Source organism: Mesoplodon bidens, assembly GCF_964165515.1.
Source record: "Mesoplodon bidens genome assembly, chromosome: 11".
In the NCBI taxonomy this organism is placed as follows: Eukaryota; Metazoa; Chordata; class Mammalia; order Artiodactyla; family Ziphiidae; genus Mesoplodon; species Mesoplodon bidens.
The window spans coordinates 99,768,761-99,840,670 of NC_138167.1; the positions used below are offsets into that span (position 1 = coordinate 99,768,761).

General features: G+C 43.4%; 1 protein-coding gene and 1 long non-coding RNA gene across 4 annotated transcripts; one reads left to right on the top strand and one right to left on the bottom strand.

The window, feature by feature from the left end:
• Positions 1–2,423: 2,423 nt before the first annotated feature.
• Positions 2,424–4,813, top strand: PHLDA1 (pleckstrin homology like domain family A member 1). Its single transcript, XM_081248292.1, has 2 exons — positions 2,424–3,864; positions 4,307–4,813. The coding sequence occupies exon 1, from the start codon at positions 2,723–2,725 to the stop codon at positions 3,836–3,838; it is 1,116 nt and encodes a 371-aa protein (XP_081104418.1). The 5' UTR covers positions 2,424–2,722; the 3' UTR covers positions 3,839–3,864; positions 4,307–4,813.
• Positions 4,814–14,829: 10,016 nt separating this feature from the next.
• On the bottom strand, positions 14,830–22,739 carry LOC308625041. 3 transcript variants are annotated; one of them, XR_014017040.1, is made up of 4 exons: positions 22,615–22,739; positions 21,612–22,520; positions 16,718–16,932; positions 14,830–15,773 (listed from the first exon to the last, which is right to left on the bottom strand). It is a non-coding gene; the product is annotated as an uncharacterized lncRNA (long non-coding RNA). The 3 variants fall into 3 exon arrangements; XR_014017041.1 differs by having other exon boundaries at positions 16,718–17,083; XR_014017042.1 differs by having other exon boundaries at positions 16,718–17,083; positions 22,339–22,520; positions 22,615–22,736.
• Between the last annotated feature and the right edge of the window lie 49,171 nt (positions 22,740–71,910).

Sequence of the window (71,910 nt, forward strand, 5' to 3'; positions counted from 1 at the left end):
AAATCCCCTCAGACTTTTCCCTCTAGCGAACTACTCAGTGCATGTCTTCACCAGTATGTGTTCCCTTGCTTGGGGGTGTTATTTTTTAACTTTGGTAGTCTTTGTTTTATTCTTCGGCAACAAGCAGCTGGATATAAATTTGGGAGTCTTGGGCATATAGATCTTATTGAAAATAATAAGGCTGGATGAGATCAAGGGAGTGAGTGTAGGTAAAAGAGCCAAGGGCTGAGCTTTGGGGCACTCAAAAGATTGGAAAGAGGAGGAACCTGTAGAGGAGACAGACTGACCAGGGAGGTGGGAGGAAAGCTAAGTGATGTCCTCGAAGCCAGTGAAGAACTATCCTAGAGCAGATGATGATCAACTCTCAGATGCTGCTGATACACAACTTGATGCAGCCGGCCATAATATCCACTTTGACTTGAGCCTTTTCAGACTTGTTTACCAAAGCAATGACTTGTTAGCTAGCTTTCTAAACTTTAGTAATTGTTAAGTGACATTCGTAGGTTTTCATTATCTACAACTGAAGTTGTGGGGTTTTTTTTGGGGGGGCAGTTATTTCCTGTAATTCACTTTCTGCGAATTTGTCTTAAAAATGGTAATATGGCCATTTTTGTGAGTTGGTGGTGACTGGTGAAATTAAGAGCAAAGTTGTCACCTATTTACAAGATTCCTATATTATACTACTGAGATTTCCAATAATCAGTTGCACTGTGGTTGGAGAAGGCAAACTATACTTACTTCTGAGCTGTTCACAAAGTAAGTTGTGAAATACCCAACTGGAAATTCTGAGTTTTAAAGTCTCTAATTATAACAAGTGCTTTTGAAAATCGTGCTGCTGGTTGTTCAGACATTGTGAAGTAGCTTAGATAGAATGCATTTGTTGCATCCTGATAAACTGCAGAAGGATAGGAACACCAAATGTTGTGTTTCTCAAGAAAATGGCTTGGGCTTCCAGAATACATCTTAATGTTTTACCCAGTTCAGTTTGTATAGTATCAATTTTCCATATGAAATGTCTTTCCCAACTACACCTGCCCTCAGAGACTCTGAATTACACATTTAAAGGAAGTATCCTTTCTAAATGAGCTGAAGAATGGCATTCTGTTAAAAAGATGAACAGCTGGTCATGTGGAAATTCTCTGGAATGCTCACTTGTCCTGCAAAGGCAGGGGAGAAACTGAGATGTTAGGTGCAGTGTTTGTCATTCATTGGTATACAGAATTTTTTAAAAATGTAACCTTTTAAAAATGTAATCATGTAAAGAAATCTTTACATGACTTTGCCTTTCTCCTTAAAAGAGTAATCCATCAACAATGTGAAGGCCGTGAGAGCCCACTAAGTGCAATTGAGTGGGTCTCAGGATTGTGCTGGAATTGTCCCATTTGCTGAAACATTGTTCCTTAGATTAAGATTCAGGACCCTCCCGTGTTTAAAAGTTACCCTCCGTTCTCGATTACCTTGGGATAAACCTGGAAGTCCTTAAGCGTGACGCACAAAGACTTTGAATCTCTCTCTGCTCTCCAAGCACCTCTCCCTTCTCCGCCTTTGAATTCTTTGTTCCAGCCTGATGCAACTAGATGAGCTAAGCTCTCCCTTCGTCCTTCTTGAGTTCAAGTAGCAGCCTTTCCTCTTACCTTGGCCAACTCTGACTTATCCACCACCGATTTATTTCTTCTTTGTGTAATTCTTCGTATTTTCAGGGTCGGTACATAGTTGGGGTTCTCTGTTTACTTAATACATTTCCCCCAAGAGATTTGGTCTCGGCTTAGGCTCTTTATTCTGCCTTGTTTCCCAGAATTTCTATAGACATTGTTTAAATGGAGTAGGAGGGAGCTAGGGGCGAGTACCGCATTACTTTCCCCAGGTTACAGATAAATGAGATTACAAGAGATCTGACCCGTTAGGCGTTTGCAAAGAGAGGGACCCGCGGAGGCTAGCCTGCCGTTTGGAAGGCTAAACTGCCTCAAAGTGTTGGGACCGGGCATTACCTGAATTTGTCGTTAGAGCTGAATTACTTTTGTGAGATATTGCGGGCTGTACGGATGGGTCAAGAAGGAAGCTAGAGCGCTTGTGTCACGGGTAAAGATTGGCAGTGCCCGCGCTCCTGGCTCGAGAAAAGGAAGGCGAGATGCCCTCCGAAGTAGTCCCCTTCCAAACGGGAACAGGCGGTAGCGCTGTTGCTTTAACAATCGCCCCTTCGGCTCCAACAAGAGCTAGTTAGTGACCGTAAGCGAATGTGAGTGTAAAGGCACCGTGTCCTCTCGGCCTTTGTGCACTAAGATGTTTACGTAGTGTCCGGGGGAGGCACGCTTCCACGGGACTCCGCGGCTCGAGAGCCTCACCCCCAGGCTCCTTGCTCGCCCAGGCAGCGCCAATCCCCAGGGCTGGGTTCCCGATGGCAGAGGGTCAGCTTGGCGTACCAGGCACTGTGGTAGCTGTACCCGTCCTCGCAGCCCCATCCTCATTCTATGAGGCTGTTAGCAGAGAGCCCCACCGGGAGGAGAGGCGGGACGGCTGGGGATGGCCTCTCGGCGCCTCGGCATCCTTCGCTGGCCATCTCGGGCGCCCTCGGCTGTGGCCCCCGGCGGAGGAGAGGAGTTTCCGGGGCTCGGGTCCCTGCAGCCATCCCGGGGAAGGAGCGCGGAAGCGAGTGGGCGGCGAGAGGCGGAGCAAGGGACGCGGGGGGCGTGGACGCGGCCGGCTTTGGAAAGGCCCCAAGTTAATGAGGCGTGCGCCGGCGGCGGAGTGCCTTTCGGAGCTGGGCTTTCCCCCGCGGCGCGGGCGCCAGGAGCCGCCTTTTCCGCTGGGTGTCACTCGGGGGTGGGGGGGATGGCCCATTCAAAAGCGCCGCGAGGGGGCCCAGCCAGAGCCCTTCAGTGAGCGCTCGCAAGAGGACGGCAGAGGCCCGGCGGCTCGCGGCTCCCGGACCTTGTGGCGCATCAGGACGCGGCTGCCCTGCTGCCCGGACCCCGAGGAACCGCCGCCGCCGCCGCTCTGCTTCCTGCGCGTTAGCCTCTTCTGCGCGCTCCGGGCGGGCGGCCGCGGGAGCCGTTGGGGCGAGGACGGCGCGCGGCTGCTGCTGCCCGCCCCGGCCCGGGCGGCTGGAAGAGGAGAGGCCGAGCCGAGCGGCGGCCCCCCCTATGCCGGGAGGATGTTGGAGAGCAGCGGCTGCAAGGCGCTGAAGGAGGGTGTGTTGGAGAAGCGCAGCGACGGGTTGCTGCAGCTCTGGAAGAAGAAGTGCTGTATCCTCACTGAGGAGGGGCTGCTGCTCATCCCGCCCAAACAGCTGCAACACCAGCAGCAGCAGCCCGGGCAGGGGCCGGTCGAGCCATCCCAACCCGGAGGCCCCGCTGTGGGCAGCCTCGAGCCGCCCGTCAAGCTGAAGGAATTGCACTTTTCCAACATGAAGACCGTGGACTGCGTGGAGCGCAAAGGCAAGTATATGTACTTCACTGTGGTAATGGCCGAGGGCAAGGAAATCGACTTTCGGTGCCCGCAGGACCAGGGCTGGAACGCGGAGATCACGCTGCAGATGGTGCAGTACAAGAATCGTCAGGCCATCCTGGCGGTCAAGTCCACGCGGCAGAAGCAGCAGCACCTGGTCCAGCAGCAGCCGCCGCAGCCGCAGCTTCAGCCCCAGTCCCACCCCCAAGCCCCGCCGCAGCCGCAGCCCCAACCCAAGTCCCAGCCGCAGCCGCAGCCGCAGCCGCAGCCGCAGCCGCTCCATCCGTATCCGCATCCGCACTTGCGTTCGCACCCACATCCGCACCCGCACCCACTACCGCTCTCGCAGCCGCACGGCCACCGGCTTCTCCGTAGCACCTCCAACTCTGCCTGAAGAGGGCAGCACCCGGGCCAGACGAGGTAAGGTCCCGGCAGCTCGGCTCCCGAGGGAGGTTCCGAGGAGTGGGGCTGGGGGTGGTAGCGGTAGGAAGCCTTTTCCCCCGTTCGGATCTTGGGTGGAAAAATGAGAAATTAATGCAGGTTTCTGGGAGGCGGAAAGAAGGGAACAAACTGGAGCCGGGAGAGGCGGGGCAGAGAGGGGAGGGTGCGGGGTTCGGGAGGCGCAGGAAGTTCTCCTGATCGCCCGCCCGCCCGCCCACGCTGACCCACGCGTGTTCACTGGTGCGCTCCCCAGCGACGCCGCAGCTTCTCTCCGTGTCACCAGCGCCACTTGAGTGTGTCTGGGGACTCGAGGGAGCGACCCCGGTGTCCTTCTGAGCTCGCTTTGTCCACGGGACAGGCCCGAAGAGAACTGGGTCTTGTAGGAGTCCGAGCCACTTCAATCCGTGTCATTTCTTTCCAGGTTGTGAGGACTTGAGGAAGTGGGTCGAGCACCTTTCTATTGTCTTCACTTGGATCGAAAACAAAACAGTCGCCCCGCCCGCACCAGACCAAGTAGTTTGGACAGAATACGACCGATAACTTGGCGATTTCCTCTTATTCTGCATAGTCTTCATCACAATGCAGGAAATGATTTCGAGTCCAGAGGCTTTATTTATGAACCTTTGAGAGGATCTTCCAGTATGGTGGACCTTTTAGGAGCGATGATGTACTGTAATGTTATTTTAATGTATTTTGATTTATGATTATTTATTAGTTTTTTTTAAATGCTTGTTCTGAGACATTTCTGAATGTAGGCCATTTTCCAAAAAAGAAACTTTATTTTCAAAAACCTATTCCCTAGTAAGTTCTAATCTTGGGAAAGAAGAAAGTAAAAGGGTGGTGAAGGGAACACATCAAGAATTCTTTTTCAGAAGGTCTGACACTTAAATGTTATACCAGGTGGTTGAAATTAAACTCTGTGATACTATGTGGAGTTTTCTTTCTTCTTCTTTTCTTTTGAGTTTCTTTTTCCTTCGACACATATTTTGTGTAGAATGGAAGTTTAAAGAAGCTAAATGTTCATAATTGTGTAATTATAAAAATCGAATTGCTTTTTCTAAAAGGAAATCAGTAGTAATGATAGCTGATTCAGAATATTTCAAACATAACCCAGCTGATGGCAAGATGATCATATCCTGAATATACAAGGAGGGCTGGGTCTGCTGTAGGAAAAGGCTTTCTTAGATTATCTATGTGTGAAGGGTTTAATAAGGAGTTTTCTATGATTTCTCAGTATGAATGCATTAGGTGTTTCATTTCAAAAAACATAGTGGGGGAAAAGAATTATTCCACTTGTTTGAGAGAACATTTGTGCTCTTAACCACAATAGATATTACCCTTCTCCAAGAGCTTTGCACACTTGATGTGAACCACATTTTCTGGCCCTTTTACTTTGTTCTAGAAGCATATTCTAGAATCTCATAGTTTAAAATACAGTTTGTAAATATTTCAAAGGACTAGGAGTCATAGCTTTTTGTTTTCATTCTGAGAATAATGTTGATCAGAGACACCAGCTGTTTTGCTTTTTATTGCTCTGTGAGAAATCCAAGGGTTATATGTTTTGTTGTTAGGTTAGCTAAACTCAGAAATTGAAAAAGGAAGGACTGGATAAACACTGGATTTGCAGTAAGAAAACAACCCCAGTCTTGTTTTAGCAGCGACTTGTTCAGGAGTCTGGGGGGTTGTTGGGGCAGGGGAGGGGGAGGTGGGGGAAGAGCATGTGCTTTTAAAGGTAGAACAAACCCTCTTCTGTGTTAAATCAAAAGGATGGTCAAAATCCACAAGGGCAGATGCTACTTAAGTTTAAAAAGAGCCCATAGATGCTACCAAATCCTCTTGCGGCTGAAAATCACTTCCTATCTGCCTAGCTTTACTAACGGGTCTCTGTTTACCATCATCTTTTCTGCAAAGTCTTGATCAGTATTTTTCCAGCTTCCAAATTGGAATGGTCAGTATTGGACCACTGCTAAGTTCTGTAGTCAAGAAATGAAAATAGAATTTCATGCTAGAGATATCTTTATTCTCCCTCCATCTGAAAAGGAGTTTCAAGGTCAAATTACTTCTCAGTGCAATATTTAAATGACTGAAATTTGAGATCATAACTCAAATCCAAGAAGTGGTGGGGGAAATAAACGTCAACCAAATGGCAAGCAGAATTTAAGTGAACTCCCACTTGCAGAGGCTAAGTTGCAGTTGTGAAAAAATATATATGATGGGCATCTCAGAGCAGATCTCAAGAGTTCTTAAGTCAAGTTCGGTTTGATTTCTTTGGAACCACTGCTGTGCTTTTTAATAATGCCTCATTGTACTGTCATTTTAATACATGCAGATCATGTAACCCCAATTAAACCACAGCTTTTTTTCCCAGATGGAAGGATTTTTCTTTCAAATTCTCATGCTATAAAAAAATTAAAATCCATACCAAATACTTTTAAAATTAAGATTCTTGTAGGCTTTTAAAGGCACTTGTATGTTGTTAGCTTGCATACCGGCTAGGTACTGTTGTCAAAAAAAAGTATGCCCAGGCTCCCTCGTGGCTGCTGGAATTTTTTTCTTTCTCACAATGGCTCTGGTTTGTAATGTGGCCACCGGAATCGTGGTTCCTTGTATTATCTTTCCACAGCCCTTAGTCCTTGCTCTGCTGTGATATTTATATTGAGTTGACCCTCTTAGTGACTCTCTAGTCTGAACCCCTCTTAGCATTTAACTGTGAAACCTCAGAAATTAGAAAGGAGAGGAGGAGCATGGGATTTTTTCTTTATTTAACACTTATTATGGCTTAATAATTGTTCCAACACAACAACAACAAAAAACGAGCATACTTAACAATACTCAGCAAAGCAAAATACAAATGCACATCATTTAATGTGTTCGTGGCTCTATTTTACCTGTAAGAAAATGATACAAACCACCTAGGGTATTCTGAGGCCTGACAAATCACCTTCATGGGGAAAGGTGATTCTTCTTTCAACCCAAGAAAAGGAAGAAGGAGAGGACAGGTCCAGTAGAAAACCCACCCCTTAAATAAACATAAAATGTAAAAAGTTGGAAAATTAAAAGGAATGTCCCATCTGGAAACTGAACTTTTTGTCTTTGAACTTGTGTTGGCACCAAGCCTCTTACACAGCGAGTTCAATGACTATCTGTTGGGACAAATGAAAGAAGGAAAAAATGTCTAACTCCCCAGCACCCAGGAGGGCGATTTCTCTGGCCTCACACAGTGCTTCCTTCTCTACTTGCTCTCATGCGATTCCCTGAGGACAGCTACCACTGGGACCGGCTATGCATCATGACGGAACTCCTTGGACATACTTTCTTAGTGGAGATCCACATGGATCTGCGTATGCCCTACGGGGAGTGCTGAGGTCAAAGAGCGAATGGCTATAAAGGGCCCTTTCAAAGTGAACGTTCCCCTCATAGAGGAAGGGGGATTCTCTCATCATGTAGAAATCAAACCAACTTTATAACTTCATTTCACGTATTTTTTTCAATGGAGGTTAAAAAAAAAGAACGAAGCCCAGTTGTTGCTTAAAAGAGCTCCTCTTAACACGTTAGCACCGTTAGGAAGTCTGGCTTAAGCTGAGAGGCCCGTTTTAACGCTGTATTGCTCTCATATTCCAAACACTATTTCTCTTAAAGACTCTTCATTTAAGTCTGACACTATATGAGTTGTTGCCAGTGTGTGGGTTCAAACACATCACTTGTTTTCTGTCCCCAGGGAGAGTGACTTGGTTTTAGCTTGGCTCCAAGTGTTTACAGTGTCACGTTCAGTGGCAGGTTTACAAGAGGGATCTAAGACTTGAATGAAACTGGAGCAATCTCATAGAAAATAGAGCTTTGTAGGATGACGATGGGCCTGTGAACATTCCTTTTCCTCTTTTTTTTGTAAATGTCAAACTAATTCGTTTTTGCTTTACCAGTAAAATGCCCTCAGTAGAATAAAATTTAAATTTGGGAATTACAGAGCTCGATGAATCCATCAGCGATTCTTTCAAGAGAAATACACCTATTTACCTAAAACAACCTAAGATGTATTAATTGTGGAACTGGGTTGGATGGGTTTTTAAGAACTATTTTCTAAATTCTTGACACAGTTTAAAGGGTGAATTTTGATCTGTGGTGCCGAACAGCCAATCCAGATTTACATAAGATTGGATGACAGAGTGATCTGTGACTTTGTTGGCAGGACTCCATCTGTCAAATGGAGTAAAGGATCTAACAGGGTTTCCTGGAAAGGGCATTATTGTCCAATGAAGGAAGCAGAAGCACCCTGGACCATTAGATGCAGCTGCGTAAAAACTACCTGTTCTGAAGCTGGCCTGCTGGTGATCAGCTGGGTGGGGAAGCAGATTTTAACAACAGGTGGTCCTTCCAGACCATTGTATTTATTTTGAGAAGAAAGATAAGACAATTGTCTGTTACATTCCCCTGTCAACCTTCTGCTAAAAATTTCAGAATATGCAAATACGAGCTTTGAAAAGCAAGCATCACCATGTACCAAATGCTTTACAAACTATCACATTTGTGAACTTAAATGAAGTGGTCGTCATTTGTGTAAATATGTCTCTTAAATGATTTTGGAGAGATGTGATTTATTTTTCGTATTTTCAAAATGCATTCCATTTCAAATAAAGTATCTGTCAAGATGACTGACCTGTGGACCTTTTGAAGGCCTTGTTCACCAGTCACGTGCGCTGCATGTACCTGTGGGAGCAATGTTCTAAAGGGCTTGGCCATTGTAAAGGCCATGACCACTCTGGGAAGAAAAAGACGATCTTCTGAGGTTGGAAATTTATTTTAAAAATTACCTGGTCATTTTGAATATAGGGTATAGAATTTCACTCAGGTTATTTGGTGAAATAATTATTGCTTTTTGAATGCTAATGAATTTGAGTTGAATTTTTCCATAGTGCCCAGAGGACAAGAAATGGTCCCTAGTGAATTAGCTTGGAGGCAATTCCTTCTTGAGTTCCAGAGAGATTTGAGTCCTAGGTCCCTTGAGAGGGTGAAGACTTGACTCTAGGAGAATCATCTTTCAAGCCGGTATCTATAAAGCTTCCTGTTTTGTGTTGAGAGCAGAAGAGAGACTCGATTCTTTTTTCTTTTTTAAAAATATTTATTTATTTATTTATTTATTTATTTATTTATGATGCGCCACATCTTAGTTGCGGCACGCGGGACCTTTAGTTGCGGCATGCAGACTCTTAGTTGCAGCATTCATGCGGGATCTAGTTCCCCTGTCAAGGGACTGAACCCAGGCCCCCTGCGTTGGGAGCGCGAGCACAGAGTCTCACCCGCTGCACCACCGGGTAAATCCCGAGACTCGATTCTTTAAAGGAATATGGCATATCTTTACTTACAATCTCCATTGGCATCTAAAAGTGTTTAAATCTTCAAAGACTTTAAAATAGGAAATTTGAAGGCATTTTTTATCTCTTAGCATAGCCTTACATTGAGAGCTTCGTTACTTTACAGTTTTGGTTTGGTTTTGTTTTCTTTTTTCATTTGTCCTACTTGGTCATGTGGAGGTTTTCTTGCCCTTTCGGAAGTCTGAGGTCTTCTGCCAGCATTCAGCAGGTGTTCTGTGTGGATCATTCCACGTGTAGATGTATTTTTTATGTATTTGTGGGAGGGGGTGAGCTTCATGTCCTACTCTTCCGCCGTCTTGATGCCTCCCCTGTTTGGTTTTGTTTTTAAAGAAGAAATGAAATCTGAGAAGGCAAATTACTGCCGTTGTGAGGGAATTTCAGGGGTACAATGTGAAATAAATGTGTGAAGCAGGCGGTAAAGCAGGGTTGGTAAGAGTCGGGATTTATGAGTACACGGGTTCAAGTCCCAGTTCTACCACTTACAGGCCGTGTAGAGCTTGAGTTACTTAACTTCTTGGAAACTCAATTTCCTTCTCTGTAAAATGGCGTTAATAAAGGTTCCAACCTTCTGGTTATTGAGAAGATTTAATAAGTTAGTAAAAGTGCTTAGAACAGTGCCTGGTGTGGCTATGAAAGGAAGCTTCCTGCATTTTAGGGCACATAAGCAGGTTTGGAGATCATTATAACCATGTGAATATATAATATATGGTGTTTTAAAGCTATGAATTGTATTTTCTGATACCTCAGCACTTCTTTTAAATTGTAAGAACAGTATGATGGCAACATTCTTGTTTTCAACTTTGAAAAAAGACAAAAAAGTCATTATTTATAGTACTACTATTTTCATTTGCTTATCACTTTCCAGTCTCCGTTCACATGCTTATGTATTTTAAGTGAGTTACAATGAAACAATCAGAATACTCATATATGCATCTGGAGAGGATGCTGTGGTGCTCCACCCAGATTGCCACCTGAGGACAGAGAGGGTACTCAGTCCCCACATATGAGACTGTTGGTGGCTGTCATGATGTCAGTTAGCCCTTTCCCTGTCCTCAGCCTTGTCTCAGGGAGCGCTGCCTTGCCCTAGGACATACCCCCTCCTTGGGTGCGATTGGTCTGTGGGGAGTTGGGTAAAGACCAGGCCCCGTTGTCTCAAGCCGGACAACTGTGAAGGGCCATCCCAGCTCCCGTGCTCCCTGGAGCAGTGGCCGAGGCCTGTCTCAACAAGGAGGTGGCCTTGTAGTTCAACTCTCCCTCCGCCCAGTCCTCCTTCCCTCGCTCCTTCACGGGTGAGGTTCTCAAGAACACCCCCAAAACCTCCTGCAGTCAAACATCAGAGTGTCAAGAACCTGTTTCTCAGGGGATCTTGTCTATGACTCTGTGTGTGTGTGTGTGTGTGTATTTCCACCAGCATGCTTCTGTAGGAAGGCTGGTGGTGGTGGAAGGGGGTCTACAGCATAATGATTAACCTTATGCTTTAGAGTAGTTGCTCTCAACCTGGAGCGATTTTCTCCCCCAGGAGACTTTGACCATGTTTGGAGACATTATTGGTTTTCATAACTGGTGGTAGAGGTCAGGGATGCTGTCAAATATCCAACAATGCACAGGACAGTCCTCCATAACAAAGGATTATGCAACCCAAAATGTTAGTAGTGCCAAGGTTGAGAAACCCTGCTTTAAAATCAAAAAGTCTTGATTTTATTAGCTGAATTCCCTTGGGCAAGTGATTTAATTTACTTTAGTCTCAGTTTTCATGAGTAAAATGAAGACAATGATTGTACCTGTCTCATGGAGTTGTGAACCCAAAATTAGGTAGTTCGCATAATGAGCTGTCACTGTTCCTGTCACAAAGTAAGCATTCAATACATGGTAAATATCACCCTCATTATTATTTAAAGTGGTAATTTTAATGACAGAATAATATCCCATTGAGTCGATGTATTATTTCAGTCATTTGCCTATTGTCATCTAGTGAGTTTCTGTTTTCATGCTGTTTTCAACACTCCTGCAATAAATATCTTCATGCATACATCATATTGAGAAGAACATGAACTTGGATTCTAGTTCTGACTTTGTTTAGTCTTTTGACATTAATCTCTGAGCCTAGTCTATTCATTTGTAAGTGAGAATAACAGCCTTGCCCTTGGGGGGCTATTATGGACATACAGTGAAGTGGCAGTGAAATCTACATGAGTTCAAGTCCTAGAGCCACCATTTAACCACCTTACTCACAGTGAAGCATTATGTAAATGAAAATATTATTATCTGGATACCATTTTAAGAGGGATTAGATACTATATCTGTATATTTATTATACTTACATATCTAGATCTAGATATAGATATTGTATGTGTGTATAAAACACACATGTGTATTCCAATCCAAATAATTTGGATTTAAGAAATAGGATGTTATCACAACTAGAAAAATAGCATCCAGTAATCCCTAGTTTTTTGTAGAACTTGAGCCAAATTTATATTTGTATTTAAGTGGAAGGAATCATATGAACACAACATTACAACTGTCTAGAATTATTGACACAGAAAAACCTGAGTAATGAACTCACTGGCCACATGAATCTATTTAGCAAGCTGTTCTTCCTTGCTTTGTTTCTTTCTCAAAGACCTTGTTGGAAACCTTCACCACATAGAAAGGCAATAAATGCCATGGCATGGGTGCTCTTGACCCCTGGCCTTACCTGCCTACAAAGTGAGTCAGGTTATCAAAGATGGCACAGGGTGGGGCAAGAGGGCTTTGAAGATTTAGATGCTCTAGGGTGGGCTATAGATGTAGGCAGGTCTCCTTGGTCTGAAGGTTGTTCTTCAGACAGGTTGTTTTATTTTGAAGGGATTGTTAGGACCTGAGGACAGAAAGGACCGCTTTGTCACCCCTTAATGCAGAGTCACAACTGACTGCTCTGAGATAGGGTCCGTGTGGGAGTGACTTGCTCCCTGCCCCGGGCATTCACCTGAAGTATTGGATGGTTAGTTAGATGCCAGAAATGAAAACTTGAAAAAATAGTCGACGTGGTTATTTGCATACTCTCAAACCCTGCCAAATTCATTTCTAGCAGAGTGGGCAAACACACTCCATAGTCCTTTAAGACCTGACAGCCTGTGCTTCTGAGGTAACTGATAAAGGAGTATTCAACTACTGTACAGAAGGCAACAGGAAATGACTCTGGAGGGGTTTCAAGGGTTTAATGAAGTCACTGTCCTCCTTTGGCTTTTCTTCTGAAGCTGATAGTTCATCCAGTTCAGCTCCTTTTGAAGCTGGCAGTTCAGTTATTTTGCAAGTATTTTGAACTTCGGTGTAACAAATTCTGCCGAGTGGTGTGGCTGACTGTGTCAGGGCTGACTCGTCACCTCAAAAGAGCAGACCGGCTTTGTGAGTCATCACAGTCAAAGAGGCCAAACTTGTAATAGTTTTCGGCATATTCTCTTTCTAGTTTTTAGCTGCTGGAGAGATGTTCATTTTTACAAAGCTTGGTTCCAGTTTTTAAACACATACCTGTTTTTAATGATCCTTCCAAGGAATTCCCAGTATATATACATTTGTGGGTATGTACATCTATGTATGTATATATGTGTGTGTGTGTGTGTGTGTGTGTGTGTATATTTGTACATACATATACACTTTTCTTGCTAGTAACGTTCATGGCCCGTGAAGGTGGGATGGTCAGTTTCTTTGTTGTGGAACTTGACATCTGAAGGATTTGAAACTGCACAGAGCAGAGCTGGCTTCCTCAGAGCTTTGAGCATCCTGCTTTGAGGGTTAACCCCACCCTGCCTAAACCCCTATTACAAAGCAGTGGTCTGTGGTGGTGCCAGATCCCCTTTGTAATTTCCTGTTGCCGTGTTTCGACACCACCACTGAAGGGAATGACTGGTCTCTGTGGGAGACGATTCAGTGACTTAGTCTTAGTTTCTTACAGCAAAGGAGATCCTTAAGGTAGACAACAGTGTGAGTTGTGTTTGCAGGCGTGAGAGTGAATCTTGTCCCTGCCACAATGCACTGACTCACTATAGAATAATTGTAATTATTGCCTAGGGTTCTAGTTAAAATCCCTGATGCCTGTAAAAAGTGCCACATAGCTACCACAAGACTGAGCTGCATGGCTGTCTTGACAGCTTGTGGACCCTGGTTTGTATTTGCTTTCTATACAGTGGTGAGCAATAATACCTCTTCTCTACCTGTATAAATGGTAAGTTGAGATCAGAGCTGAAAACAGAATTTTAGGAGTTTTGATAAAGTCTCTTCCATCTCTCCCCTTTCTGCAGAGGAAAAAAATGAAGCTAAGAGGGCCAGTGACCTGCCCCTGGTCACACAGCCAATTAAACTCAAAGACAGGATTAGAACCCAAATCCGGCTCCCTTGATCCTTAATTAATGCTCTTTCCACTGTGGCACTACTTTGTAAGGCTTGGAAGATAGTTTATGTAAATTCAAGATGTTATTCTAGCAGATAATCACTCGAAGTATTCAGACATCACATCTCTTCCCCCCCCAAAATATAAATTTTTACTTAAATTATATAAACTGTCTTAAGGGGTTTATAGATATTGAAAATAAGCTGTTTAATTCTACTGTTATACTTTTAAAATAAATTGTTGTATTTATTTATTCTTGGCTGTGTTGGGTCTTCTTTGCTGCGCGCGGGCTTTCTCTAGTTGCGGCGAGCGGGGGCTGCTCTTCATTGTGGTGCGCGGGCTTCTCACTGTGGTGGCTTCTTGTTGCGGAGCACGGGCTCTAGGCACAGGGGCTTCAGTAGTTGTGGTGCACAGGCTCAGTAGTTGTGGCTCGCAGGCTCAGTAGTGGTGGCTCGCAGGCTCAGTAGTGGTGGCATACGGGCTTAGTTGCTGCACGGCATGTGGGATCTTCCCGGACCGGGGCTTGAACCCGTGTCCCCTGCATTGGCAGATGGATTCTTAACCACTGCGCCACCAGGGAAGCCCAATTCTACGGTTTTAAAACGTGCTTTGTGACTTAGTCTTTCCAAATATAATCCACGTGGGTTAAAAGAAACCTTAAGCAGGAAGAAAATTCACAAAAGAAAGCAATGTTTTGAAATGGGCATATTTTAAAATACAGTTGTTAGAATATAGTCTTTTTCAAAAAATTTTTGAAAATCATTTATTTAGAACCTGGGCTAAAAAACTGCTTGCAGTTTATTTTATCACCTGGCTCCTAAAATATTCATGGAATGTTTCTGGTGTTACTAGTCACCTCCACATACCCCCCAGGTCTTGAAATTATCTCGGGAGCTGAAAAGTTGAAATGACTTGAATGTTTATACGGTTACTTGAGGAAATAGCTCACTGGCTTTTCTAGCTTCTCTGTGTAGGTGTCAGGAGAAATATTTCCTGAAAAACGTTTATGGAAGGTAATAGATCCACAGGTATCCATGAAATGCTGACAGGTCGGGTGGTAAAACTTGTTGCTGCTCTTCCAGGGAATTAGGTGAATGTAATTAACACAGCCCAGAATTCCATCATAAATAACAGTTTACGACCTACCTAGGACATGAAATATCCCAAACTAGACAACTTGGACAAGATTTCAGAATTTGTAACCTTTAATGAGATGACAGGGGAGAAAAAAAGGAGAGGGATCCCTCATAAGTGTATGTACTCCAGAATCCAGTAAACAGGTTTTTAATTCAAAATTACGTGTGCACCCCGGGTGACGTCATTATTTCCTCTTACGTAAAATGACCTTTTACAGGACTTCATTCATAGCACTTGGCTCCGGAGTCACAGCATTTGTCACAAGGCAGCGGGTTGCCTGCTTGTTCTTCATGCAAGTGATGACTGGGAGGGCTTGATAGGGGGTGATGCTGACAGCCTCTCTCTGACAGCAGATTGTCAGCATTCCTGACCGGGGCACTCCAAGAGCCTGGGAAAACACGTTGATTTCAACATGGCTTTAAAAACAATATCCAGTTGAACCAAATGACTGCATAAAATAGGTACTCAGAGCAGCTTTTGTGGGATTAGCTGGTTCTTGGTGCCCCTAAACAAATTCATGATGATGTTGGTATCATAATCAGGGTACCCTCTTATTTATATGCTTTTAACTTGACATATAAAATCAAAACTCTTACTTCAAACTTATTGCGCAGAAATTGACCAACAGAACAGGAATGAGAGACAAAGAGTGTGAATTTGAAGTATGGAAAGAATCAGATCTGAAATGGGAGGGTGTGAGTTATAAGGGTTGGCAAGAGGATTCCACCCTCCTGATAGGCAAGGCAGGGGGACCCAGGCAGGCCTGGGAAGTGAAGAGATCTTGCAGGAAAATGGAGGGGAAATGAAGACGTTTTTCTAAAAAACGTCTTCAATTCTTGCTTTCCCCAAGTAGCAATGAAAGTTTCTGTTTTTCTCAGGATGTAAAGTTCCTATGGACCTTTGATGAAGAACACTACGTTTTAAAAAGTGAAAATATTTTAGAGGAAAAGGGGAGTGAAGAATTCAGCTTTCTTCTCTCTTTTGAAGACTTTGTTTCTTCTGTAAGTGGGTCTCTGAAAAAGGAAATTAACACAGAATAAAGTGAAACTTCTGCGAGTTTTCTATAGGCTCAAAGCTCTTAAGAAACATTTTCTGTAATTTGATTTGAGTTTGAAAATCTAAGTCATTAGACTATTTCCTTCTAGATCCTAACCTTACAGTAAGGAGTGTAGTGTATGGCGGTAATCGTACCTCTCCCACAGGATTGATATAAGCAATTAATTCAGGCAAGGTACCTAAGTGCTTATGCTAGTGCCAAGTGCATAGCAAGTGCTCCATAGAGAATGGCTACAATAACAACAATGAGACAGTGCGAGGTGTGTGATGGGGCATGTAAGACAGTTTGGGGGGCCAGAGGCCAGACTTTCCATGGTTTTGTTGCACATTTTTTTTGGTAAAAAAAGCTAATGTTTTATTAATAGCACACTTTAACAAAACTGGTTGCTAATTCAGATATAAATAAAACAATATGTACTTTAAAATAAGAATTAGGAAATACAGACACCTATATAAAAATTGGAACTATTTCTTCAGGTTTTATCATATTGATAAGTCTCATTCTACTCAGCAGATTTAACTGAAAAATAAACTTAAAACTACTTTTTCTGTAAGTAGAAGGTGCTTTAAAAAAAAATTATGTGCAGGGCACAGTGGCAGGCCTGCAGGGATACAAGTAAGAGTAAGTTGTAAGCTTTGCTCTCCAGGAACCTACATCAGAAGCAAAGCTTCGGAAGATGAGACATAATCCTATCGCTGGTGTAGTACTAGTCATAGTACTTCATAGAGTATTAGTAATAGAAGTAGCAGCAACTAACATTTATTGGGTACTTACTAAATGCCAGGTCCTATACCACATGTTTCGTATGGATTATTTTATTTATTTATTATAAAGATCAGCATTGGATTTGATTGTGTATAACAGGTGATTCCAAATAAGTGTATTAAGATAAAGACTTACTTCTCTTTTATCTGAAAGACGTCTGGAGGTGGGTTGTGCAGAGCTGATATGGTGACGTTTTGGACCCAGAGGCTCCTTTTACCTTTCTCGTCCACCATCTTTGGTGTACAGGGCTTGTATCCTCACAGTCCAGGATGGCTGCTGGAGTTCCAGACACTGTGTCTGAGTGCGAGACGGGAAACAAGAGGAACTGGGCGTAGAGCAGAAGGGAACACCTTGGAGATAAATAATTCTTTTCAGAGACATGTTGGACCCCCATATGATGGCTTCCCATTACTGCGTATTTTCTGTCCAAAGTTGCAAGGAAGGCTGGAAGTGTATTCCTTCAGCTGGGCACATTGCCATCCCAGACAAAATCAGGGTTCTCTGAGCAAAGGACAAGAGGAGAGTGGTTATTGGGAAGGAAACTAGCAGTCTCTGCCATAGTTCTCATCACCTTCCAGTTGGTAGATGAGAAATTGAGGATTAAGAGTTGGAGACATTTACCAGCCAATGGTGGGACCAGGATTGTCATCCAGGAGTCTAACTCCACTGCCTTTGTGTTTGATGTGCCCATGTGCTGGCATGAAAATGAAAATAGACCTCTCACAGAGATGGGAAGATGCTTAGAAATATTAGCTTAAAGTCTTTTACATACTTTCACCATTCTTACTAAGGTCTTAACATTTTCATTTCAGACACGGTACTGTTTTAATGGTGTTCAATTGGTTCTTTTTTTTTTTTTTCTTTCACTTGGTTCTTTTTTACATTTGAACAATTTAAATAGAACACAACTGATTTTTTTTTTTTTTTTTTTTGCGGTACGCGGGCCTCTCACTGTTGTGGTCTCTCCCGTTGCGGAGCACAGGCTCCGGACGCGCAGGCTCAGCGGCCATGGCTCACGGGCCCAGCCGCTCCGCGGCATGTGGGATCCTCCTGGACTGGGGCACGAACCCGTGTCCCCTGCATCGGCAGGCGGACTCTCAACCACTGCGCCACCAGGGAAGCCCACAACTGATTTTTAAAACAGAAATATGTAGTTGCTTTCTGTGTCTTCATGTCGGAGTCATATTGACATTGGAGAGAGAGAAGAAAGATCTAAGGTTCTCAGGAATCTGGAGCTCTAAAGCTAGTCTCCATCAGTGGTGCTTTTCCAGCAGCCAGCTCTGTCTATCACCGTTCATAGATTCCGTGACAAGATCCAAATCAGGGAAACAGAAGAAGAAATGAATGCTTTTTATTCATGCTAAACAGGAGGAGTACCTTAGCGTTTATTCTACCCTGAGAGTTTCTTATTCTTTAAAAGGGAGTTTCTTCAAGGGTCAGCAAAGAGTAGTAGAAGGAATCCTGGACTCTAGGCTTGGCTTGGCTGCTAACAAGTTGTGAGAGCCTAATTAGATGATTTTTGCCTCTCTGGATGTCAGTGTTTTGTTTTGTTTTTGTTTTTGTTTTTAAATTGAAGTATAGTTGATTTACAATGTTGAAAGAATGTGTATATTCTTTTTCATATTCTTTTCCATCATGGTTTATTACAGGATATTGAATATAATTCCCTGTGCTATATAGTAGGACCTTGTTGTTTATTTTATATATAGTAAGGACTTTAGTTTCCTCATCTTTCAAGTAAAGATGTCTCAATTGCTCCCGTTCAACTATAATATTTATAATCCTTAGATATTTTTGCCTCAGTTGCCTTTGGAAAAGAGTACAGACTTTGCATTTGGAGGACATGAGTTTGACTCTTAGCTTAGCCCCTCATAAACTGTGTGACTTTGCACAAGTCACCTAGAGTTTTTGAACTTCAGCTTCCTCACCTGTCATATGGGAATAATGAAACCTGTCCCATAGAGCTATTGTGAGGGTTGAAATAAATAATATACGTGAAAGCACTTTGCACAGTAGAAGATGATCACTAAATGTGATCGATAAGTATGTCATTAACCCATACTAGCTCTTCCTTTTTCGTGCTTAATGCTTAATATCTACTTTATACCAAAATAAAGAAGAGAGAGAGAGAGAGTTTTTATGTCCTCTCTGCGTTGAGAGAGACAAGAAAGGAAGGGGTTTACAGTCTGTACCCATAGATCAAAAAATGTTTCTTTTCAGTTCATCTAGCGAGTTTAGATACAACACCAAAGACCTCTTTCCCCACTGGGAAGCCTGTGTCTATTCAGGCAAAACATCTAGGAAGAGTTTGTCTCCAGTGTCTGCTAAAGAGCATCCCTGTCTCATGACCTCTTCATTTCAATCCCTGGAACCACGGACAGCAAAAATCTCTAACAACTTACAAAACCATCTGTCTTTATTCTGTGCTTTACCCGGCTCCTTCCTTTGGGAAAAAGAAAACTACAACAAGGCATCGCTACTCTGGGGGGTTCTGGTTTGGGTTTTGTTGTTTTGACAGCCCAACGTGCCTTCAACTCAACCTCTTCCGACTCCTATCCAATGAAAACCCAATGGTACAGCGAGATCTACTGATCGGAGTGATGACAGATACTAAATGATCCAACTACCTGATTACGCTCTAAGGTTGGAATGTATTCTCACATGATCTAGAATTATTTTCTACTCCATGGCCTGAAATGAAAATGGGTGCTTCTGAATGACTTGATGTAGGCAGAAAATGTGTTTAAGCTGAATCTTCTATTACTTTGAACACACTAATGAGCTGCGTTTGACTTCAGTAATGTAACCAGGGAGAATAATGATTGAGGGAGTAACACAAATTGAACAATAATAGTTGCTATTTTACGAGCATTTATTTTATGACAGGTTCTTTATCATAACAGTGCTATGAGGTGTAGGTATTATCTCCCTTTTACTGATAAGAAAACAGAAGCTGACGGAAGTTAAGTAAGTCCCCAAGATCAGAAGACAGTGATACGGGACTTCCCTGATGGCGCAGTGGTTGGGAGTCCTCCTGCCAGTTGGGGGGATAAGGGTTCAAATCCTGGTCCAGGAAGATCCCACATGCTGCGGGGCAGCTGGGCCCGTGCGCCACAGCTACTGAGCCTGCGCTCTAGAGCCCGTGAGCCACAACTACTGAGTCCGTGTGCCACAACTGCTGAAGCCCGTGTGCCTAGAGCCCGTGCTCTGCAACAAGAGAAACCACCGCAATGAGAAGCCCGCGCACTGCAACGAAGAGTAGCCCCCGCTCGCTGCAACTAGAGAAAGCCCGAGCACAGCAACGAAGACCCAACGCAGCCAAAAATAATAAATAAGTAGATAAATTTAGAAAAAAAATTTTTTTTGCAAAAATAAATAAATAAATATAAAGAAGTCAGTGATGCAGATCTGGGAGACTCCAGAGGCCCTTAAGCCTTCCACAACTTCCAGCCCTTCAGAGTGAGAGCAATGGGGGAGTCCAAGCCCAGCAGGGCTCACCTTCCTCAGGGAGAGCGGGGCCTGGCAGACGGCAGCTTCACGGCCACTGTGACTTTCTGGAGGAGAGTGCCTTGTCATATGCCATACCCTAGTTTGCATGTTCTCTCCCCAGACCACCCTGCAAAGCAGTCTGTGTGCTTTGAAGGCATCATTTTATTTATGGAATGATGAGGTTGTGGATCAATGGGAAAAGACATAAAGACTAGTTTCACTTAGCATTTATTCAAGGAAAACACATGCCTTTGTAAGGAATGGAATGGATGACTTGTCTTCCAACTACAACGACAAGGATTACTTCCTTGTCATCCCAGAGACCCCCACCTTGCCGAGGCTCAACCTTGGGCCATAACCGAGGAAAACACATGAATCACGGTGAACGGAAAGGCTGGTGGACGACTGTCCAGCCCATGGAGTGAGGACACCGGCACAGAATCCAAGCAGAAAGGAGCTCAAATCGAGGCAGGGGGATGGGGACTCAAGAGCTGGTCTACTCACCACTCAGCCTTCACCTGGGTCTCACCATCCCTTGAGTTCATTAGGTTTTTTGGGGTTTTTTTTTGGGACTTTGTCAAAGTCTCCTCTGGCCCTCTTGCTTCTCCCTTTCTAGGAAGATAAGCCCTTTGAGGGTCTTTGTGGCATCGCAGATGTGATGCTGCCCTGTAGCCCCTCCTTCTCTGGCTCTCATCTGACTGCACCCTACCCACAGGCAGGTGCTCCAGCCCCAGTGGTGTCACTGGGAGACCCCTGAGGTCGGTTTCCACCAGCTCCTTCAGGGTCCCTGGGCATTACTGGGTTCAGGTCCAGCCCTCAGGGCCCGGGAGGTGAAGGCAGTGACCCACACGGAAGGGGTGCTGAGGCTCAGCGTGGGAGCACAGAGCCCTCTCCTTCCAGCTTTGTGTCTCATTTGCCTTTAGAGACCGCACGGAGCCTTGGATCAGAGCTGCCTCTCAGTGTGCAGGCTGAAGGCGTAGGCAAGGCTTTGGAATACATGTTGCTCCCCAGGTCTGAGAGCCACCTGCTTGCCCTAAAGGACCCCTTCCGTCTCCCTTTGGGAGGAGGTGGGGGGTTGCGGAAGACGTTTTCCTAGGAGGATGAGTTTTCCAAGGAGTGTAGAAGTTATAGAAAGGGCAGAGATGTGAAAAGCAGGACAGGCTTTGCCGGGAAGCAGAAAGGGGAGAGATTCTGAGTGGAGATGCAAAGCCCAGCTCTCGCCAAGAGAAGATGACGGGCGAAGAGCCGGGAAGCGTAGTGAGGACGCGTCCCCATTTTCACCTGTTCTATCTGCACCTTCTAGAGCAGCTGACGGCGCTGCCCAACAGAGAGCATCTTCCTAAGCGTTGTGTCTCCGTACTCCCCACTCCGCCACACCTTGGTCTGCCTGCAGCCTGCTCTCTCCAAGGCCCTCGCCCTTGATGTCTGGACCGTCCACCTACCGTGTGGACGGGGACCGCACCTCTGACTCCTGCCTACAGTCTGAGCCTCTCCCGGCCCACTCCACGCCATCAGCTCTGGCGCACGTCTGACCACTTACCATGAGGGTGCTCAGGGCAGTTCCCAGAAGGAGGCTGCTCTCGTGGAATGCCTGGGCCTTGAGAGGGCCAGGATTCCGGGAACGGAGCAGCTCCGTTCTCCTCGGTAGCAAGCAGGTGCAGCTGGCGTGTGTGATACCACATCACCAACAAAGAAAGAGGCTGGGGTGGAGATGAGGCTCAGTGGAGAATCAGAGTCACAAATGGCTGAGAAAAGACGGAGGCCCAGTGGGGAGCTGCAGGTGGGAGTCAGCACAGGCGACAGGAAGGGGAGAGGAGCTGACCTTGTCCTCGTGAGGGTCGTGGTGCTGTTAAGAAATCCGAATGTCCCCGGATACCCCTGACGGCAGAGGTAACTTCGGTTGGGCAACAGTGGTGTTTGGCTTGGCTCCCTACCCACTTAGCTTTCCCTTCTCGCCTCCTTTCCTTTGAAGGTCTAGACAGCTTGTTGGATGCTTGGTGTTGACCCTTCAGTCGAAACCATTATCAACATGACTCTGTCATAGCGTCTCAGTTTGTCCCTCCCGTGGCCACCAGGACCTTTTGAGATTCCTGGAGTTGAGTCATCCACTGAGGACCTTAGAAAGGCTTCCCTGCGCCGGGGCCAGATGTCATTTGACAGCAAACGTGATATTCAGGTGTCTCATCATAGGTCCTCTTGCAGGACCTGCCCCGAGCTGCCTTCCCTCCCGGGGTGGCCCCTGATCATCAGTTCATCTCCTGTCTTACCTCCTCCGCTCTTCCAGGACATCAGGAGAGCGTCTTCTGACCCTCTTTGCTCAGGAGGGTTAGTCCCAATCTCCTAGGTGTCTTACCGTCAAGACCAAAGTCCCTTTGCTGCTTCTCCTGGGAGGCTTAGGGGTTCTTCACGCAGATAGAGGAATCCTGGTAGCCTGTCCCATTTCTCAGAGCTGCCAAAACAAGCATACAGATTAATACCCTATAGTGACGTGTAATTTAAAAAGTAAGTAGCAAAAGACTTCTTTATGTGTGACTTGTAGATACCAGGCCAGACTTGTTTTTAAGCAAAAAGCATTTCCGTGAGGCCTCCTTAGGCCCTGAGCTATTTTTGAGGTTGAGTGCTGGGATCCTTTTGAGCCATAAAAGGCAGAGTCCCTCTGGGCACACTGGACCACCCCCAGAGTTACCAAGTGGATTGCAGAGGCATTCCAAAGAGAGGCTGGGAAAACCCTGACAGGAAGTATTCCCAGAACGCTGTGCTCCCAAAGTCCCTGTCGGCTAATGATTAGGGCATAACTGTAAACACAGCAGAAGAGCTTCAAAGAGGAGCATTCTAGAGCCGGCAAAGAGGAAAGTGCCTGCCTGGCTTCTGTCGACTCAGCATCCCCCATGCCAGGGTATTCCAACTTGAACCAAGCACATGCATGTGTTCCGTTGCCCAGGGCCGTGTTTAAACCCCAACTGCAGCCTCCAAAACACCCTTGCCTAGCGTGTTCCATCTCTCTGCCAGATTTCCCTGAGGTTGGAAAGAAGAGAGGAGGCAGGGACATGAGAAAAGGGGATGGAAGCCAAGGTGGCTGGGTTCCTGGACCCCCTCTGACGTCCACCCAGGGCAGATTTCTGGTGGTCACAATCTAGTCTCACAGAGCAAAGCATGCGTGGGCTTTGGAATTAGACAAGCCTCGAGTTGATATTCAGCTGTACCACTCAGTAGACTTGATACTTTATTGCAGTTGTTTTCTTATCTGTAAAATGGGAGTGATAATTCCTGTTTCATGGATAGGCCTTATTTTGGAATTATAAATGTACATAAACAAATATATTTTGGCACCTGACACATAGGAAATAGACTACTAATAACTACTATTATTATTACTACTTCTAGTGCTTCTTGCAAGTATTGTAGCAAAGTAGCAACTGGTTAGTGAGTGCTTACCATATGCTGGGTATTGGGTTAATAAATACTGTGAATACATACATTTTGTGATCACCGCTTCTATCATAAAACTTAAAAAACCCCTGATAATTCTTAATATCAATTTAGTTAAATAAGAATATCGCCAGGGAAGGGAGGTTTGAGTACATTGACATTTCTGTTTGCATTTGCTTACCTGAAATTAGCTCATATTTCACAAGCTATCTGTACTTGAGCCAAGAAACAATACGGTGTTTTGGCAGGTGTTAACCCTATTTCTAAACTTCTATATGGACATTAAGAATTGAGACAGCTGGCTCTTTGGACTAGGTTAAAAACCTAGGGGTCAAAAGATGAAAAACAAAGCAGAACAGAACAAACCCTACTTTTACGTAAACCTCAAGTGATTGAAACCCAGGTATTAGGTATCAGCTGTTTAAATTATTTTACCATCGGACGTAATCTTTCTTGACTCTGCTTCTGTGGCACCTTCCATTAACCAAAATTCCTGGGCTCTTTCATAAGCAGAAAGGAAACATTTCCTGTTCTAGACCATATTTGTAAAGAGGCTAAAAGCATTAGCTTTTGCTACATCGCGCACCAATGCATTTTGTTGGGGGAATCCGTAGCTTTGACGATTCTCACACAGAACGCCTCTGTCTAATTGAAAAGGGGGAGAGAGCCCAGCTGAACAAGAATTTCTAAATGGGGGGTCTCTAGCCAGCCGGGAGGGGGACGTCTGTGCCCTCTGCCTGCTTTCCTGCAGGGTGTCTGGTTAAGACTACCTGCTCTGTGCTTCCCCTGCGATATAAAAATTTGCTTTTCTATCTGGCCAGCAGGTTGAGGTGATCTACTTTTCTTGGGATACAGACAGAGGATTTAACATGTTTTAGTTTGACATCTAGTCATTGGATGAGGGCTACAAACTGGGGTGGAAAACATGGACATATTTACTGATCCATTCCTGGGCCAGACACTATGGTAAGAGGCTTCATGTGTTTTCCCTCGTTTAATTCCCACAATCAATCTGTACATTGTAAAGTTCTTTTTTTTAGTTGAATTTTATTTTATTTTAAAATTTTTGGCTGCGTTGGGTCTTCGTTGGCGGTGCGCGGGCTTCTCACTGAGGCAGCTTCCTTTGTTGCGGAGCCCGGGCACTAGAGCCCGCGGGCTTCAGTAGTTGCAACACGTGGGCTCAGTAGTTGTGGCGCGCAGGCTCAGTAGTTGTGGTGCACGGGCTTAGTTGCTCTGCGGCATGTGGGATCCTCCCAGACCAGGGATCGAGCCCGTGTCCCCTGCATTCACAGGTGGATTCTTAACCACTGCACCTCCAGGGAAGCCCCTATAAATTAGTGCTTATCTGAACTTTACAGATAAAGAAACAGAGAAGTCAAGGAACTTGCCTAAAGTACACAGTGGCACAATCAGGATTCAAACCAGGGTTTTTCTAATATTCACTCTGCTATCCCAGATGATTGACGTATTAAGAATAACTGGTATATTGGTAGTAAGAACATTTACTTTGTTGTCAGATTTCATGGATTTTAGTCCCAGCTTCCCTGTTGTGTGACTGTGGGCAATTCAGTGCCTCTAAGATTCAGTTTCCTCATCTATAAAAAGGGATAACAATGAATAAAAATAATATAATAATACCTCCAAGAGTTGTTGGGAGGATTAAACAAGGAGGTGCACATAAAACCTAGCATCTGGTAATGGCTTAATACATACTGCCTGTCGCTCTTGCTATTGTTATTTATGTGGGACATGGTTAGTTTGATTGTGAAGGCCACCACAATACCTCTGTTACTCACACAGTGGCTTTTCACAACCCCTTGTTAGAGACTCCATTACCAGAGGTGAGGATAAGAGACAAGGTAGCAGTATTTAATTTAAGATGACAGGAGTAAGGGCCAGCAAGGCTTTCAGTATTAACTGAAAGGGATTTAAGTGCAGTAAAATCGTGAAATCTATGCCTGGATGTCTTGAGCGACAGGAGAATTGGAGGTGACTTGAGGCTCAGGGAGACACAGGAAGAAGCCCTCCCCTGCCCGGGTCAGGGAGGGGAGGAGATGGGAGGATTCCTGATCTGTCTGCTACCGAAAGAAGTTAGTGACAGGGCCTAGTGGCTCTTGTCACCACTTACCCCAAGCAGTGCTCTCTTGTAGCTATTCCCGAGCCAAGCCTTAGGAAATTGTGTTTGTGGGTGGTGGTGGTGGTGGTGTGGTGTGTGTGTGTGCATGTGTGTGTTTGAGAGAACTTGAGGGTCAGAAAACCACTGTTGTGTGGTTCTAGTCCATCACCTTGCTCCCCTTTCATTTATTCATTTTTCATATTCATTCAATACACATTGAATACATATTAATCAATACTTTATTGTTTTGGCTATTCAACAAACATTTATTGAATCTTTCCTACTGGCTAGGAACTTTGATAAGGGCTAAGGGCTGTGCTAAAAACTTGAGTGAATAAAAACGGAATGAACTCACTGACAAATAAATAAGCAAATAAATGTCACTTGAAGGGTCTCATAGAGGCTTTTCAGATAGTTAGCTCTATACCTGTCAGAAGGCTATATGGAATTCAGTTTATAGCAAACCATCGATTTTGCCCCTGAATTAGAAATAGATAAACATCTTATAAAATACAAATGTTGAAGTGATAGGTTGAAGTGCATTCAGGTTACTATGTACTCCGTCGGTGTGACTGAAATTGAAATATAGGATACAGGATGGGGCTATAGGTGGACAGTGATGACTGCAGGAGAGGAGGTGAAGGTGTAGAAAAAGAGGCCGAGTAGAAGACAGACCTCCCACCGGTGCCTTGTAGTGTCTCTGGCCACCTTCAGACGGACAGCTGTTGCGGGACATTTTTTTCCTGCCTGGCTGCGGTATCCTTTTGTGTTGCTGGCACCGATTTTTCTTTGGAAAAAAACAACGTGTAATTTATTATAAAGTAGCTTCTAAAGGATTTGTTAATCAACCTATCTCTCTATTAATCCATTGCCTGAGGAGGCCCCCAGTCTCGATCACAGCCATTCTCATAGGAGGAAGCTAAAAGGAGCCTTGGATACCCCTCAGGAAATGTAACGCGTATGTGATTTGCACAGATTGGAGAAATTCAAGCTTGTTATTTATCTTACTGAAAGGCAGTACTGAGTCTAATGAGACATGGAGAGGTAGATCAACCCACTGAATAATTAGCTCTGACAATAAAGTGTAAATAAAGTCCTTCCTCCAACCTCTTCACTTCTCAAGAAGACAGCAAGCTGATTTCCTGAGTCCCAGACTCTGGGGAAAGAGGCAGGTTGAAAGGACACGGGCTCTGGAAGTTCCTGGGTGCCAAGCCCAGCATCTCCAATTTGCTGGCAGTGTGTCCCCGAATATACTTTGGTCTTCTCAGTCTCAGTCTTCTCACCTGCAAAATGGGGATGATAATACCTACCTCAGAGGGTTCATTGATAGAAGAACCAAATGAGATCTATGTACAGCTATATGATCTTGGGCAAGTTATTTAAATACTTTATGCCTCAGTTTATCCATCTGTGAAAAATGGATAATGTGGATAATGGTAGTGTCCAGCTAAGAGAGTTCAGAGAACTAAAATTAGTTAATATATGTAATATAAATAAAGTGCTTAGAACAGTTACTGGCACATATTAAACATTGTATAAATTATTATTATTATCATATAAAGCATTCAATAGTTACTCCATAAATGCTGGTTCTTATTTTATTATTCTTTCTTTGATCCCAGGTATGCCATTTTGTTAAAGCACGGCCGGCCCTCACCATGCAGCTCTCTAGCTAGATTAGCTAGGATTGTTACTTTAAACTATGGTAACAAAAAGCCCTAAATGTATCAGCACAATGAAAAAGAATTGTCAGTAACAGTGCTGGATGCTTCCAGATTGGAGGTGGGGTTCTGCTTCACAACGTCCCTGAGCGTTCTGGCATCTCTGACACATAACTTTAAAAGCTCCCCTGGGCTTGCGTCCAAGCCAGCTGGAAGAGGAACAGTGCAAGGAAGAATACGTGTAAAAGCTTTTCATGGGTTAGGTCTTGAGGTGGGACACATTACTTCCACCCATGTTTTGTTGGCTGGTTCTCAACTGCATGGCCACACCTGGCTGCAGGGGGATCTGGGAAGGTAGCCTACCTGTGCCAAGGGAGGTGAGGAGACCATAAAGACGGGCGAAGAGCTGGTAGTCTCTGTCACACCACCTCAAACACCACCAGTGAGTTCTGCCTTCATCAACTACAGACCCCACCACCCGGCTCCACAACCACTGCTGCCCTTGAACCTCAGGGTACACATAGCCCAACACAAATTCTTTGCTGTTTTTTGGCCCAGTTTTCCTTGCTGCGAAATACAAGTGTCATGTTCACAGCCTCAGGTTCTTTCCTACCAGACCCTCCATACATTTCCTTCAGATTCAGATTGAGCTGATGCTCGTGGGTCTACTGTGTGCCAGGCACTTTTTTTTTTTTTTTTTGTGGTACACGGGCCTCTCACAGTTGTGGACTCTCCCGTTGCGGAGTACAGGTTCCGGACGCGCAGGCTCAGTGGCCATGGCTCACGGGCCCAGCCGCTCCGCGGCATGTGGGATCTTCCCGGACCGGGGCACGAACCTGTGTCCCCTGCATTGGCAGGCGGACTCTCAACCACTGCGCCATCAGGGAAGCCCTGCCAGGCACTTTTACAATTACACTTACAACTCTATGCAGCGAGCATTCTTATATTCATTTTACAGATGAGGAATCTGAACACGGAGAGGTGAAGTCATAACTTGCCCACTACTCTCCTCTTTCTTCCCATCCTGTAGCATTTAGGTTCTTTACCAAGTCAGTTAGTACTCGGTCCTCCCTGATTTCATAAGAACATATCTTGCTTCTCCAATAAAAATGGACTTAAAGCTTCCCGGTCAAACGTGGGGACTCTATATGTTTTCCAGGTCCCTTGAAGGTTCTTACATAGGGTGGGGAACGTCAGGATTACTTGAACTTAACAAAGCGAATTATTGATGAATTTGCTGACTGATCTTTATAACTTAGGTGTTAGCCTCTATCCAGGCCAAACCCAAGATTGTTCAGACCCTAAGTTACCTACAGACTTCCTTCTTTTCCTTCCCTTGTTGCATGTTAAGAGAAATACTGTGTCTTAAGGAAGCATCTGTGCACTTTGTCCAAAGCTTCCCCAGCCACTCTTCCCCAGTCCTCCCATTAAATGGTACATTAGTTCTGCTCTTGAAAAATGAATCTTTTGCAGAAATTCCCAGCTGTGATTTTTCTTCTACAACTTCCCGTATTTGACGTGAGGTGTATAGGCTGGAAATGCTAGCTTCTTGACCGCTGAAAGGTACTTGCATTCTCCCCTTTGTGATCCCTTTAGCTGCTGAAAGATTCCACATCCTCAGAGCCAGAGGCTCAAGAAAGAAAACCAGCTGGGACTCAGATGACAATTAACCCCAAGTGGCCGGTCAAGAGCAAAGAACTGGCTGTGGTGAGTTTGATTGCTTTTGTTGTGCTTCCTTACCTCCAGGGATTGAATTTTTATTATGATTATTTAAAGATATTTATGATAAAATAAACAGTTACAAATGTGAACGGGATTGTATTGCACTGGGGTTCTCGTTGGCTCTCTCTCACAGCTGCAAGTGTTGCGTCCTACATGTTATTAATTTAGAGGTAATCAGGTTTGCATCTGCAGCTGTGCAGCATATGTTTTGCTAAAACGGTCATGGCCACAGGCACCAGAACAATTAAGGCTGGAAAAAATGCCAGCATTTTTTCCCCTCTTCTGATGAACTGATAATGTTTTTCATTTATTTCTTGGTTTTGTATGGTTTTATCATTAGAAAAGAGCAAAGATTTTTTGAGCACCTACTATATATCTGAGCTAGTTGCTTTTCATAAGTGTTATCCATGTAGATATACCATCTTGGTTTTTAAGAGTGATTCTGATTTTATTGGTGGAGAGAGAGGCTAAGGTCTGAAATGTTGCGTGGTAGGAGAGAGTAACATGAAGTCAGACAAGCAGGACACATCTAATGCTGTAGTTGGATTGGTACATCCAGGAAAAAGCTGATTAGATGTTGCCAGTTGGAAGTTGCTTTTTCTTTTTCCAATTTCAATTGAGTTCTAAATCATTCTTAGTTTACTTTGATAGAAAAGCACATAGTGCTGTGATCTTATTTCTGACACAAACACAAAAACTCTCCTTACTTTCTGGATAATCTTCTAGAATTGAACAGATTATAGATTTCTTTGAAGTAGATTTTAGCTGAATTATGGTTTAGAGAAGATAGGTAAACCAGGAACAAGGCTTGCATCTGAGAAGTCCTGAACTGCAGGACGTTCTTTTGGTGTCTGAGCATCCCTGTTTTCTTAATTCAGTCAATGCAACCTGTTCATTCTCTTGCATTAAGTAAGAATATTAAAGAAGATTTACCTAGCTAAATTAACCCCTGGATGGAATCGTGTTTATTCAGTAAATATGCAATTTCATTTCGTTTTCTATTTTTTGTTAGCTATTCATTAGCTTTCTGAACATTAGTAAGCATGCCGAGATGCTAAAAGATGATCAAGCTCAGGGCTCGGCAGACTATAGCCCTTGAACAAATCCTGTCCATTCATTGACCTGTTGTCTATGGCTTCTTCTGTGTTATGGTGGCAGAGACAAAACGGTCATCCCATCCCTCAGTATCTGCAGGGATTGTTTCCAGGACCCATTGTGGACACCAAAATCCATGGATGCTCACGTGTCATAGTTGGCCTTCCATGTCTTGGGTACCACATCCTCAGATTCAATGGACTGCAGACCATGTAGTACTGTATTTATAGAAAACAAAAGTGGACCATGCCTTTCAAACCCATGTTGTTCAAGAGTCAGCTGTATTGGCAGAGGTGACTGGTTCTGACAGACAGGGCAACATCATAGGCGTGTAACCTGAGCAGTTGTAGAGAGACCCAGGTAGAAGGGCTCGGGTCTTGTTTGTTTGTTTGTTGTCTGGCATAAGTTTAGCATGTATTAAATGTCTGTTGAATGAACGATGAAGGAATGAATGAAAGAAATCGTGACAGACCTTGTTACATGTCTTTCTGACCCCAGGTTTTATTATATTCCACACTTCCCTAAGTTACCAGTTGGTTCGTGGTTTAATATTCTGCTGTAGCCATCTTGAAGCTATTAATAATTTTTGAACAAGGGACTCTGCATTTTCAATTTTCACTGGGCCCACAAATCATGTAGCTGGTTCAGGCAACACAGACTGTGTGGCCTGAAAAGCCCTCTTTACAGAAAAAGTTTGCTGATCCCTGATTTAGCTGATCTCTCTTCCTTATATTTGTAATTATTTAAATCATTTAATGTGTATAAGAACTACCTGGAGAGCGTGTTTAAAATGTAAATAGTTGGGCCCACACTCAGAGATTCTGGTTCAACAGAGGTTTTCCATGTGGCCCAGGTATCTGCACTTTAAAAAAGCCTGATATGGGAATTCCCTGGTGGTCCAGTGGTTAGGACTCGTCGCTTTCACTGCCAGGGTTCGGGTTCAATCCCTGGTTGGGGTACTAAGATCCCACAAGCCGCGTGGCCAAAAAAAAAACAAAAAAACCTGATACTGGTTCTGCTGTGGCTGCTCCTTGGGCCACACCTGGAGAAAACCTGGTGGGACTTCATCACCTTGTGTTTGGATTTCTCATTAGATAAAGGCTTACTGATTCACCAGCCACTAAGCCTTCCCTTTTCCAATCTTCTTTATATGGTGATCAAGTTAATCTCCCCCAGATGCTGCTTTTGACATCTTACCGTCTTGCTCAGGATCTTTAATAACTACCTGATCTCTGCAGAGTAGCACCCTAACTCACTTGTTTGGCATTCAAAAGCCTCCCACACTGGCTTCCACAAAGTCTCTTTCCAAATGTTTCTCACCCCAGTCCTGTACGGAGGCAGCAAGTAACAGAGTCAAAAGCAAATTCCTGTTTCCACGTCTGAGTTTTACCACTTAGCAACTGTGTACCCTTCTAGGATGCTCAGAATCTCCACCTTGAAAATAGAGACAATAACTTGATATGATGCAGTGAGGATACAACAGCAAATGCAACCACATTTCTCTAGCATGTGCTGTGGCCCTAATTAGAGCTAGTGGAACTCTTATACACTGCTGGTGGAAACACAGAAAAGGACAACTACTTTGAAAAGCTAGTTGACAGTTTCTTATAAATTAGCCTACACTTACCAATATAATCCAGCATTCCCACTCCTGGATATTTACACAAGAAAAATGATGACATACGTCCACATAATAACCTATATGTGAATGTTTACTAAACAGCTTTATTCAAAATCACCCCAGAACTGGAGACAACCCGAATGTCTATCCAGTGACGAATAGATGAACAAACTGGAGTACATTCATACTATGGAAACTACTTAAAAAAGAATGGACTACTAGTCCATGCAACACAGTGGATGAATCTCAGATGTGTTATGCTAACTGACCGAAGGCAGGCTCAGAAGCTATCTTAATTGATTTCTTTAATATATAACTCTTGGGGAAAGCAAAACTATAGGGACACACTGGGATCAGAGAGAAGATTACCTATAAATTTGACAGTGTAATATTCTATATCTTGATTGTGATGGTGGTTATGCAACTCATGATGGTTCAAATTCATAGAACTGTATACCTCAGAGTCAATTTTTGCTGTATGTACATTATAGTTCAGTTGACCTAGCTTTAAAAATACTTTAGCTATTTAATACTTCAAATAGTTGGTCACTTAATTTACAGTGTTGCTATCAGAAACAGCTGGATTAGGTCGGAGCACCTAGCATGTCAGTAGATCTTAGTTTGCCTTGGACAGTCCAAGTTAATGCTTTTTTTCCTGGTGACCCAATTGGTTAAGCATTTGTCCCAGACAATAGAGACCTGGTGTGGATGACAAATTATATAGTCATGTTAGGGTTAGGTGACGTTCTCGTGGTACTTTAGACAAACTCTTGATATACCAGGCCATAAAGCAGAGCGTTCAAGGGTATTAGGCCAGTGCTAACCTCTCTTCCAAGGAAAAGTATAAGTTAGAGCACATTCTCAGGGCCCCTCTGGCTTAGTCTGACTGATAAGATATGTGGCACAGACTTTGGAGTCCAGTAGCTTTAGGACTAAATACCAGGACAGCTCCTAAGTAAATGGGGTTGGTATTTAATCTAAATAACCTCACCTGTAGTGTAGGTATTTTAATACCTGACTTGCAGGCGTGTTATAAAAAAAAAAGGGACTTGGAAAATTGCCTGGTACCAATTAGTGCTCAGCAGTTGCTGTGATCACTGTTGCCACTTGTTGCCATAGTTGTCATCATCCTTCCCTGTGAGTAAAGAGAACTTTTCCATTTATGATGGGCTGCCTCATCACATGAGGGCAAATAGATTATGCCATGGAAACGTACACAGTTTCCGTTCACTTCAGTCCTATGTGCTTTGGCATTCGCTGACTCTTTTCTTGCCCATGAAGTGGACTTGTTGAAGACTTGTTCCTCACTTAAAACTGGGTCCCTCCCTGCAGAATTACTGGTATTTCCAGTGCCTCCCCTCTCCCTGGCTGTCCATTTGCTGGTTGCTTGTTGTTTGGTGATTTCAAGATGGTGAAATCTATTTAAATCATTTCAGGAATGCAGCACACCCAAGGTGTAAGATAGCAAGAAGCATGCTTCACCTGTGCCCTTGCTTGGCCACTCTGAGTATGGTCCGATCACCAGTTAGATATTTGAGTTAGTTAGTCAAGATATTGAAAGAAAGTGTGAAATTCAAGTATGATTCCTTTGAACCTATAGAGAAAGAGATTGTTGATTAATATTTTACTGGGCACCCACAATGTGAGCTGATGTAAATTACCTCAGGCAATTAAATAGTCAGACAAGTATTTTCTTTGGAGAAATGAATGAGTGTCATGTTCAGGTATAGTTAGGGGATAAAAAGAAATAGAAGATCCAGAACCAGCTTTGAAGGAGTTTACATTGTAGCTCGGAGGACAAAATGAAAACACAGAAATCAAGGGAGTAGTAATATGGAATAGGATTAAGTGCTACATGTCATGCAAAGCCCTAAAATAATAATAATAATAAACGTCAGTTAAAGAAGAGAGACAATATGATTTGGAAGTGGTCAGGGCCTGTATCTAAAAGCTCCCCTTTATATGACATCAGTGTTTTTTTACTTGTGATTTAACAAATTAGTTTCTGGGCTTCCCTGGTGGCGCAGTGGTTAAAAATCCGCCTGCCAATGCAGGGGACATGTGTTCGAGCCCTGGTCCGGGAAGATCCCACATGCTGCGGAGCAACTAAGCCCGTGCGCCACAACTACTGAGCGTGCTCTGGAGCCTGTGAACCACAACTACTGAAGCCCGCGCACCTAGAGCCCTTGCTGTGCAACAAGAGAAGCCACCACAATGAGAAGCCCGCGCACCGCAACGAAGAGTAGCCCTCACCGCAACTAGAGAAAGCCCGCGTGCAGCAATGAAGACCCAACGCAGCCAAAAATAAATAAATAAAATCAATAAATTTATTAAAAAAAGAAAAAAAGAAATTAGTTTCTGTCACCAGCTGGAATTTCAGTAACATCCTAGTCCTGTACCAAAGGAGAGCAGGAGCAGTGAGTGTGTCTAGGATTTAAAGCAAAATTCCATTCATTGTTAGCAGATGCAAGACAGATGAGAGTGGGAGATAGCTGAGGTAGGGAAATATTTTAGAATACTTTCCGAATTTTTAAAAGACCCACGTGTGAACTTTTAATAGCACGCTACCATGAAAACTTCTGATTCTTTTAAAAAATAAATTATGGGAATTCTACTTTGCCATGAGGGAGACGGGAACCAGAGTTTAAGAAGAAGAAGCTTCAAAGGGCAAATGAAGCCTTTCCTGTGATAGTTTGTCTCAGATAAAGTTGCTTTCTGCTAAAAAAAAAAGAAAAGGAAAAAAACCCCCAAAGACCAAAGAAAACTGCCTGCAAGGGTGTTTGATACAAGTGTTTGATGCTAACACAGGCTCAACCCTTTCCAGACTAAAGTTGTATGTGTATATGTGTATTATGAAAGAGCCAAAGTTCTCAAAACGCTCAGGATTCGTGGCCAAGTTTTGTTTTTACCATCTCTTGATAATATTAGAGTGAAATTAAATAGTGATTGAAAACAGTGTGGTGTCTTCGAGTGAAGTCCTACACTTCACTTCTTTGTATTTTGCTATAATTTAAAAATATACGCATATGCTGGTGGGAAGGTAAAATCATGCAGCCACGGTGGGAAACAGTATGGCGGTTCCTTAAAAAATTAAACATAGGATTACCATACAAGCCAGCAGTTCTGCTTCTGTGTTCATACACAAAAGGACTGAAAGTAGGGACTTGATATTTGTACACCCATGTTCATAGCAGCATTATCCACAGGAGCAAAAGGTGGAAACAACCCAAGTGTCCTTCAATGGATGATGAAGAAACAAAGTGTGGTATATACATATGATGGAATGTCAGTCAGCCTTAAGAAGGGAGGAAATTCTGATATATGCTACAACGTGGAAGAAACTCAAGGACATTATGCTAAGTGAAAAAAGCCAGACAGAAGGACAAATATTGTACGATTCCACTTATATGAGGTACCTAGAGTAGTCAAATTCATAGAGACAGAAAATAGAATGGGAGGAATGGGGAGTTATTGATTAATGGGTAGTTTCAGTTTAGGAAGATGAAGTTCTGGAGATGGATGGTGGTAATGGTTGTACAACAATGTGATTGTACATAATGCCACTGAACTGTACTCTCAGAAATGGTTACAGTGGTAAATTTTATGACATGTATATCTTAGCAGAATAAAAAACCCCACACATTTCACATAAAAAAATACATGCATATGCAATGAATTTTTCCCTTGAGTAAACAGCTCCTTTCCTTATAACGCTTAGTGGAGAATAAAAAGCGTTTTGTCGGATTCAGTCAAGCGTTCCTGTGGGAATCCTAGTTAATTAGATTGCAGTGTCAAGCCAGGCAATGGTTACTATGATGGGGGGATAAAGGAGCCTTGGGAATTTTAGCCTTGCAAACCCAAACCTAGAAGGGGTAAGGTATAAAGTGCAGTACTTTTATCAGTATTTGTTTGTGGGTTCACTTGCGCATTGAGGATATTCTGGGTGTATGGAAAACAACGGGTAAAGACGTGGGCAGGAATACGTATGTGGTGTTGGGGGGTGAAGGGAGTTAAGGGGTTGGTGGGAGGGGCAGTAAAAACCCATCCCGGGGGCTTCCCTGGTGGTGCAGTGGTTGAGAGTCCGCCTGCCGATGCAGGGGACGTGGGTTCGTGCCCCGGTCCGGGAAGATCCCACATGCCGCGGAGCGGCTGGGCCCGTGAGCCATGGCCACTGAGCCTGCGCGTCCGGAGCCTGTGCTCCGCAACGGGAGAGGCCACAACAGTGAGAGGCCCGCGTACCGCAAAAAAAGAAAAAAAAAAAAAAAAAGAAAAAAAAAACCCCATCCCGATAAGAGGGAGGATTATATAAAAGCAACTAGTGAGACGAAAGGATGGGTTGTGTGAGGTCAGGCTACAGAGGGAGTTCGGATCTGGTGTATAAGTAATAGGCATTCGCAGCAGATTCGTATTCTGGTTGTTCGGGCACGGCATACATCAAAATAGAAATCCTTTCCAAAGGTGAGATTGTATTCTTCAGCAGAGAGGAAAAGATACGCCTTTCAGCCTTCAGAATTCTCCATTCCTTTTTTTTTTTTTTGTCTCCATTCCTTTTTATAAGGGCTCTGCTATGTGCAAAGATTCTTTAAAACCTTCATGCATGGAAAAATGAAGTCATTACAAAGAAGGCAAATTATATTTGCGCAGCGCACAATGACTGCACTCCAGTGATCCTAGTAAATGACAAAACTGATAACTGGGTTCTTAAAATCCATTCCTGTGACAAACTCATTGCCATTTCTCCTTATCTGATTTGCTTTTTTTAAAGGCTGAGGTGAAGGTCAGGATGCATTGACTTGTGGCATAAATATAAATGTTTCCTTCACTTTTTTCTTCTGACATCATCTACTAGTTCGAGAACATGGAGACTTTTTGTTTGATTTGGAGAAGGCAGAGTATTTACCAATGGCTAAAGAGTGATTAAGAAATAATGTAACTTCAAAGAGTGTAAGGAGAGAGGCCTAGATAAAGATTGCCTGGATCTCTTCTGGATATTATGGGAAGTTGACTTAGGTTAAATTTGAACAAGTCCTGTTGGATAGGTCATTGAAAGTTAAGAATAAGCTTAAGTGTCTTGGGTGTTGTAAAAACATTGTCTACAATGGTAGTCCCTTGCACGGTGTGAGAGGCTGACTTTGCTATCAGGATCTTTTTTATTTTTATTTTTTTAATTTATTTTATTGAAGTGTAGTCGATTTACAATGTTGTGTTAATTTCTGCTGTACAGCAAAGTGATTCAGTTATACATATATATACATTCTTTTTCATGTTCTTTTCCATTATGGTTTATCACAGGATATTGAATATAGTTCCCTGTGCTATACAGTAGGACCTTATTGTTTATCCATTCTGTATATAATGATTTGCACCTGCTAATCCCAAACTCCCAATCCATCCCTCCCTCACCCACCTTTCCTCTTGGCAACCACAAGTCTGTTCTGCTGTCAGGATCTTATAATAAAATTTCAAATCCCAGTATTTGAAAAATGCTTGCTCCTGCTTCCTAGGTGTTGGTGAAACAGTTTTCAAATACTGCAGTTAGTAAAGGTAGCGTGAGCCATTTGAGTGTAATCAATAAATATTACTAGCAAAGGGAAAGAAGATCTTAAAACAAGTGTCTCCCGGGATAGGCCACATGTTGGTGAAAATTGCTATTAATTTTTAGGGACTTTTTTGAGAGCCAGGCTCAAGCAGATTTCTTCTTTTTGGCTAATGGAAAGCCAACATGAATTATGATAGTGCAGAAAAGGACCAAACTATAGTTTTCATTTCTAACAAAGCCACAGAAAATATTTAAAGGGTAGAAAGTGCTCAGCATGTGTCATTTGTCATGAAGCCTAGATTCTGTTTAGCACAGCGAAAGGTGCTTTGCCTAAAAGTAAAAACCAGAAGAGAGAATCTTCACTTTAATTTTCAGGCTATTGGGTTAATGCAGACCTGTACTCTCCAATATATGGTAGCCACATAGACCCACATGGGTCCATTGAGGAACTGAGCAATTGGCTAGTCTGCACTGAAATGTGCTGTGCATATAAAACACACACTGGAGTCTACATTTTTTTAGTAAAAAAAATATAGACTATCTTGATGATTTTTTTAATATTGATTTCATTGAAATGATAATATTTTGGTTATATTGGATGAATGCTAAATAAATCATTAAAATTTATGTCACCTGTTCCTGTTTACATTTTTTATTTTTATTTTTGCGGTACACGGGCCTCTCACTGTTGTGGCCTGTTCCGTTGCGGAGCACAGGCTCCGGACGCGCAGGCTCAGCGGCCATGGCTCACGGGCCCAGCCACTCCGCAGCATGTGGGATCTTCCCGGACCGGGGCCCGAACCCGTGTCCCCTGCGTCGGCAGGCGGACTCTCAACCACTGCGCCACCAGGGAAGCCCCCTGTTCACTTTTTAATACATTTACTAGGAAATTCAAATTACAGAAGTGGCTTGCATTCTATTTCTACTGGATGGTACTGGTGTAGATGGTACTACATTGACTATAAACACTAAGATTTTTCACTGATGGCGTTTCATTCTGCTAGTATAGATGTAATAGGTTGAAACTCAGTTACGACCTAGGAATCAGGCTTTTTAACCCCTAAATTTTTGTACTAGAAAATGAACTGTTTTATCTTACAGAGGTTTTAAAAAATAGCCAATGTGGTTATGCTTCAACCAACTTATTTTGCATTGGTTTAGTGAATTTTTTTCCAATGTACTGTCATAATGATAACTTTCTATTCTTTGGAAGAATTAGATCAGATGATTAAATCCCCTGCGAGCATTTAGAAGGGGGCAGCCACAGAAAGCTGATTTGAATACAGGAAATAAACAGTAATTAAACTATAAATGTTGATTTTCTTTTGAAGTCCACTGGCGTGTTTGGTGTGAATAAAGAGCACATTGTCAGTTCTTCTTTCTGCCGCCACAGTTATGGCACGTGAGAATCTGAGACTCGTTGAAAGGCTACGTTAAATTGGGGAGTTTCCCAGGGCTGCTGAACTGAAACTTCCTTTGTTTATATTAAAGCCTGGATAATTTTTTTTTTCCCTCAAACAGTACACATTGATTTTAGATAAAATCTGAGAGGTTTTTTTTTTTTTTTTCCCCTTTCAACTTCCAATCTGGAGAGGAGCTTTGAAAACCTGGAAACATGGTTCCTCACCCCAAACCAAAAAGGTTTATTTCACTGTGCATTTTTAGGAAACTTTAAGACAGTAGTTCTCAACATTGGCTGTCTTTTATTTCTTTCTTTCTTCTTTCTTTTCTTTTTGGCCGCACTGCATGGCTTGTGGGGTCTTAGTTCCCTGACTAGGGATCGAACCCCGGGCCCCCAGCAGTGGAAGCACGGAGTCCTAACAACTGGACCGCCAGGGAATTCCCTTGGCTGGTTTGTAGGCTCACCTGGAAAGTTTTTTAAAACTCCCAGGACCCAGGCTACACCCCAGATCAATTATATTAGATACTCTGGGATAGGATCTGGGCATCGGTGAGTAATTAACTTCCCCAAGTGATTCCAATGTTTAGCTGAGGCTGCAAACCGCTGCTGCACTAACAGCCTAAGGTACACACCTGTGTTCACCAGCTTTCTCCAGGACTCGAGGAACCTGGCTTACAGTATGTGAATGAGTTAAGTTTCTAAGTGGCCTTTTTTCCCTCCAATTGAAAATTAGAGGGGCTGTATACTGGCTCACCCTGAAGCACATAGCAATGCATACTTTTCTCATGCTCTAACATAAACACTGAAGAGACTTTGATGATTATAAAACCATCACATGTTCCATAATTAACTGAGCTCACCTTACTCAGGGTAGGTGATGCAGGCTGTTTGTCTCTTAAAACCACACACACACATACAAGGTCAGGCTGTTATCCACTGCAAATATATTTTCACAAGTTATTAATCACAATAGTAACAGCTTCAGCCGGATTCTAAAGAGGACATTTTCAGCAGGGTGAGTAAGACAGAGATTGTACTGAGTTATTTTGGGTTGGGTTGGGTATTACTGTCTTTGCAAACATAATTATTATGATGGAAACCACATTTTTCCATTGTGAAACTATTTGGTTCTCTTGAATTTGGTTCTGTTGCATTTAAGGTCTTCAAAAAGGAGTTCACGTGGTGAAGGTATTTTGTAAACTGTAGAGTGCTAAGCAGGGTAAGCTAACGCATCGTATACATTCTGTGAAGTTTGGCATTTTCGTATTTAAAATCGATATCAAACGAGACATTCCCTGTTGTGCGGAGCCAAGAAAGGTGATTTATTCTGGGGTGGCTCTACTGGGAGTGGGGCGAGCTTCTTTTAGTCATCTCAAAGTGGATGGAGGGTAGATTCTACAAATCCTTGAATCAGTGGCCATTTGGTGTTGGCCGTTTCATTCTCGACAGCTTAGAGAGGTTTTTTCATTTGTTCATTCATTCATTCATTCAAAAAGTATTCATTGACGGTCTACTAGGTGTCAGGTAATGTTCTAGGTGCTAGAGATGCAGCAGTGAACAAAGCAGAACAACAACAAAAAACCAACCGTTCCCTCATGGGGTTTCTGTTTTAGTTGGGGGAGACCAACAATGCAGAAGTATATTTTAGAGAAAATGAAAGAGAGGAAAGGGATAGGAAGAACCAGATTGTAATTTTTCACGTGACTAGTGCCAGCCTCCCCCAGGCAATATTTGAACAAAAGGTGAGGAAGTGAGTCGCACAAATATCAGAGGAAGGGTATCCAGGCATTGGGGACAAGCAGTACAAAGGGCTTGAGGTGGAGGTACACTTGGGCTTGCCAGAGAAAATACAGGAAAGACGAATGTCAGATACATGGTACATAATTTAGAAATATAAATACGTGCCCTGCAGTTTGGGGGGCATACTTATACTAAAAAAATGTCCTTTTATTTCTTAAATCTGGCGACTCAACACTACTTCACATATTTGAAGGAGTAAAAGGAGGCCAGTGTTTGGAGTGGAGGGAGGAAAAGGGAAAGTAGAAATAGACCAAGTACGAGAGGCTCTTTATGGCTGAGTAGTGTTTCATTGTATACATGTGCCACATCTTCTTTATCCATTCCTCTGTCGATGGACACTTAGGTTGCTGCCATGTCCTGGCATATTACTCAGCCATAAAAAGAAACAAAATTGAGTTATTTGTAGTGAGGTGGATGGACCTAGAGTCTGTCATACAGAGTGAAGTAAGTCAGAAAGAAAAACAAATACTGTATGCTAACACATATACATGGAATCTAAAAATAAACTGGTTCTGAAGAACCTAGGGACAGGACAGGAATAAAGATGCACACGTAGAGAATGGACTTGAGGACACGGGGAGGGGGAAGGGTAAGCTGGGACGAAGTGAGCGAGTGGCATGGACATATATACACTACCAAATGTAAAATAGATAGCTAGTGGGAAGCAGCTGTATAGCAAGGGGAGATCAGCTCGGTGCTTTGTGACCACCTAGAGGGGTGGGATAGGGAGGGTGGGAGGGAGACTCAAGAGGCAGGAGATATGGGGATATATGTATATGTGTAGCTGATTCACTTTGTTATAAAGCAGAAACTAACACACCATTGTAAAGCAATTATACTCCAATAAAGATGTTAAAAAAAAAAAGAGAGAGAGAGGGAGGCTCTGGGGGCCAGAGTGCACAGGGCCTTTTTGGCCACCGGGAGAACTTTACCTTTTAGTCCAGCTGAGACTGGGCAGCTGGCCTGCTGTGTTACACGGAGGAGGACGGGTTAGAAGCACAGAGGCCGGTTTGGAGGCTGTTGCGAAGGTCCAGGGGAGAGGTCGTGGAGGGGGTGAGAGGTGGTGAGGGTCTGGGGCTCTTCTCATAGGGAGCCAGCCGCGCCTGCTCAGGGACTGGAGGTGGGGTGCGAGCCCGAGAGAAGGGACTGCGTTGAACGAAAGGGGGGAACGTAACGGTGGAGCAGAAGTGTTTTGGAGCGGGGCAGGGGAGATCGGCAGTTCAGCCTGCGCTGGCTGTTAGTTACCGAGTGGAAATGAAGTCAGCAGTCAGACGCGCCCTTTCAGACAGCAAAGTCTGGAATTGTACCCTTTCACCCGAGTGCAGAAGGGAAATGCAAGCAAGGGGGAGGAAGGGGCGAGGAACGGCGGTTCAGAGGCGCTCGATGTTCTCCGCCCTGCTTTGGGGGCTTCCCTGAGGATCGCGGTCGTCCTCGGCAAGTGCAGCTGCCGGAGTGTGGCGCGATCTCTTGAATCCCAGGCGAAGCCAGGCCCTCCGAGCCCTCGGATGGCGGACGGTGGAGCTGAGCTGCATGTCCTGTCTCCATGCTTCCAGCTGCCAAGGTCCGGCGGGGTCACTGAATGTTGCCGCCAGCTCCGGCTCCTGCAGCCCGGCCAGGGCAAGCCTTCCCGACGCTTTCTCTCCGCACAGAGTAGTTGTGAGAAAAAGAGATGGGGGTCACTCTCCCTACAGAGGACCTCAGAAGAAAGAAAATCTCTCCGGAGGGACTGAACAAATCTTACTATTACGTTTATTGTTGTCATGGTTGTTATGCACCACCAGAGTCCTTAGCCCATGGCTGCGAGGTGACTGAGGCTCTTCCCATCCACAGCCACTTGGCCGGCTCCAGAGGCCCTGTCCTTCCTTCAGGGTCTTAAGGAGGCTCCCGATTCTTCCTGGCAGAGCTGAGACAGCCCGCAGATGTTATCATTTCATCTCTCCCACCCACTAAAACTTGGCTTCTCCTCAAGGCCCTTTCGCATTTTCCCACAGTTTCCTTCTCGAATCTTTCTCTCAGCCGCTATGTTTTCTCCTCCCATTCTCTGTAGATTCTGTGAGAACTTGGCAATTTTCTCTTTGGCTCATTTTGTTACTTTCCCCCCCACCCTTTCCCCTCCCCAATTTCATTACTTATGGCTTGTTATATAGTGAGATGTGGCTTGCATTTTTGTTCTGACTCTAATCAACAAGGCTCAGAATGGAGTTTTTTTGTTGCTGTTGTGTTTTGTTTTTTAACCTTCATTATGTCACCTGTGGGTTTCTCAGTTTCAGTCAGAAATCAATTGTGCGTCCCTAATAATGCAACTTCATTTGGGCAAGTTTTGGTGATTCTCCCCTTGCCAAGTCCGAGATGAGACTGCCATCTGGGATAAAATATGTAACAATTGCCATTAATATTTTGTTTCAAGATTATCAAACTCCACTCGAAAGCTTCCCGGCTTTATTTTGGGAAGACGTTATTTGATCCAGATTTCTGGATGTAGAAGACCTACGTGGTTCAAGTGACCTGCTTTAAGTTGTTTAATGGTTCTGGCTTAACTGGAACTCAGACTCTAATTCCTAATGGTTCTTGGGCTTCCTTTGTTTGATCCTCTCTTTCTGCCAATTAGCTGAGTTTGAATTCAAAAGCCTTTTTCTTTGATGCCAGTTATTGTTGGTTATCTTAGTAAATTCTCCCTCTAGAGCTCAGTGAAGGGGCGAGTTCTCAGTCTTCAGCCACTGGTGTCCCCTGTCGGGTCTGTTGGAATGTGATATGGGTGAATTTTGCTTGGAAAGAAGTGCCTCAATAATCACTAAGGCCCCTGTGAACAGATCCTAAAGGGACTCTTCTTACAGCAAAATCTGCTCTGTAGCCAGTATTTTTGTGATGAATCTTCATTGTGCTGCTACAACTTACCTTGCTGCATAGGTCATCCTGTCATTGGCATCTACAGTTTTCAAACTGGTGACTGGAAAAATAACACAGACTTCTTTCCTCCTCCCTCCCTCCCTCCCTCCCTCCCTCTCTCCCTCTCTCCCTCCCTCTCTCCCTCCCTCTCTCCCTCCCTTCCTTCCTTCCTTTCTTTTGTAAGCTGCCACATATTATTACGCTCTTATTCTGTGCCAGGCACTGTGCTAGTCTTTTTCACAGAAGATGCATTTAGTTCTCACAACCCATTTTATAGGTGGAGACTGATCCATACGGAGATAAATAACTTGCCTAAGTTAGAGGTGGTAAGTGTGGGAAGCAGGGTTTGAACCAGATCTGTCTGATTCTAAAACCTGTGTCCTTAAGGGCAAAACTTCTGATACAATATGGGGTTTAAACCAAATCAGAAGAGAATCAAGACAATTCCTTTTTTTCTCTTCCAAACATTTTACTTTCTCTAGAATATTTCCAACTACTGTGATACTCATTTGAAATCTAAAAGTTGGATTGTCGTGGCAATATTCTTTCTCTATTCCCAAAGTCAGAACCCTGATTAGCCAAAACAAATCCTAAATCTCTAAGCTGCTAATTAAAAGAAAATATTGTTTTGATCATAGTGAGGTCCTAAATCAGAAACCAACTGTACTGTACATCAGCAATAGACTAAATAGCTACTAAATGCCAAGCTATGGGGAACAGGTACTCATTAAAGACAGACTATCTAATTCTTCCGTGATTACTACACAGTGATTGTTATAATCGAAACGCATATGCCAGATGCACAGCACATTGTTGTTAGCTTAGCTCAGGTTAAGCATGGAGGTAGAAGACGCGAGAGTCATTTGTCTTCTCTTTACTGTTGCTCCCAGCGGAAGGTCGGAACATGAATTCCACATGGGAAGCTGAACTCGATTGGCCCCTTTCAACGTGTGCTTGATGAGGTATTTCTGATGGGGCTTTTATTGGTCAAGCTTGAAAGATCATCTTTTCAGAAAGGTCAAATTTCCCATTATCAAGGAATAGGGAAATCAGGCTAGAAACTGCTAGGACTTCCGTTGCTAGGTTTCTTTCTTTCTCATTTCTTACACATAAGATAGAAATATAAAAAATACTTACAGATGACAGGTGGGAGATGTTCACATGGAAATAAGACTTTATTATGTTCCCCCTCTACTGCCTGCGGTAATTATGTGCCTGAATGTAAGGAAAAGGTGAGCAAAATGCATGAGGCAACAAATACAATTCACTCTTTTCTTCTACCACAGCCTCCTAGGACCCATCACGTGATGGTGAATCAACTACAGATTCTGAAGTTGAACAGCTCTGGGCTTAAACACTGGCAACTTCCCTTACTGGCTTGATTTTGGGCAAGTGCCACCATCGCTCTAATTTGTGGTTTCCCATCTATAAAGTAGGGATGAAAATAGTACCTATTATAATAAGGTTACTCTGAAGATTAAAAGGATTAATGTCTGTAAAACCTTCAGCATGTGGTGAATATTGTACAGATGGTAGCTGTTTTAAAAAAAAATTATTATCACAGAAAACAGACTAGTTTGTTAGTTGTAAATACTGAAGAAATGGGGATAGAAGTTCATAAAGGGAGTGGGAAGATGCTACTGGGACGCCCTGACACCAATTTTATGTAAATCATTTAACAGTGTGCAAAGGATCATATTCTAAGTCTGTGCTCTGAGAGAGGACTGAATCACTTCCGTTTCTACCAGTAAATCCTAAAGGCAGTAATGGGGCACAGACCAAGAAATCCTGACCGTCTACCTAGTAGGGGCTAATGCTAAAGGCAGTAACAGGGCACAGACCAAGAAATCCTGACCGTCTACCTAGTAGGGACTAATGCTAAAGTCAGTAACGGGGCACAGACCAAGAAATCCTGACTGTCTACCTAGTAGGGGCTAATCTCCTTTCCCTAATTTACTAAAGTAGGATAATGTTGCAGTGGGTGTGAAGAGAGAATATGAAAATGGCCAGAGTGGGAAGTGGAAGTGGTAGGGAGAGGAAAGGCTCTAAGGTCAACCCCAATCTGCGTTCCTGACCTGTGACTGGAACATCATTTGGTATCCAATGTCCTCTAACAACTTGAGTCCCCAAGTAGAGGTGACATACGAGTGCCTAATTTCCATTCTCTTAATCGGCCAGGACAAGGTTTCTTAGCCAGGTTCATCCTGAGGCAAAAACTTGGGTGAGGTTTATGGAGGGATGGTATATTCTCTTAATACAATGAGGTAGTGGGAAGCTGTACTACCATTTCTAGACCCATAGGAGGAGAGAAATTGCATTAGGAAGCGCCGTGGAGTGGAGGGAAATGACTTTGAACTCTACAGCTCAGCAGGTAGTCACTTATTCCTTTGACGGGTGAGCAGAGAGGCTGAGAGCAATCTCGGCTCCATGGACAGCCCTTGAATGTACTTGTGTTCAGTAATGTAGGCCATCAGAGACCTTTCTTCTTGTCTCTAGGTGTTTCCTTTCTACTCTGTGCATGTTTTTGGATGAACTCTGTTCAGCCTCTAGATTAGCATTTTGAAGGCATCCTGCTTTTGTTTAAAAACGAAATCACCACCTGAAGTATCGGGCTACTGCTGTAGATTATTCTTCAGGTTGTGTTAGGACTCCTCTGCCGGTTCTTATAAACTCTGTGCCTTGCTGAATGCATTCATTGGCCTCCCATCTTCTTTAATGTAAATGATTCTGTCAAATTCATTCCAACTTTCATACTCGTGTGAGTTTGATGTGCTTCTTCTAAGCAAGCCAAGCAAATTCCCCAAATGCCAAACTTAATGTGGAGATTCCGGGACTTCCCTGGTGGCGCAGTGGTTAAGAATCCGCTTGCCAATGCAGGGGACACGGGTTTGATCCCTGGTTTGGGAAGATCCCTCATGCCGTGGAGCAACTAAGCCTGTGCACTACAGCTACTGAGCCTGCGCTCTAGAGCCTGCGCGCCCCAGCTACTGAGCCTGCACTCTAGAGCCTGTGAGCCACAACTAATGAGCCCGTGTGCCTAGAGCCCATGCTCTGCAACAAAGAGAAGCCACTGCAATGAGAAGCCTGCGCACCGTGAAGAGTAGCCCACACTCACACTCGCCGCAGCTAGAGAAAGCCTGTGCACAGCAACAAAGACCCAGTGCAGCCAAATAGAAATAAATAAATAAATGAATTTATTAAAAAAAAAAAAAGATGGAGATTCCAAGGGGCATCCAGGTCATTGCTCTCCTCCATACTATCCCTTCCACCCCCATCCTAGCTACAAACGGAAGGGGTTCCAATAACTGCTGAAAACAGGCCAGTGGACCCTGCCGAATTGTCCTCAATGCCCGTGCAACTGCTAGGGTTTTTTTGTATCAGAAAATCAATGCTTATCCTGTATCCTCAACCTCTGAGCTGCATTATCCAGACCTGGTTGTCTTGTTCTCCTCTGCCAATAGATTTGCATAATTTTTGTGTGCCTTGTTTGATTTCCCTGTCTCCAGCTCTGTTGAGACTGTCTGTGGGTGGTTTCCCTGTACCGGGATGACAAGGGCAAAGGTCAGAAGCTTTCATGATTCATTTCCTTTTTGCTGCACGCAGTGGATGGTTTGCTGGGTGAGTCACTCACATGCCAAACACAGGAGGGTTTTTCTTCACATAGAGGCCCCCAGGCTCCGCTATGCCCTAAATTACAAGAACTGAGTTCTTACTATCTTCTTAAACTTGTTGTATTTATTCCGATGATTTCATAACCCCATTTGTATCCCCTATCTTTGTGTCTGATGACTCTGATTTGTGAACACTGCCTACCCCGTGGAGAACTTTCTGGTATCTTGTGGAGCCCCCACTGAATTGTGACTCTAGAATAATTAGACTCTTAAAAATATACCCCAAACATACTCCAGTATTAAAAAAATCTCTGGCATGTCATCTGTACTGGAGCATTAACAGCAGTCTCCTCATGGCTCCTCAAACATCCAGCCTCCTCTTTTTCTCCCAGAAAAACAATTTATGGAGGGAACATAGATCTCAACAGGGAAAGATGTTGAAATACCTAGAGCTAAGCTCTGCAGTAAAGTGTGTTTTCCTCAACGAAGGGAGCATTATTATTTTCTTTCTTTTTTTAACCTCTTAAAAATTATGAAATAGAATATACAAACAGAAAACATAAATGTATAGTATAATGAATAATTACAAAGCAAACACCCCTCAGTCAAAAAAGGAAACAACTAGCACAGAAGCCCCTCCTTTGCTTACCTTCCAGACCACACCCCCTCCTTCCTTTCTAGAAGTAACCACTATCCAGACTTTTGTGATAATCACTTCCTGGCTTTTCTGACCACCTATGTTTGCGAGGTTATTATTTTCTAAAGCAATATCACTTCTATCTTCTGCCGGCGGCACTATGTCATTCATTTGTATTAAGTAATGACCACAGGATGACATTGGGCTGGAGTTGTGTATACGTAATGTTCTTTTCCTCACCCCCAAACCCCAAAGAACTTCTTATCTGTGTTTTCTGTGTCATGAACTAACAACATTCCTGGTAAGACACATGTTTAAAATGATGACAGTGAAGAGGTAAAATAAGCATGAAACTTTCCATGGCCATTCTCCCACATTCTGGGTTTTCTGAACTGCAGGTAGAGTTAAATAATTTTGTGATGGGAAATAGGAACCCTCCTCTCCTCCCCATAACATCGTCCTTCTTTAATTTCCCTGGAAGTAGCCCAGAAAGTTCTAAACTATGCAGAACGTGGGCATAAACAGTACCTGTTTACTTGGTCCTGGACCAGCCCCTGCCCTTGACTTCCTGCTGTGAGAACATTCGTGCCATTTCAAATATCTCATCACACCCTTCACTGCAACTCACCCCAAGGATTCTTTGACCTTCTTTGGTCTGACACATTCTCTGTTGAGCTAGAAAAAAAGATAAGTGGCAATGGGACTTAAAACCTCATTCTTAACATTTTTGTTACCTTGTCTTCCTCCACTTCCTTGATTGGCTCAGGCAGGTTTGAGGACCAGGGAAAGGAAAACTAACCTTTATTGTATCCCTATTTTGTACTATGCACTGTTTTTGTTTTTTTTTTAACATCTTTATTGGAGTATAATTGCTTTATAACGTTGTGTTAGTTTCTGATGTTTAACAAAGTGAATCAGCTATACGTATACATACACCCCATATCCCCTCCCTCTTGCGTCTCCCTCCCACCGTCCTTATCCCAACCCTCTAGGTGGTTACAAAGCACCGAGCTGATCTCCCTGTGCTGCGTCCCACTAGCTCTCTGTTTTACATCTGGTAGTGTATATATGTCCATGCCACTCTCTCACTTCGTCCCAGCTTACCCTTCCCCCTCCCCACGTCCTCAAGTCCATTCTCTACATCTGTGTCTTTATGCCTGTTCTGCTCCTAGGTTCATCAGAACCTTTTTTTTTTTTTTTTTTTTTACGATTCCATATACATGTGTCAGCATACAGTATTTGTTGTTCTCTTTCTGACTTACTTCACTCTATATGGCAGACTCTAGGTCCATCCACCTCACTAAAAATAACTCAGTTTCATTTCTTTTTATGGCTGAGTAATATTCCATTGTATATATGTGCCACACCTTTATCCATTCATCTGTCAATGGACACTTAGGTTGCTTCCATGTCCCGACTGTTGTGAATAGTGCTGGAATGAACACTGTGGTACATGACTCTTTTTGAATTATGGTTTTCTCAGGGTATATGCACAGTAGTGGGATTGCTGGATCATATGGTAGTTCTATTTTTAGTCTTTTAAGGAACCTCCATACTCCATAGTGACTATATCAATTTACATTCCCACCAACAGCGCAAGAGGGTTCCTTTTTCTCCACACCCTTTCCAGAATTTATTGTTTCAAGATTTTTTGATGATGGCCATTCTGACTGGTGTGAGGTGATACTTCATACTAGTTTTGATTTGCATTTCTCCAATGATTAGTGATGTTGAGCATCCTTTCATGTGTTTGTTGGCACTCTGTATATCTTCTTTGGAGAAATGTCTATTTAGATCTTCTGCCCATTTTTGGATTGGGTTGTTTGTTTTTCTGATATTGAGCTGCATGAGCTGTTTGTATATTTTGCAGATTAATCCTTTGTCAGGTGCTTCATTTGCAAATATGTTCTCCCATTCTGAGGGTTGTCTTTTCGTCTTGTTTATGGTTTCCTTTGCTGTGCAAAAGCTTTTAAGTTTCATTAGGTCCCATTTGTTTATTTTTGTTTTTATTTCCATTTCTCTAGGAGGTGGGCCAAAAACGATCTTGCTGTGATTTATGTCAGAGTGTTCTTTGTAAGTTTTCCTCTAAGAGTTTGATAGTGTCTGCCCTTACATTTAGGTCTTTAATCCATTTTGAGTTTATTTTTGTGTATGGTGTTAGGAAGTGTTCTAATTTCATTCTTTTAAATGTAGCTGTCCAGTTTTCCTAGAACCACTTATTGAAGAGGCTGTCTTTTCTCCATTGTATAGTCTTGCCTCCTTTATCAAAGATAAGGTGACCGTATGTGCGTGGGTTTATCTCTGGGCTTTCTGTCCTGTTCCATTGATTGGTATTTCTGTTTTTGTGCTAGTACCATACTGTCTTGATTGCTGTAGCTTTGTAGTATAGTCTGAAGTCAAGGAGCCTGATTCCTCCAGCTCCGTTTTTCTTTCTCAAGATTGCTTTGTCTATTTGGGGTCTTTTGTGTTTCCATATAAGTTGTGAAATTATTTTTTCCAGTTCTGTGAAAAATGCCATTGGTAGTTTGATAGGGATTGCCTTGAATCTGTAGATTGCTTTGGATAGTATAGTCATTTTCACAATGTTGATTCCTCCAATCCAAGAACATGGTATATCTCTCCATCTGTTGGTATCATCTTTAATTTCTTTCATCAGTGTCTTATAGTTTGCTGCATACAGGTCTTTTGTCTCCTTGGGTAGGTTTATTCCTAGGTATTTTACTCTTTTCATTGCAATGGTAAGTGGGAGTGTTTCCCTAATTTCTCTTTCAGATTTTTTATTATTAGTGTATAGGAATGCAAGAGATTTCTGTGCATTAATTTTGTATCCTGCTACTTTACCAAATTCATTGATAAGCTCTAAGAGTTTTCTGGTGGCATCTTTAGGATTCTCTATGCATAGTATCATGTCATCTGAAAACAGTGACAGCTTTACTTCTTTTCCAATTTGGATTCCTTTTATTTCTTTTTCTTCTCTGATTGCTGTGGCAAAAACTTCCAAAACTATGTTGAATAATAATGGTGAGAGTGGACAACCTTGCCTTGTTCCTAATCTCAGTGGAAATGGTTTCAGTTTTTCAAAATTGAGAACGATGTTGGCTGTGGTTTGTCACATATGGGCTTTATTATGTTGAGAGTTTGCCTTTCTGGAGAGTTTTTATCATAAATGGGTGTTGAATATTGTCAAAAGGTTTTTCTGCATCTGTTGAGATTATCATATGGTTTATATCCTTCAGTTTGTTAATATGGTGTATCACATAGATTGATTTGCATATATTGAAGAATCCTTGCATTCCTGGGATAAAACCCACTTGATCATGGTGTATGATCCTTTTAATGTGTTGTTGGATTCTGTTTGCTAGTATTTGGTTCAGGATTTTTGCATCTATGTTCATCAGTGATATTGGCCTGTAGTATTCTTTCTTTGTGACATCTTTGTCTAGTTTTGGTATCAGGGTGATGGTGGCCTCGTAGAATGAGTTTGCAAGTGTTCCTCCCTCTGTTATATTTTGGAAGGGTTTGAGAAGGATAGGTATTAGCTCTTCTCTAAATGTTTGAGAGAATTGGCCTGTGAAGCCATCTGGTCCTGGGCTTTTGTTTGTTGGAAGATTTTTAATCATAGTTTCAATTTCAGTGCTTGTGATTGGTCTGTTTATATTTTCTATTTCTTTCTGGTTCAGTCTCGGAAGGTTTTGCTTTTCTAAGAATTTGTTCATTTCTTCCAGGTTGTCCATTTTATTGGCATAGCGTTGCTTGTAGTAATCTCTCATGATCCTTTGTATTTCTGCAGTGTCAGTTGTTACTTCTCCTTTTTCGTTTCTAATTCTATTGATTTGAGTCTTCTCCCTTTTTCTCTTGATGAGTCTGGTTAGTGGTTTAACAATTTTGTTTATCTTCTCAAAGAACCAGCTTTTAGTTTATTGATTTTTGCTTTTGTTTTCTTCATTTCTTTTTCATTTATTCCTGATCTGATCTTTATGATTTCTTTCCTTCTGATAACTTTGGGTTTTCTTTGTTCTTCTTTCTCTAATTGCTTTAGGTGTAAGGTTAGGTTGTTTATTTGAGATGTTTCTTGTTTCTTGAGGTAGGATTGTATTGCTATAAACTTCCCTCTTAGAACTGCTTTTGCTGCATCCCATAGGTTTTGGGTCATTGTGTTTTCCTTGTCATTTGTTTCTAGGTATTTTTTCATTTTCTCTTTGATTTCTTCAGTGATCTCTTGGTTATTTAGCAGTGTATTGTTTAGCCTCCATGTGTTTGTATTTTTTACAGTATTTTTCCTGTAACTGATATCTAGTCCCATAGTGCTGTGGTGGGAGAAGATACTTGATACAATTTCAACTTTCTTAAATTTACCAACGCTTGATTTGTGACCCAAGATATGATTTATCCTGGAGAATGTTCCGTGAGCACTTGAGAAGAAAGTGTATTCTATTGTTTTTGGGTGGAATATCCTATAAATATCAATTAAGTCCATCTTCTTTAATGTGTCATTTAAAGCTTGTGTTTATTTTCATTTTGGATGATCTGTCCATTGGTGAAAGTGGGGTGTTAAAGTCCCCTACTATTATTGTGTTACTGTCAATTTCCCCTTTTATGGCTGTTAGCATTTGCCTTATGTACTGAGGTGCCCCTATGTTGGGTGCATAAATATTTACAATTGTTATATCTTCTTCTTGGACTGATCCCTTCATCATTATGTAGTGTCTTTCTTTGTCTCTCGTTGTAGTCTTTGTTTTAAAGTCTATTTTTTTCTGATACGAGAATTGCTACTCCAGCTTTCTTTTGATTTCCATTTGCATGGAATATCCTTTTCCATCCCCTCACTTTCAGTCTGTATGTGTGTCTAGGTCTGAAGTGGGTCTCTTGTAGACAGCATATATGCCGGTCTTTTTTTTGTATCCATTCAGCCAGTCTGTGTGTTTTGGTTGGAGCATTTAATCCATTTACATTTAAGGTAATTATCCACATGTATGTTCCTATTACCATTTTCTTAATTGTTTTGGGTTTTTTATTGTAGGTCTTTTCCTTCTCTTGTGTTTCCTGACTAGAGAAGTTCCTTTAGCATTCGTTGTAAAGCTGGTTTGGTGGTGCTGAATTCTCTTAACTTTTGCTTATCTGTAAAATTTCTAATTTCTCCATTGAACCTGAATGAGATCCTTGCTGGGTAGAGTAATCTTTGTTTTAGGTTTTCCCCTTTCATCACTTTAAATATGTCCTGCCACTCCCTTCTGGCTTGCAGAGTTTCTGCTGAAAGTTCAGCTGTTAACCTTGTGGGGATTCCCTTTTATGTTATTTGTTGCTTTTCCTTTGCTGCTTTTAATATTTTTTTCTTTGTACTTAAGTTTTGACAGTTTGATTAATATGTGTCTTGGCATGTTTCTCCTTGGATTTATCCTGTATGGGACTCTTGCACTTCCTGGACTTGACTGACTATTTCCTTTCTCATGTTAGGGACGTTTTCAACTATAACCTCTTCAAATATTTTCTGAGACCCTTTCTTTTTCTCTTCTTCTTCTGGGACCCCTATAATTAGAATGTTCGTGAGTTTAATGTTGTCCCAGAGATCTGTAAGACTGTCCTCAATTCTTTTCATTCTTTTTTCTTTATTCTGCTCTGCAGTAGTTATTTCCACTATTTTATCTTCCAGGTCAGTTATCCATTTTTCTGCCTCAGTTATTCTGCTGTTGATTCCTTCTAGAGAATTTTTAATTTCATTTATTGTGTTGTTCATCATTGTTTTTTTGCTCTTTAATTTTTCTAGGTCCTTGTTAAACGTTTCTTGTATTTTCTCCATTGTATTTCCAAGATTTTGGATTGTCTTTACTATCATTACTCACAGTTCTTTTTCAGGCAGAGTACCTATTTTCTCTTCATTTGTTAGGTCTGGTGGGTTTTTACCTTGCTCCTTCATCTGCTGTGTGTTTCTCTGTCTTCTCATTTTGCTTAACTTACTGTGTTTGTGGTCTCCTTTTCGCAGGCTGCCGGTTCGTAGTTCCCGTTGTTTTTGGTGTCTGCCCCCAGTGGGTAAGGTTGGTTCAGTGGGCTGTGTAGGCTTCCTGTTGGAGCGGACTGGTGCCTGTGTTCTGGTGGGTAGGGCTAGGTCTTGTCTTTCTGGTGGGCAGGGCTGCATCCGGTGGTGTGTTTTGGTGTGTCTGTGAACTTAGTATGATTTTAGTCAACCTTTCTGCTAATGGGTGGGGTTGTGTTCCTGCCTTGCTAGTTGTTTGGCATGGGGCATCTAGCACTGGAGCTTGCTGCCCATTGGGTGTATCTGGGTCTTAGCATTGAGATGGAGATCTGTGGGAGAGCTCTCACCGATTGATATTACGTGGGGACAGGAGGTCTCTGGTCGTCCAGTATCCTGAACTTGGCTCTCCCACCTCAGAGGCTCAGGCCTGACACCAGGCCAGAGCACCAAGACCCTGTCAGGCATACGGCAGGTGAGTGGTTTTTTACCAAGGATATTAAAGCAGAGGAACCAACAGCCAGATGAAGAGATCCATAGGGTGAGGTTGAGAACAAAGAAACTTCAGTCCTCTTGGAGTTTGGAGCCCAGCACGGTGGCATGTGGAAGCATTCTGTTTCACCAACCTGGAAGCTCTCTGAAATCCCTCCTTTTGGATCTTAATGGTGGCTTCACTACACAGGCATGGTTGATTAAATCCGTAGGCATTGATGGTTTATTCAACCACCAGAAACTTTCTCCTCCTCCTGGGTAATCAGGGGCTGTGCTATGCACTTTTGGGTCCATTATCTTATTAAATACTAACAATGCTATGGGATAATTATTTATTGTCTCCATTTTGTGATGGAGACCAGTGAGTTGCAGAGATTAAGTAACTTCAGGATCACATAGTTAGAACTAGGCACAACCAGGAATTCAGAGGTCTGACTCCAAACCCAGGTTCTATCTTCTTCATCAAGCTGCCTCTCACTTCATTTGCCTGATGACCTTTGAGTGTCCTTGGCAATCACTTTTTAAAGTGCTTCCATTTCTATTAGAATGAAAAGTTCTTGCGTTTATTAGTAATAATGAGTTCAAGGTCCCAAACAGTTTTCTCCTCAAGAGCACTGGCTTAGGTTTGGGAACCTACAGGATAATGGGCTTCAGGTTATGGTAGCACCATTAGGGCTGGAGGAAGGATGGTCAGTCTTTGAAGCTCTCTTTTGATTCAAGGTCACTTTCTGTGCTTCCTGCCATCACAGGTCTGGCTACCTCTGTGACCTGGTGCTTGTAGCCTGTAGATGGCTTTATAAGCTTAATATGAGAAAAGCCAATCAGAAGACGTCAAAGACATGGACTGGGATTGCCCTGGAAACATCTGCTGTGCTATAATGCTACTCACAATTTGGTGTAATGCCTCTCCATCTTGGATCTTATCCAAGATGTGGTCACTGAAGCCCCACAGGATGCTGTGTCTTGGCTATGAGGCAGTTCCCCAGTGTGGTCCCTGTAGCCAGTGTTTCCCCACAAGAGTCAAGCAGGTTAAATACTTGGTTGAAACAGTTTGGTCAGTTGAGGAGCAGGTGTTGGGAAAATAAACAAGGCAGGGATTTAATTTTGTAGTCATGTCTGGAGGTGGTATTAACGGAGCATGTTAAAGTTATTTTCAGAGGTGCTTATGAATTGTCCAAATCCATGTCCTTAACTTTGGGAGGGAGAAGCATCTGAGTCACACTGAATACGGAACCTGAACAGGGCTCCGAGCCTGTCACGGGGGCAGGATCTTGGGCCTGTGGCTTTCATTTACCAGATGAGTTTTGGGGCCCAGTATTAAAGGACCTTTTTTTCAGAGAAGGAAGTTGGAGAGAGAGCAGTGGTGGCAGCCCCCATGTCAGCACATCTGTGGGACCTTTTAACCTGTGTGAGATGAGGAGCAATTTTTCTTCTTCTCCCTGACCCAGACTTTACTCTCCAACGCCTCCAAAGTGGTACACTGTTGTTATCCTCTTAAGAAATGCTTTCCTCCTTTTTCTAATATGTATGTTGAATGATTTGTTCATTCTTGATTTGCTCATTTAATCAATACACAGTTTTTGAGCTTACACGATGTGCCAGGCACTGTCTTAGACCCTGGTGATACACAAATGAACAAGATAGATGAACAGCACCATTTATTTCCTGTTTAAAAGTTTTCATTTTTTTCAATGAACTTTCAACACACAACGATGTAATTTTAAGTGCTACGAAAAAAAAGCTACTTATGTCTGTCATCATAGGAATGATAGAAAACAATGCCATATGTAGCACTCAGACCAGTGTTACACATCAGAGAAATGATGAGGATTTTACTAAGAGACGAAGTCTGAGCCTGCCAAGGAAATAGCCACATGTGTCATTTTCCTCACTCTCCTCCTTGCTCTTTTTATAGTGGCAGCAAAGTCTTGGATTTTGTTTTTGTGAATTTTTGTGCACTTCATTTTATGATTTTTGAATTTGTAAAGTCATAGGAGTACTGTTGATTTGCTTCCTGACTTTGTATGAGTTACCAAATCTTTCCATACATCTGAGATAGTTTAGTATCACATGTTAGAATTGAATGGGACCTCCAGTGTTTATCCATGAAGAATTGAGTTCCAGATGGGCAAATGATTCACCCAACATCACCGGCTGGTTAGTAGCAGCTGGTCTTGCTCTTCTGACTCCAGAGTGGAATTCCTGCTTGATTTGTCTTCTTCACATCTGCTCCACAACTGACCATACTTCACTGTGCCCCTGGCTCTTCTCTGTATCTGACACATGTATTTATGTAATGGCTATAGTGATGATACAGAGAGTCTATTGTATGCTAAGCAATGAGCTGAGGGCTTTAGATGTATGATGTTTTAAATCCTCACAATGTTGTAAGAGCAGCATTATTATCATTTTCATTTTGCAGATGAGAATACAGATTAGAGAGGCCAAGTCAATGGTTCCCTTACTAGCCTTAAAAAAACTAGAATATCTTGAACAACAAAAGAAATAATAACAGCATTCGATTAAAACTCGGAATAAGATTAATATCCATGAGTCCATACTGATATCAGTAAATAATTGAGTAAATAAATAAATGGAGGAGAAGGAACAATTCTCCTTACAGAAGGATTCCAATTAATAAATGGAGAAGGGCTGAAGGAAATAGAAAATCACCACTAGAACACCACAGTAATGACTGTTACAAGTATCAGTGCATGAAAGTTTGAGGATAAACATAACATTTGCAGCATCTCACAGTATCTCCCTCAGGTATTTATTAAGTAATAAAGGAAAAATAATAACACTACTATTAATAGTATTAATAGTAACCCAGCAGATACCACCCCAACTAAGTGATCAGGGTTACCATTGTCAGGAATAAGATATAACAATGTTTTATACCTCTGATATGATGCACTGAAAGGGAACTTTGCTTTTGTGGAATTCTTGCTCAACCTTGGTCTCATCTTGTATAACATCTTGTATAACATCAGTCTCACCATGAGAAAACATCTGACAAACACAAATTAAGCAACATTCTACCAGTTATCTACCACTGCTCTTCGAAAGTGTCAAGGTCATGAAAACCAAGGAAAGTCTGAGTATCTGTCACAGTTTGGAGGAGCCTAAGGGGGCATGAGAACTCAATGCAATGTGGAATCCTAGAAAAGAAAGATGATGTTAGTGAAAAAAATGGTGGAAACCAAATAAGTATCACTCCAAGTAAGTGTAGCATTGTATCAATGTTAATTTCTTAACTTTGATAATTGTATTATGGTTACACAAGATGTTAACATTAGGGGAAGCTGGGTAAAGGATATATGGAAACTCTCTGTACCATTTTTGCAACTTTCCGGTAAGTCGAGTAAAATTATTTCAAAACTGGAAGTTAGAAAGCAGATTATAGGATAGATTGCTAGATACCATCTCAGACTTACTAAATTGGAATTTTTCAGGTTGGTTTGACACAGAAATCTGTACTGGGGAATCCCTGTGTGCAAAGCTACACATAAAGGAAGTGGTAGGGCCAGGATTGGAACCCAGGTCTGCCTGATTTCAAAACTCCTGCTTTTCGGTAGACCAGGTTGCCTAGTAGAGACTTGAAATTAATGGAGATTCAGGTTGAAAGTATCAATAATATTTGAGATAAAAATGCTCAGTGCAAAGTATTCTATTTTTATATCCTGTTCTTTTAAATATGGAGCCATATATGGATTTAATGAACTGAAGAGAACTAAAGACTAAATCATTCTTCCTGACCTTCATTCCCAAATCATTTCCATTTCTTTTAAATAGGGAGCAGATTTATCCCAACCAAATGCTGTGTATGCAAGTTATAATGCCAAAGTTTGCTACGTTGTTGGTAGAGGAACTCAAAACTGTGATTGTAAATGTCACTGTTGTAAAATATAATCAAATCATAAGGATTTAATGAGATATATACATTTTGGACTACATAAAAAGAGCTCAATGAAAATGTAAATGTAATTACCCAAGTGTGGTAAAATGTCAAGGCCTGTTTCAGTATGTCTTCTCTCGTATTGGGCACAGCTCATCTCTCAGATTGCTTCAGGGTCTGGCAAGTTCCCAGCAGGCTGGAATTACCCATACTGGAGTGGGAGGCGGATTGGTTGCCAAAGAGATTTGGTCAGAAGTTGTCAAAAGGAAGGGCCCATGCAGCCTGCGGGGTCCTCGCTCCCCAACCAGGGAACTAACCTGGGCCCTTGGCAGTGAAAGTGCAGAGTCCTAACCACTGGACTCCCAGGGAATTCCCACTCCTTACTAACTTTTGTACCAGGCATCATATTAGTCCCTAAAGACATAAAGGTGAATATAGCACAATCCCTGCCTTCCAGGAACTCCTGGCTTAGTTTGGGTGAGGAACCTATGATGCATGGTTCAGACTGGGGATTGGACAAATAAAGGCAAAAGGAAGGAAAACGTTGCTATTAGAGAAAAAGAAGGCTGTCACCGTTTTCGCGTGCTAGGGCATTGATATAATTTACCCCCGTGTGATGGCTCTTTTCTTAGAAATTGGACTTGAACCCCTCCTTTGTGAATAGTGGTCCTCCTCCCCTCCATGGGTGGGGCTGTGGTCTGGAATGAGAGAATGAAATTTAGAGAGAGCTTTTTGCTCTGCATAATAAAGTGGCAGGACTTGGGGACTGTTACCTAGTACCTCAAAGGCAACTGGAAACAAACAGGCTTCTGGAAGCTGGGTGCAACCTGTGCCCCAGATTTCCCCAGATATGTCAGAGGAAGGAGGACCTTGGAAGGGGTGGGGTGTTTGGACCCTTTGGTGCATTTGGAAGTGGAGAAGTGGAGTAATAACAACGTAATGTGGAAGAGTCACGTGCTGGTTGTAGTGGGGCCACAGAGGAGAGGATCTGCCTCTTTGCTGGGCGAGGGTAGGGGCTGGAGGCGTGAAAACTTCACAGAGTACACGATGTGTGTGAGGCTAACCCTAAAATATGAGTAGGAGTTCATCAGATGTCTGAGAAGAAAAGAGCTTTCCAGAAAGAGGGCTCATACATCAGTGAGTTACAGCCCCACTCCCAGTACCTTCTGAGTTTTTTTCTTTGTGTGAGCTATTGTATCTGTCTAGGGCTCCTGCCAAAATACAAGTACGTTCCCTGGGAAGGTATTATGATCTTGTAACAGAAGGTTCAGAGGAATGTATTAAGTGAGTTTTGTTAAAGGAAGAGAAAAAAACCAGGGCATTCACCCGTTTGGGGGTGAAATGGGGGTCCTGGGTATCCCGGAGGAAACTGAAGAATAGTGGTGCTAGTGAGGGGGAGTGTGTGTGTTGAGGGGGCCAGGGCTCAAAATAGACTCTGAAGATAAACATTACCTCCTGAGCCACACTGGCTTTGACACAATGGCTTTGCCCTAGTTTAGGTGGGAGATGACTAATAATTTGACCATTTCAAACCATTACTGTGTTTGAAGTGAACAACATGCAGAACAAAAAATGTGATAGTAATAATGAAGTGGCCGGTAGTCATGGAGAGCTCACCGTGTTCTTTATGTGCAGGTTCTCATTTCAACCTTCTTGTCATCTGGTGAAATAGATACTATCACTAGCATCTTCATTTTGCAGAGGATGGAACAGAAAAGTGAACTGACTTGGCAGTGGTCACAGAGCCAATGGCAACGGATCCTGGATCCCAGTCCAGGCTCTTAACTGCTAGCCATGCTGCCTTTCTGCTGCTGGAAGATTCAAGCCAAGATTTGGGCATAATCCTAGAGATTGCATGAGCACTAAATGTCTTCTGTGAGCCTCCTTTCCTGGCATTTTGGGTGAGACAGTTCTTTACTGTGCTGGGTTGTCCTGTGCAGTAGCACCTACAGGTCCTGCTCACCAGCTACTCCCTAGGCACTGTGACCATCTACCGTGACTGTCCACATCCATTGCCCCGTGCTCCACTGGCTGAGAACAAGGGTAGGCTCACAAGGCAGAACCTGAGCCAATCAAACCTGGAAATCTGACCATGGCCAAGGGCTTGGGATAAGAACTGGTGACTCTGGGCAAGTTCTTAAGTTCCCCAAGCTTCAGTTTTTGTTTTTGTTTTTTTTTGCGGTACGCGGGCCTCTCACTGTTGTGGCCTCTCCCGTTGCGGAGCACAGACTCCAGACGCTCAGGCTCAGCGGCACTGGCTCACGGGCCCAGCCGCTCCGCGGCATGTGGGATCCTCCTGGACCGGGGCATGAACCCGTGTCCCCTGCATCGGCAGGCGGACTCTCAACCACTGCGCCACCAGGGAAGCCCCCAAGCTTCAGTTTTGTTCATCAGGATAATGTGATTGGTTCTCCAGTTCCCATAGGATTATGGGGAGGAGCCAACGGTGCTTCAGAATAAAGTAGAATTTTGTGCAGAGCGTAAAGACTAATCAGAAAGAGTTGCTGCCCACAAGGAACTCAGAGCTTAGCAAGGTGAGACCCTCAACTGACACTCATACACGACGAAGTGATGTAGAGCTTTGCACTACTCAGTGTGATCTATGGCCAAGAACACGGGCATCACTGGGGTGTTAAAAATAGAGACTCCTAGGCCTCGTTCCAGCCCTGCTGAATCAGAATGTGTCTCATAATAGGATCCCCAGGTCATTTGGATGCACATACATTTTGAAGAGCTCTGGTTGTAGGACACACAGGAGGGAACAACTAAGTCTGATTGTTGCAGCGATCAGGGACATCTTCCAGGGAAGGGAACACAAGACTTTGAAAAAACAGATAGGCTTTTGATAGGCAGAGAGGAGAGAGAGGAAGTCTGCTAGGTAGGAGCATAGAATTTCTCTCCTTAGAATTGTTTCTTAATTTGAGACCTTGCAGCTCCACAAAAGATGAACATGTATGTGTAATCAGGAAACAAGAGGGTTTGAGGTTCCAGATTTGTGTCTGATGATAGTATTAATTCAGTTCAGCAGACGTTATTGGACACCAGTTACTGATTGTCGTTCAATATGTGTGTTTCAGGGATGGGCATGAAGGGTGAACAAGGCGTGTCCTTTCCCTGAGTTCTGAACCCAGAGGGGCTCAGGTTAGAATTCTGGGAAAACCATACACCAGCTGTCCAAAGGTGGGAAGTTTTTAAGCCTCTTCATTCTTCAGTTTCCACATCTGTAAATTGGATCATAGTGGTACCCACTTCATTGGGTTTGTGTGAAACTTTTATGTGTAACACATTTAGAGCACTGAGAATAGGAACAGAAGCGTAGAGAAGTTTGTTGGGCACTTTCTATAATTAGTGGTTAGTGTGGGCAGAGTCACTGGAAATTTTGGAATAGGTTAAACATTTCTGAAGACATTGCAAGATTCCCTGGATGGCCAAGTTGCTTGTGCTTCCTGCCACCTGACTGCAGAGAACATTAAATAAGAGGGTAGGTAATATTCACCGTGGTACCTACCTAGTTATGAGCCCATCCAAAGACGTTCCTCTTGAGCAGTTTTATCCTGGCTCATACCTTGCTAATTGTGTGACCAAGGACCGGTCACTTAACTCCCCAAGCCTCAGTTTCCTCGTATGTATAACAGTGATAATCATTGTACCTGCACATAGGGCTGTTACCAGGATTAAATGAATTACTCTAAGTGCTTAGAACAGTGCCTGATCCATATTAAGCAATCTGTAAATCTTATCTATCATCTTCATCCCCATGGTTCTTCTTTTTATCATTTCCCTTTGTTAAAGAGCTATCTGAAAATTAGGCCCCATCTAGGGCTCCCTCACATGTCAAGTCAAGGCTGGTTCTGACAATACAGTGTCTTTTATCCTCAAATCCTTGGCTGTTCCACCCCTCTGGCTTGATAGGAACTTGGCTTGGTTGGTTATTAGGCTGCAGAGTGTACTGTTGGTCCATTTCTGCCATCTGAGCAAAAAGGAAAATGGTGTATACATCCTCAGAATAGTCTGTCTGTTAAGAATTCCATTGTCATCACCACCCCCCAAACTCTGTCACACACAGTCTTTCTCTACTTTGTGAATTTGGACATACTTTTTAAAGTTCTTATATCCTTAGCATTGGCAATTTCTTTCAAGGGAACAGATAGACTAAGCACATCTACAGAGATGTATACCTACCCTTTAAAATACGGCAGCTCCTCTGAAATTGCCAGTCAGGGGCTTCCCTGGTGGTGCAGTGGTTAAGAATCAGCCTGCCAATGCAGGGGACACGGGTTCGAGCCCCGGTCCAGGAAGATCCCACATGCCACGGAGTGACTAAGCCCGTGCACCACAACTACTGAGCCTGCAGCTCTAGAGCCCGTGAGCCACAACTACTGAAGCCCGCACACCTGGAGCCCGTGCTCTGCAACAAGAGAAGCCACCGCAATGAGAAGCCCATGCACTGCAACGAAGAGTAGCCCCCGCTCGCCACAACTAGAGAAAGCCCACGCTCAGCAACGAAGACCCCAAGGCAGCCAAAAAAAAAAAAAAAAATTGCCCATCAGCTCAGTCTCATATTTTCTATCCTGCTAGATTGGGTATTTCATTGTTTTGCTGTTTCTGTTCCCCTCTCGTTAGTACACAATGTCCTATTTCACTATGAGGAGAAAACAGAGTACCTGTTGTAAATCTCTGAGGATTTTGTTCTGCGTTTTCTTGTAAAGCCAAGCCAGAAACCCCCCACTGGCAAAACCAGCTGTGTCTCATATTTAAACACAAACTATAAAGTGTCAAGGGAAAGAAACAGTGACCTAGCCAATGAAAACAGTACCCGGGGCGGGGGGGTCAGAATCTGTTGTCAAGATGTACAAGCTGAAAGCAGGTTGCACTTTAATGAATGTTAAATGAAACCCATCTTATCCGTGGGAGACAGGCTATAGTTCCTTACGGACATTTATGAGGAATGCCTCTTTGCTGAAACTTGAGTTGTCTCCTCAAAATGGTATGCACGTCAGCACATTATAATAAATCTTCTGAAAACTAGAAAATATATGATGGTTTGGTACTATGGAAATTATTTTTTTTTCCTCTAAAATATGTCAGGTTTTTGGGCTTCCCTGGTGGCGCAGTGGTTCAGAGTCCGCCTGCCGATGCAGGGGACACGGGTTCGTGCCCCGGTCCGGGAAGATCCCACATGCCGCGGAGCGGCTGGGCCCGTGAGCCATGGCCTCTGAGCCTGCGCGTCCGGAGCCTGTGCTCCGCAACGGGAGAGGCCACAACGGTGAGAGGCCCGCGTACCGCAAAAAAATAAATAAATAAAATAAAATAAAATATAATAAAATAAAATATGTCAGATTTTTACGTACAGAGAAATGTTATGAGTGAAGAGTATGGAAAGAAAGCAGGGTTTTATATTTCATCTTACTTTACCGTTGGTTTGAGGCACTTGTGATTTTGAAAACGAGGCCCAGCTTTGGTACTGGGAGCCAGACATGGGCAAAGTTGGTTCCCGGCGTCCTCAGTACTTTTCCCCTATGCTCCACATTCTCCTTCAGTCCTGGCTGCCACGAGGAAATCCGCCCCCTCTTCCGTACCACTCCCACCCCCTAATGTCACCAGAAAAAGATGGACTCTTAGTGTGAATGTGACCTTTTAGAAGAGTATTTGCATTTAAAATGTCTTAGTGTGGAAGGAAAGGCTGGTGCAATTGGGGGCATTTGGGGCATGTAAGGAATTAATAGCATTTTGGGGGGAGTCTCCCATCCAAGGGCACCTGTTGTATCATATTCTCTGTACTCCGAGTGACGGGCAGCACAGGGGCCCCGGAGAAGGAGATTGTAGGGTTAACTTCTCAGGGTTTCTAAATCACAGGAAATGCTGACTTGGAGCCTACCTGTCTGGACTGGCTGTGTACGGAAGAGACAGAAATAGAAACAATCCCCGAAGTGCGGCTGAGCCAGCCTGACAAGGAAGCATCTGTTAGAAATGCCTTCCTCAGGCAGGATGGAACCCAGTGCTGGAAGAGGAGGTGTGGCGGACTGTGCATGGCAGACACTTAGGGGCTTCTCTGTGAGAGCTGGAGTCCAACTGCGCAGGACTGGAATTGAGAGGTCTCAGCCTTCTAGGGTGGCACTTCCACAATACAGTCTGCATTTTCCAGAACTATGTGGAAGTTCTTCCTTTTGGTTGTACAGGGTGATGATTTGGTGTATCAGGCTGTAATCTCCAGGTAGGGCAGGCTACAAGTCCTTTTCCAGGTTAGGGTATATATACCATATGGGTATATATACCATATATATACCATATATATACCATATATGTCCCATATACGGGACAACTGTTTGGTCTCTAATTTGAGAGGCGTGTATTTCATGGTTTAAAAACCAGGATTTGGTGTCAGACTGAAGACAAAAGTCCCTCTAGGGCAGGAATGGCACCCAACCTGTTTGTCGATGTACCAATACCTGGCTCTCTTCCTGGCACAGAGTATATGCTCGGTAACTCTCTGTTGAATGTTGAGGGCATGAATAGATGGATGTGTGAATGAATGAACCAACCTGTTTGAAATCCCAGAGCTGCTCTGTTATAGCTCTGTGGCTCTGGGCAGGCTACCCAAGCGCTCTGGGTCTCAGTGTTCTTATTTGCACAGTTGGAAAAAACAATACTTACTTTATAGCTGGAAGAAATAAAACGATCTAATGTCCCTGTAGCCCTTAGCACAGTGCTTTAACGTTATCATTATAGTGGTAGCAGTGGTATTAACAGTAAGGGCTCCCCTGCTCACGGGGTAGGGTTGTTTTTCAGGGAGGGGCTAAAATATGGGGTACAGATCCTTGCAGCAGCCACTGAGAGGCTCGACGGAGGAGAATCATGCTGGAATGGGGAGTCCTCACAGAGGGTGTTTTAAGAGGCTTAGAGACCTTACATGCTTTGGCCTTGACAAAGAAGGTAGAAATGGCTGGGGTGGGGTCTTAGAAAAACCGAGTCAGTTTGAGTAGGAGTTTGGCTTTGGGAAGTCACAGATGCATCTGGCCTCAAAGCTCAGGCCGTTTCTAGCACCCCGTGCCACGTATGCCTACTTATAGGGGGGCTAGATCCAAGGTGACGACCTAGCATGTGCGCGTGTGTTCAAGGTCTGGAAGGCAGTGCCTGGTTGGCAATAGAGACAAAGAAAGTCATGGGAGGAGGTGGTAGGAGAAAGGGAAGGGTGTGTGTTTATTCAGTTCCTGCTCTTTTTCCCTTCTGGCTGGCGCCAGCCTCACCCATGGCCTTACCTATGGGAAGCATGGCTGATATTGTTGACACACTGGGTTTTCTCATTCTGATGTGTACTCATTCTTTGGGCGAAAAACGTTGATGTTCACTCTCATGTGATCTCATCCTATGTTTGGAGCCAGTTTTCACAGCCTTTACGATTGACAAAGCACTTGCTAAAAGGGAATATATAAAATGCTTGAAGGGAGAACCCACAGAGAAAGTGGCTACCACCAATGTATCTTTTTAGCCGTGGTAAACCAGGCATTGGGCTGGGTATTTTACATACATCAGGTCTAATTTTTACAATGCCTCTCTCCATTGTATAGATGGGAAAGCTGAGGCTTACATAGGCTAAGTAACTTGGTTAATCTGTTGTGAAGTCAGGATTCAAACTCGGGTCTTCGCGAATTCCAGACCAATGCTCTTTCCAGCCCTGTGTAATGCATGTGAGGGTTCAAAGCCCAAGGCCCCACACCCCCACCCCCAGCCTTTGTCTTCTTCCCTCTACAGTGACTTGGGCAGCTAGCTCAGCGATGGGAATGGATATCGATGGAAAACAATCACTTGCTGTTCTGGGGACGATGACTGTATCTCAACTCATTAAGAGCAGTGAACATGGAGTTCCCTGGTGGTCCAGTGGTTGAGATTCCGTGCTTCCGCTGCAGGGGGCACGGGTTCGATCCCTGGTCGGAGGGGGTGGCGTGGCGGGGAGCTAACATCTCACATCACGTGGTGTGGCCAGAAAAAAAAACACAAAAAACAGAACAGTGACTATGGAGTCCTCAGTGTGTGCCAGTCACTCTGCTAAGAGCGTCGCATCCATGGTCTCATTTAATCCCCACTGCAAGCCCGTGCGCTAAGCACTCTGTGTGCGGTGAGCTGGGATTAGCACAGTGCCTTCCCAGCGTACTGCCTTGCCTCACCAGGGTGGGATCCACTGCACTGGCTTCCAGGCTGGATGTAGTAAGAAAATTACACTGGGGACTCTGGTTACTTACTAGGTTCGCAGCATTCTCTGCCAGACCACGAACAGCTGGTGTAGGCCCATTCCTTCCCCAGAAACGAGTGAGTGAGGAGTGCAGATACAGTTCACTGCCAGTCAGCGGGACCCACAAGCTGGGTGGGTCAGCAGTGTTTGCGGGGCCGTGTCCCACCTTGCTACCTCCGTCCCTGCCATGGTAGTGAGAACATTAGCTCATGTTTGTTGAGCTGTTGCTAAGTGCTGGCCACCGTCCTAGTCATTGGACATGCGTTTGCTCATTGAATCTTTGCAGCTACTCTCTGGGGGTGGAACTCAGACACAAAAGTCAGGGCCGTTTGCCCAGGGTCTCACAGGAAGCAAATGGAAGGGCTCTGATTCAGACCCAAGGATGTTTGTTTTTAGAGGCCAGATGCCTGAAAAGGTCTACAGCTGATAGTCTCCACCAGACTGTAACTTCTCTGAGGACCACTGTGTTTCCATAGCCTTCACGACACTCGTCCGTACATAGTAGGGACTCTGTAATTCTTGTTACCCAGTGGGGCCGCGGAAAGGTGGTTGCTTCAGGTGACTGGCAGTGCCGTGGATCGTAATGTATGTGCTAAGTGCTTCGTAACCGACTCGGGTTGAGGCCAGGGTTATTTTCCTGTTCTAGATCTGACCTCCATATGCTCCCTTTGGCCAGCTGGCTTCAGTGCTTAGGGTTGTTTCCCACTTAGCTTTCTGCTCACCTTTCGCTTTTAACTAAGCCTTCCTGCTCAGACCTCTCCCCTGTGTGAGTCAGGTTGGATTTCCACAAAGGGCATTTTCCAGGCGAAATGCCGTACTTGCTGCTTTCTGAGCTGTGAAGATGTGACCTGGGCGGAGGAGGCATTATGTTTTCAGAGAAGGTCGGGGCTCGAAGCTGTTCCTTCATCTCAGGGCCCCCGCTCTCTCCCTTTGGTGCAGTTATCAGTTGGATGCACTTCATTAGAGAGACCCTGGGCTGGTTCTTTGGAGCTTCCTGCCGGCCAGCTGCTGCGGTGGGGTTGGCAGGTACCAGGTGTGGCCGGCAAACATACCTGCCACAGAGGCCAGTGCCCTTTGAAGTGCCGCAAGAATGTCACACTTCAAAGCAACCTCCCTGCAGCTGTCACCTGGCCATCTAGTGGAGGTCAGAGGGTTAACGTGCAACCACAAAACCCGGGCTTTCCACCTCTGACCTACACCTGGGAAGCTGAAGCCCATTGTCCTCTGATGCAGGGTATTTGAAAGCATCTGCCTGACTTATCTCAGCATTGTTCCTGATTTATCTCGCAAGAGCTCGGTGCCGGATCTGTAGGTAAAGATCCATTGTACACACCCAGCCAGCAATAAAATAAGTAAATGAGCTGCACTGTTCTTTTCTGAATAGGAACTATTTAGTAATGAAGTAGTTACAATTACTGTTAGCAGGAGTTTAATTACGGGACTAATTTGTGGAAAAAATTAGTGAGGCCTTGTTCAAAGTGGCACCTTTTGTCTGAGGATCACAGTGCATTGTATGCAAGTTAACGATCTCTTCTGTGCTCTGTATACATTCAATTACTGTTTCAAAATTTCCTTGGGCATCCAGCGCTCTGGGGCTGGGTGGGAAGCCAAAGTTTATAAATTTCAGCAAGATGGACGTAGGTTAGATCTAAAAATGGACTTCCTGGTTGTGATGTTATTAAATCATGGTCTGAATTACTGTGTCAGTTTTTAAAGACTTGCATGATGGGGTCTCCCTGCCACTCTGACGGAGCATTTTCACCACCAAACCAGACCATCATCCTCCTGAGTAGAACAAGCTGAGTCACAAATAGTAAAGTATTAAAGGAAAGAAAAGGAGAGTTGGAGTGTGTGACCTAGGAAAACCCAAAGTCTGGGCAACTCTTCTTTAAGACTCTGGACTCTGGGAAACCAGCACAGCAGGAGGGTGTTGATGCCTCAATAACATCATAAGGAACAAATTTTTCACGTGGTAGACTTGGATGCTGTTTCTGTTCACAAGTTGAGACTTCAGCTCCCTTTTCCCCCACTCTCAGCCACACATTCCAATAAAGGTTATAGGCTCCATGTCGTTAAAAAATAGGAGAGACAGATATGTGCACACATGTGTTTGGGGTGGAGTTTCATTTCAGATTTCTGTCTAGTCCTGACCCATCAACCAGCCAGCCCCGTTGTCCTGATATTCCTTCCGCAGTTGGTTTATATGGGCTTCATGTTTCTTCCACCTACTCCGCCTTGGGCAGGGAGAAACAAGGTTTTGCAGCACAGTAGGTTCTTTGTAAACTGTCCTCGGTGACTGGGATGATGGAAACTTACCTTTTATTCTCTTTTCCCTGATATTCTTCCCCTCCCAATGTTTTATAGTTTATTAGAACCACCAAAATTTCTGAAGCTTTGGTGCTGAACTTTGCAATTAGTTTTCTTCCACCATTAAGAGTCAGGGTCCCTGGACTCATATCCAGCTGCAGCGGAGTGAGTGGAAAGCCAGAGGAGTTAAGACAAGGGTTTCTGGAATTGGGCTGCTTAGTTCAAAATCTGGTTCTGCCACATACTAGCCACGGGAGTTTGCACAGGTTTCTTAATCTCTTTGCCGCAGTTTTCTCATCTGTCACATGGGGACAGTAATAATCCCTACCTTATCAAAAAGTGTGAGGGTTTACAATGTAAAACACTTGATAAGCACAAAAGAATGTTCTGACGATAATGATTGTTACTGCTAATTAATTGGACTCCAGAAAAATAAGGATGAGTCTTCTAGGGTAAGAGTTCGGCTTACATCTCTTCCTAGGTCCAGAACATCTTCAGTTATAGTGTTTCTCCAATTGTGGGTTGGATCTTATTAACGGTTTATAAAATCAGTTTAACTGGGTCTCAACTAGGCTAAGAGAAAAGAAAATGGCAGTATATATGGCAGCTTTTAAGGGCAGTACTGTTTTATAAACTTTTGTTTCTATTAGTGGTGTATACGTATATGTTATATATTGTGTATGTTTGCTTACATACTTAGATGTGTCTATTGACATATATACTCAGAGAAGTTATTCTGAATCACAAAGTAAAACATATGAATTCAACTGCAGTCAAAAAATAAAAGAAGAAAAATATGAGACTAAAAATACAAATTGAAAAGAATTGCTTGTTGCAACCCTGTGACTCCTCTACAGCATGGATTATATACTGAGCTCTTTCAAAATATATGGTTTTAGAATATGATTAGGAAAGTCATAAATGCAGCCAACAAGGGAAGAAAGAAATCGTTTAAATGACTTACAGGGCAAAGAGGACAAAAATGATTAGGCTTCTATAAAGTGTAAATCATGAAAGCTCATTCTTTGCAAAGTAGATACATGCAAAGGGTTAATATCCTTACCGTATAAAGGACACTCCCAAGGCATGTGAATAGTTAATTCATAAAACAAGTGAATAGCAAACATGCATATAAAAATATCTTCAGGCTCATTTATTACTAATGAGGAAAACAGTGAAATTACTTTTTTCACATATCAAATTAACAATTTTGTTTTATGGTAATACCCAGTGTAGAGAAAGTTATAGGCAATTAAATACCTCCACACAAGACTAGTGAGAATAAAGATTGGTACAACTTCTCTGAGGGAGCTGTCTGGTAATTTGGTTGCAAAAGTCATAAAAATATTTATACCCTTTGAGTTGATAATTCTACCTGAAAGAATTTATCGTAGGCTCTAATAAAGCAAGTGAATGAACATTTAGCAGTCAGATATTCATTACAGGAATATTAAGGTAAAAAAAATGGAAGATAAAAATTATTTTTCAAAAAAAGACATTTGATAAAATAAACTTTGGTTTGCTGATAGCATGGAATAAGAGATAGTCAATGATGCTGTGGCTGGCTCCTGGGATAATTCCCCTAGGAATTTCCTGTGTTAGCCTGGTGCCCACAAGCAAATCCCACCTTGAGAGGAGGCTTTCTTTCTTTGGACACCAGACTTCTCTTAAATTATTTAGTGATTTAGACCTTAAGTGTGCAACTTTGCCAAAGTACAACAGATTGAACTTAGGCGTAAGTGCTAAGCTGAATAATAAGGATGTGACTGGCTTTTAGTAACATATAACGTGGAAGAAATTACAGGTTACTTATACCTGGGCCAAGTAGCCCACGCCTGCCTTGCTGTTCTCCCTAAGAGCCCTGACCACACCCAGGTAAGCTTTGGCCTCCCTCCCAGGTAAAACCTGAGGCAAGGGTCAAGCATTCCAGACTGTGTGTTGTTGCTAAACCCACTGATGGAACTGCTGTCCTTGCACCGCCTGGGCCAGGTGGACCCAGTGCTATGAACCAGGGCCTGCAGGTACTTGCAGCCATCAGGATGCTGCCCACCCACCTCCCTGCAGTCAACTGGGAGCTGTGGGAGTGGTAGGAGTTGCTCTCTCCTGGTCAGAAACCCAGGGGTGGGGATGGCTTGGGGCTCCATTTACTCTTCCCTTTTCTCTTCCTCATATCTATTGAGTCTAGCTCACTGGGTAGGATTTAAAGAAAAATGCTTTTACTCCTGCTTTTGAAATGAGGAAATTAGCATTTAATCAGACTGTAACCTATGGAAATATGGCTAGCAAGGTGACAAGTGAAAAAAAGCAGCCATGATACAATATTATGTACATTTTAGTATTATTTTGGGGAAAACAGTATGTATGTACTTATGGATTCATGCACATTGAAAATAGATTGAAAAGAAGAATATATATCCCACAAAGTTAACAGTATTTTTTTTTTCTGATTGGGAGAATTCAAATGCTTTCTCCTTTCAGTTTATCTCCAGTTTATAATTTTCCTTGAATATGCATATATTACTTTAATAAGGAAGACAAAGAACCTTTCTGTCATTGCTCTTGTCCTGTTCACTGCTGCCCAGGTCCTAGAATGATGTCTAGTGTATAGTAGCCTTTCAATAAATATCTGTTGGATGAGTGAATGAATGTTGAAGGTCATTGCTTCCATTGGGAAGAGATAGCCGTAAAGAAGGCTTTTAATTCACTGTTCCCATCAGATTCTTCCAATATCTTTGGCTTGTTAGGTCACAGGTTAGAGTTTTGTTAGCATAGGTTAAAAAACATAATTCAAGTCTTTTTCAAAATCACCTATGGCCTTGGACTCCCTGTTGTGTGCTCTCATCGCTCTAGTACAGGTGGTTTCTGTCTGCTCACCCAAGAGGGCTCACTACACCCCAGCTAACCCACTCAGCCTTCCCCTGGGGGTTAAGGGCCATGCATGTGACCAAGAACTTGGTCCTTGGGGCTTCCCTGGTGGCGCAGTGGTTGAGAGTCCGCCTGCCGATGCAGGGGACACGGGTTCGTGCCCCGGTCCGGGAAGATCCCACATACCGCGGAGCGGCTGGGCCCGTGAGCCGTGGCCGCTGAGCCTGTGCGTCCGGAGCCTGTGCTCCACAACGGGAGAGGCCACAACAGTGAGAGGCCCGCGTAGTGCCAAAAAAAAAAAAAAAGAACTTGGTCCTTGTTCAACCCAAGTCTGGCCAAAAGAGAGAGAAAAAACAATTTATCCTTGGACCATAGCTATCTACATAGTCAGTGCCCTAAGACACTGGGGTGGTGCACGGTGGCGGGGAGGTGGGATTCACCATTCGTCCTCCCAGGATGCTGAAGAGCCCTTCATACATTGAGGTCACTTTGGGGTGAATTTCTGTCCTTACTAATGAGCCTCCCACTTGACTGTGGGAGTCAAGTGCAAAGGCAGAATT

Coding starts and splice junctions, on each gene's coding strand:
- PHLDA1 (XM_081248292.1), top strand. CDS start 2,723: ATGAGGCGTGCGCCGGCGGCGGAGTGCCTTTCGGAGCTGGGCTTTCCC.